At 42.5% G+C, this 72,089-nt stretch overlaps 3 protein-coding genes and 1 pseudogene across 3 annotated transcripts; 2 read left to right on the top strand and 2 right to left on the bottom strand.

Annotated features, from left to right (window-relative positions):
* Nucleotides 1-18,379: 18,379 nt before the first annotated feature.
* memo1 (mediator of cell motility 1) lies at nucleotides 18,380-32,926 on the top strand. Its single transcript, XM_076285544.1, has 9 exons — nucleotides 18,380-18,689; nucleotides 25,074-25,155; nucleotides 26,125-26,193; nucleotides 27,640-27,752; nucleotides 28,373-28,484; nucleotides 29,232-29,374; nucleotides 29,693-29,769; nucleotides 30,235-30,339; nucleotides 30,545-32,926. The coding sequence occupies exons 1-9, from the start codon at nucleotides 18,629-18,631 to the stop codon at nucleotides 30,674-30,676; spliced, it is 894 nt and encodes a 297-aa protein (XP_076141659.1). The 5' UTR covers nucleotides 18,380-18,628; the 3' UTR covers nucleotides 30,677-32,926.
* Nucleotides 32,927-34,147: 1,221 nt separating this feature from the next.
* Nucleotides 34,148-57,561, top strand: srd5a2b (steroid-5-alpha-reductase, alpha polypeptide 2b). The gene is made up of 6 exons (XM_076285543.1): nucleotides 34,148-34,224; nucleotides 45,019-45,481; nucleotides 48,490-48,653; nucleotides 48,756-48,857; nucleotides 48,958-49,108; nucleotides 57,046-57,561. The coding sequence occupies exons 2-6, from the start codon at nucleotides 45,204-45,206 to the stop codon at nucleotides 57,110-57,112; spliced, it is 762 nt and encodes a 253-aa protein (XP_076141658.1). The 5' UTR covers nucleotides 34,148-34,224; nucleotides 45,019-45,203; the 3' UTR covers nucleotides 57,113-57,561.
* LOC143124757 (uncharacterized) lies at nucleotides 38,217-39,505 on the bottom strand (annotated as a pseudogene).
* Nucleotides 57,562-57,576: 15 nt separating the features above from the next.
* Nucleotides 57,577-61,156, bottom strand: mkks (MKKS centrosomal shuttling protein). The gene is made up of 4 exons (XM_076285542.1): nucleotides 59,973-61,156; nucleotides 59,239-59,420; nucleotides 58,984-59,094; nucleotides 57,577-58,591 (listed from the first exon to the last, which is right to left on the bottom strand). Exons 1-4 carry the CDS (start codon nucleotides 60,955-60,957, stop codon nucleotides 58,172-58,174), a joined length of 1,698 nt encoding a protein of 565 aa, XP_076141657.1. The 5' UTR covers nucleotides 60,958-61,156; the 3' UTR covers nucleotides 57,577-58,171.
* Between the last annotated feature and the right edge of the window lie 10,933 nt (nucleotides 61,157-72,089).

Here is a 72,089-nt window from a genome sequence, read left to right as displayed (position 1 = left end):
TCCACTGCCGCTGCACCTGAATGAGGCTCAGTGGCACTGAGGAGCACAGAGAAAGGGCATCTGTGGATTATTTTAACCTCCATTCAATCAGGGTTAAGTCAACTGCAAGACACATTCTCCTCTGCAGTGACACACAAGCACAAAGCAGGGAAAGGCAATGATACAAAGTCAAAAGAACACAGCAACAATAAACCTCCTGTAGCAAATTGAACACAGTTCAAATCCTTCTTGGTCTTACTTTGAATCAAAATGAAGCAAAACCATGATTTTGAGTGTTTTTCATTTGTGTGTATGCTGGATATGGGCCTGTGAGCCAGGAAGACGCTGGGTGGGGTCCAAAGTCACAAGGCTAATCTGTTGGGTTTTGTCTCACAGGACACGTTTCACTCTATATGAGTGCAGGTCGGACCGCACTGCGCTAGGAAAGCACAGCGCGGATATCCATGCGCTGGCTAATCAGACTATGTTTTCCTTGTCAGCGCCATAGTGTCAGATGGCAAACCGGACTGTTTTCAAAGGTCTTGGTGGGAAGACCTCACACACACACAGCGCCGGCCCAAAGACAGGCGCACCACTGCTGCAGACTCCACACACTTCACTCGCGAGGCCTTAGCTGTGAAAGTGATGAAGCAGTTTTTGTTGTTTTTGTCCCCCACCCCCTTTACTTTGTTTGTTATTAATGCCTTTTTTCATTTCCTGCACAGGACCAGGGATGAGAGTTTAACTGAAAAGGAAAGTTCAACCAAGTTGAAAAAAAGGGATTAACATGTCAGGTGAGAATGACATCTGTTTCTGGTGGCCACCCTGGGGCCACCATGAGCACGAGGGAGAGAGATTACTGAGCTCATGGGCTCAGAGGTTAAATACCTGTTGCTGTAAGACTCTTCTGACACAGATGAAACTACCTGGAAAGGTAACTCTGATAAAAAGAAGCCAGACGATGAGAGGGGGTGTTTTGGACATCAGATGATGAGAGGGTTTTGGACATTTTCCCACATATAGTCGCTGCCAAATGAGTGTGGGAATCCATGAACTAATAGGCACAAGTTTCTCCAATCACTGAATGGAACTCAGTGGAAGACAGGTCACAATGTATATCTCTGTTTAGAGGGCAGTAGAGAATGACTGTGAGAGATATTAATGTTTTCCCTACATGACATATCGCTACATGACAAATCTATAAGTCGTTCATCTGTTGTGGCAAGGCAGACAGATATCACATAGGTTTGTGTCTATTTATAAGGGCGTACAAGGGCCAGGTGCTGTGGCCTACTGGTTAGGGCTTTGGGCTTGGAACTGAGCCCCTTTGGCCCGTTCGAGCCCCGAACAGTAGAAAAAATGTGGGCAGGGGAAGTGGTTGAGCGATGCTCTCTCATGCCCACATCCATGGTTGAAGTGGCCTTGAGCAAGACACCTAACCCCTAACTGCTCCCCAAGCGCCGCTGTAGCAAGGCAGCTCACTGCTCTGGGTTATTGTGTGCTTCACCTCGCTGTGTGCTCATTGTGTGCTTCACCTCACTGTGTGTTCACTAATTCACGGATAGGATGCAGAGACCAAATTCCTTGTATATGCAAGTATACTTGTCCTATAAACCTGATTTACATTTACGTACTCACACTGGACACAGTTCATTTGTACCGTGGCGGAGTACGGTTCTCTCCCATTCTTGGTCCGCAATCACACTGCATATTATTAAACTGTACCCAGGCACGGTTGAGCTGCTGTGCTCTAGAATGTTTGCATAGGCCCAACGGTATCGTGCCCGAGTCCACCTCCTCAAGCGGAACTCGCACGAATAAGCGCACCGTGCACGGGTATGGTACAGAGCGATCACATTGGTAAAACGAACCGGACTTTGGAGTCTAGCATATGTAACCTGCGCGATTCAGCCCTGCATACGCTCAAACTTGCGAACAGCAGCACCTTGGATCGGGAGGCGAGCACGCTAACAATTGAGCCAATAGCCCAGGCTACTGGCTCGCATGCCAGCAGCACTCTTGAGGCGTCGGGGAGTGAGGTTTACCAACGTTCCACAAGCACAGCTAAGCTAGCTGGCATCCGTTATACTCACCCCCCTAAACCTCACTCCCGATCCGGGTCACGGCACCAATGTAACCTGCGTTGTGTTGAACCTGCGCGATTCAGCCCTGCACACGCCCGGACTCGAACCTGCAAACAGCAGCACCTCGGATCGGGAGGTGAGCGCGCTAACAATTGAGCCAATAGGCCAGGCTACTGGCTCGCATGCCAGCAGCACTCTTGAGGGGTCGGGGAGTGTGGTTTACCAACGTTCCACAAGCACAGCTAAGCTAGCTGGCATCCGTTACACATAGTCGGGTACGGTACGGATGGCATAGTGTGAGCACGCCCTAAGATGCTCCTCTACAGAGAACGAGTAGAGTATTAAATATTTTAGAATATGCAGCCACATGTTGACTCCTGTTTGAGAATGCGTGAAAAAAAAAAGCCCACACACACACAAAAAAAAAAAACGCGTTTGTGACTCACATTTCTCATAACGCTTGTGCTTTGACCTCTGGTCTCCACCCCCTTGCGCAGCTTCCTCTAGCCTCTCTCCTCGGGTGCTCCGCTCGCCTCTGCTCCTGCCCGGTGATGAGGCCTGACAGCGGGAGGTAAAAAGAGCCTTTCATTTTTTGCTCTCCGTGCGCCGAGCCACGGCCCTCAGCGCCAAGATGCCGTTGCACGGTGTCCTTGGCCTGCACCGGTGCCACGCGAAAAGAAAAAAAGAACACAACAGTGCGTCTTAGTTCTTCCTGAGAGGCTGGGGCTGGACATGCTAATCACATTTGAAGCATGAAATATGCTCTGTTGGGCCACTTGGGGAAATGGAGTGGGGTTGGGGGGGGGGGGTAGGGGAAGAGAGGGTAGGCAGGGAAAGGACTTGTCGTGATTCGAGCCCGGAGCTCTCCAGGTTGACTTTGGCACCAATCACTCAGAGGCGATAATCACAACAACGCTGTCAACATCATTAAACGTGCGCACGCGCTGGAAGGAGCACAGGATGCGAAGAAGCAAGTTAAAGTAGCTATACAGTCGAAAACCAATTACAGTAACGTCAAAACACGCTGAGTGATTGTGCTCCGTCTGTATGGAGGGCTGAAAGCAGCGAACAATGAGTCACTTCATGAAGAGAGACGTTACGAGGCCTGGAGATTTGTACCAGACACACACACACACACACACACACACAAACACACAAGCTCTGAAAGCGAAAATCATTCTTTCCTGTCCAATGGAGAGTGTGGTTGATGGCCAGAGGCCTTCTTGACACAGTTTTTTTTTTTTGCTTTTTTTTTTTTGTTCACACTGCCTGTAAAGGGCTGCTTGTGGGACAGTGTGCACCCAGATGTGTCATCAGTTACTTCACTGGGTGTGTTATACAGTACTTCTTAAGCTGTCTGAATGAGGGGGAAAGAGTCAAAACAAATTAGTTGTCTGTGAGTAGTTGATAATTAGTTGTCTGTTAAGGGAATAAATGGTGTAACATGTTTTTTCCATTTTCGAAACCTACTTAACAATGACATAGGCCTTTATCCCATTGAGTTGGAGTTTAATACCAATAGCATGGAAGGGACATACAATGAATAGTCTGCCTAAATGTATAGGAATATTTAACAATATTTAACATATTCACATTTTTAAAGTATTGAACATAGAATTAAACAAAGTCAGTAGTGTACCAATGTTCTATAAATGCATTTGCTGCTTATTTGTCTGAATGTTTTATAGCTGGACTCAACCCAACCACAGGGTGTATATGTACAGTTGCACTGACAGGTGCATTTCCTACATTTACCATTCCTAAAGTCCTTGCTGTGGCTTTAGTCTATTTGAGGTGAGGCTATCATGGCTAAGTATGGTCCTGCTGAGTTTCACTTCTCAAAAACCACAGCTCTCACCCTGTCCAAACCCAGCCACAAAAACCCAAGCCTTTTTAAGTCTGGCCGGATGCCCATCCTTGACAAGTCTCTGCTATAGCACTAAACCTTTATCTCTCCTCTTGTGATTTTTGCACCACAGTGAAAGAAAACTCCATAACGTGGTATTTTCTTGTTTTCTCAAAATGATTTTCATAGGATTGTTAGAAATGCTGGTTGTGGCAGAGAATATGGAGATGATGTTGACCAGTAATATTCCATTGAACTGATTTATATGGGGCACGTTGACTGGCATCTGTGAGAGTTTACTGTATGTGTGCCATGTACTATGTGAAGTTCAGATACCGGCATAGATTAGTGCAGAGCTCAAGGTCTTTGGCTCCAAACCATGGGTAAATATTTATGTGGGCACTGCATTCAGGTGGCAATTTCTTCTCCAGACCTACTGTTTATTTAAGCAGGTAACTTATGTAAGTAGGAACCATTTAAAGGTGGAATTTGGGCTTGTCCCAAAGGGAGCTAAACATCAGTTTATACATTGAAAGTATATTTTGCCAAAAAATAAACCGATTTCCACAAGGAAACCGAAAGGTGTAAATTCAACTAAATATCCTGTGAAAGTATAGATAGAATCATGTTTGCATGGAGGGGTCTTCATAGAGATGATGTTACAGTGTAAAGGAGTGAATGGAAATGTACAGAGAAATAGAGACCGTTCAGAGTGCTCACATCCAGCTGAAGAGCATCAGTTTTGTATGTAGACATTAACTTGTAGCGACTTACCACAGGAAAAAACAACCCAAAATCCATGAAATAAATGCCAACCTCTGGCATCATGCCTCTGAACACTGTGGACACTGTGGGTGTGTTTCTCGGGATCTTGCCTGGCATCTGTTTTATAGATTAAAGGAAGAGCAAAGACCCCATTGAAAGGCTGCAAGAAATGTGTATATGAGAAAGAGAAAGCAGAGGACGACTCCAAAGAAGAAAAAGTTGCAGATAATTGTCTTGAATTTTACATCTTTAGAGGTCTGTTGAATTTGAAGACTAAGAAAAACATCCAATTATACTGAGACTGATGTTATATTGCACTGCCTGATGATGCCCTGTGGTTAGAAAATCTGGTCACACAGAGATTTCAGAGCAAATACATCTACGTCCAGCTGAAAAAGCACACTGAGCCTGAGCAGAGTCCTGGACAATGGCGGGAGCTGTATTTTCTTGTGGATAAGCCTCCCAGGGTGCCAGTCTGCAGACATTTGACCAGTTCTGACCTCGCCCTATCTCATTCTTCAGATGGGAGCACAGTGCAAGGCAGGGATGGATAATCCCTCTTAAACCCAAGTCTTTGTGGGGTTTTGTCTATGGTAAGGCCTGGGCACTGGGACTAGGGTTCTGCCCCCCCACCTCCGCCTCCACTCACATACCTCCCTCCCTCACAAAGCTCCAGGGAAGGAGGGAGATGAGGCTCCTCTGTCCTGACTGTAGCTGAGAGAGCTTCTAAGGCAACAACTAGAACTCTTGTACTTTTCAAAGAGTTGATCCTATGGCCCATGGGGCTCAAAGTGTAACAGACCATATTTCGTGTACAGACCAGCATTCTGTGCTATGAAGTTAGAAGTTTAATTTTGTGGATAGATTAGATTAGATTCAATTTTATTGTCATTGTGCAGAGTACAAGTACATAGACAACGAAATGCAGTTTGCGTCTAACCAGAAGTGCAAAATACAGTAGCAGAGACTGATAAAGTAATTTTGTCCACTTGAAAGACGTATTAGGCCAATAACATATTTACCTTAAACTTCTGTAGATGTCCTTGTCTTCTTAAGTACAAAATCAATTATGTCCATAGCAGATATTTTTCAAAAAGGCATTCAGAACATGTTTAAATGATGATGGAGGTTATTGTCCAATGTTTATAACAATACCAGTGGTATCGAATGGTTCCTATAGTGTTGAGTATAAGTATACTCTTTTGATCCTGTGAGGGAAATTTGGTCTCTGCATTTATCCCAATTCATGAATTAGTGAAACACACTCAGCACACAGTGAACACACAGTGAGGTGAAGCACACACTAATCCCGATGCAGTGAGCTGCCTGCTACAACAGCGGCGCTCGGGGAGCAGTGAGGGGTTAGGTGGCTTGCTCAAGGGCACCTCAGCCGTTCCTACTGGTCAGGTTTCGAACCGGCAACCCTCCAGTTACAAGTCCGAAGCGCTAACCAGTAGGCCACGGCTGTCCCGAGAGGTGGATAAACTCTATTTCTGACATTTCAGAGGGGATAAACTGTGTTTACTTGTGTTTAGCCTCCACTACATCCCTGGTCCATAGGCTATATTACTGAAAGTATAAAGTGTAAGAAAAGGTCCATTCCATGGGTTGGGGAATTAACACATCCACAGTAGCAAAGGCTGCAGTACAGAGGCTTCTTTCGTCACAGTAGCTATGTACTTTAATATGTCTTCAAGAGTCCCATGTGTTCCCATGTGTGTCATTGTGTTTCAAATTCTGACGACAATTATGTATAGGGAATGCCCGCAGTGGATCATATTTACCAAATTTCTACCCTGTCATTGTGAATCAGTGTCTAACTAATAAAGGGCATTTTTCGGACCGGAATCCGACCTCGGGTGAGGTCCTGGTGGACTTGATGCCGCCCGACCTCCTGCTGAGGGAGAGGTGCAGATCATTTGTTGTCTCACCTGTGCCCTGTGGTGACTGAGTATGTCCTCGGCCGCCCCTTAACGGAGCCAGTTCAGTGACCTGCTGGGAGCCCTTGTGTCTGGTGGAGACTCACACGAATTGGGCGAGTGGTCCTATAACTAATCCTTAAGGACAGGACACCTCACATTCATCTTTCATCTACAGAGAGAGGCCCCTGGTTAGGTCATTCAGGTCAAGGTTTGCTCTTGTGCAGACAGTTTATTCTTCCCAGAAAGAGACAACATGAGGCATAGGCCTATGTCTCATGAAACATATTTCAAATACTGGGTAGAATGTGTATTATGTAACAGGCCGAATGGTCAAACAAGAAAATATCTCAGAAAAAGTACCATCACTGAAGAACCAAAGAAGTGCCTAATCATATGGGTCAACACAGCCTGTTTGAACATTTCAGAGGTATGAATAAGTAGGTAGTCCAAACATCTATGCTAAAATGGCTCCATAGCACGGCATGTAGCAGCTACAGGGGCACAAGATTATTGTGTTTATCAGTTAGGTCTAAGGAGATTACAATTGCCATTCATTAATAAATCTCATGGCTTTAGATAAAAGGCTTTCAACACAGCAACAAAGAGCACTGATTATCCAATGTAGGCTACAATTGCCTGTAGATCTCAAATTCACTAACTAGATGCAGAGCTACCAATAACTGATTAGTCTTGCACCCAATTACATGCTCATTTTGCTTTCCTCAAGACTGCTTCTGTACATGAGAATAACTAGTCAATATGGTGCAATTTTGGAAAAGAACAAATATTAAATGATTCGTTTTTTTCTGTGATGTTCTGCACTACCAAGATCTAGGGGCATCTTTCTCAGAATAGTATTCAGGAACAACACCTTAATAGAAGTAGTGTGTCCGAACACCTGTGGCTTGTTCCATTCCAGATATCTCCTAAAGGCCTCACCTCTGCCAGATGCAACCCACCTGGGCCCTGGCAGAGAGATGCCCGACACAGGTAAAGCTGACATGGGTTAAGAACGGGAAGGAAATATGGGAGTGTTCTGAACATGGACAGCTATGGATCACAAACATTCTGCACTGCTGACAGGCTCCCGGTGAGCTGCTGGCTTTGGAGCAGCTTCAGTGTTGGACTGCTCTGGGATCTGGAGATCAGAACTGGGCCAGATCCAGACCAGATCAACCTCTATCTGAGTTTGTATTTGTATGCACCTGTTTCATTTACCAGATGAAGTAACCAGCCATAAAATTTCAAAATGGCCCATAAATTCATAGAGGCAATGATAGGACCATTGGACAGAAGGAGATTTACAACTCCTCTCTTGAGCTTCCTGGTACATCAAGAGTTGGCACCTAGTCAAGTCCTTTTCCATGTGGAGTGGATGCTGTGTTCCAAATGCCAAGAGGTGCATTATATCACTTAGGCCTCAAAAGACCAAAGACAAAAACGTCTACTTCCCCTCAGCCTTGTACGCCGCAGTTAGAGTAAATTAGCTGTGTTAAGTTGTCCACTTGTGCCTTGCTGTCAAATTTGACCTGGTAGCAAAACGTTTCTCAAAACAAATGTGTGCTAAAGACCACCAATTTACTGAAACTGTTTGTTGCCTTTACGCGGCTGCAGCAAGAATGCACCACAGGGCTGAATTAGCTAAGTGTTCCAGAATCTGAGGGAGAGGTCATGGGAAAATATTCATTTTTATATGTTACCAAGTTACATGCTCTCCAGTCCTACAAACTGGCCTAGAATTAGCAAGCTATATAGCTACCTAAAAGGCATGCAGACCTTGCAAACATTATCCCCAGCATATATTGGATGGTTGTTGTAAATGGCATGTTTTTATCTGTGCTTTGCATAGTGTTGCTTTCCTTTTGTAGCAAGTGGCAGAAAAATCTTCAGCAGCATCAGTAGTAGCACTCCCATCATCACATCCCAGGGCCTGAAGCGAATATGCTGGAATGACTTGCGGTGTGTAACACAGGAACCTGTGCACTTAAACCAGGCAGGCCCCTTCAAGAGTCTTTGGAAAGAGACAAGAGCCTGTGATCAAGACACATGCTGCTGAATGCAGGAAAACATTTCAGGGGCTCAGGAAATGCCTCTTTGAGTCTGCACTGAACATAATCGTCTTAAGGCACTGTGAAAAAATTAGAGTATTTTAAGTGCGGTTAGAGGGCTTTTCATTTGTCAACTATGAGGCCTTAAGGCAAATTCAGATGTTTTTGCGGGGGTTGATTGTACCAAACTGTAATTATATGGTGATTTTTGCAGAATGCTTTAAGGTAATGCACACCTCACTTTAAGGTTTGTTTAGTAATATGGGTGTAGGCTATAGGTAATTATGCATGTAGAACACTACTCATTCCATAAACGAAAATGACACATACACTTCTGAATTTACATTTCATTGTTAAAGCATTAGGGTTTGATAAGCTTTTAAGGTAATAAGCACGTGTAACCTGTTATCACCTTAAAGTGTGTCTCCTACTCTATCACTCATTTAGGCATTTTACAGATACTTCCTGTTATGCAGGAAATGTGGACCTCACTCCTATTAAATCTATGTTTAGGGCTCGATTCTGCATTTATGTTTAAGCAGACTCTTTTTCTACACCACATAATTCATGGTTTTGGCAGTATCTCTCTCACTTTCTCTCTTTCTCTCTCTCTCACTCCACATACTCTCTCTCTCTTCTTCTCTCTCGTTCCTTCCCCCAATAACCCTTGCTTTGACCTGACCACTGAAGGAACGCTCTGTTGGCCATGTCACTGGGGTCATGTCATGTTTTTTCTTTTTTTTTCTTCTTTTTCTGGCAGGTCTGGCATATTCAGCCAGTGGAATGCCAGGACTGGACCATTAGTCTTCAGCATCTTTAGCTGCAGAGCAAGAAGAAAGATGACCTGAGAGGACCTCAGTTCCATTCCAGGCCCAAGGCCTAAAAAAGCATTTCCCGCTTTGGCAGGACCCAGGGCAGCAAAGGGCTCGTCTGTAATATTTCACCCTTGTCCAGGGAGAGCAAGAGAGCTGGTGCAGATGCAAGACAACTGAGACAGACACTGAGAGAAGGAACGGTTGCGGAAGAACAGGTGTGAGCACTCCAATTCTGTTGCTGATGACCACTTGTCACAACTGTCTACCTAAACATGCTCAAGGATTCTTCTTCTCCTTGTGATGTAATTGTGCTTTGAAGCTTTCCAAAGCAGTGGGCCTAGACATGTGCATGATGGACTTAGGTTGGCCCTTCTGTTGCGTGCATGATGAGACCACTGAAAATAAAATTCACAGAGCATATAATCAACACTGACAGAAAATTAAGAGGATGAGTTTCCAGCTGGGTTGGAAATGTCCCTAGGAGTGATTCCTTAATTATGTTTTGGTTCTGGTGAACTTATCTGTGAACTTACCCTTTGAGGGATATTCGGGGCAAAAGTTGAAAGTGGGGAAATTTGTTCCATCACAACCTCTGCCACCTCAAGTATCTTTGTAGATGAATGAATATTACATTTCTATAGATGAACATGTGATTTTAGTTTAGAAGAATGATATTATATACTGCTCAAAAAAATTAAGGGAACACTTAAGTTTTCCACAATTGTTAAAACACATTTTTTTAAACCTTCCACCCTTTTCTCCATTCTCAAACTACATTCACCGAATGTCTGACAGTTCTTGCAAAATAAAACACTTGCCTCAAAAGTTTTACTTGTGCTCAGAACCAAACAGTGTCAGAGTACCGATCCAGTGTATGATTGAAGTGTTCCCTTAATTTTTTTGAGCAGTATATATTACAGTTTTTCTCAGTCGCTTTGGTGCTTTTTGCAGATCAGAATGAAAATTCTCATAACTATTAGTTCAACCTCCACAACATTTAGTCATTTGTGCACATCATAGTAGCAAATTCTCCTTCCTCTGAACAAATTGCAAATGCTTTTGGACATGTATCAGTTGCTTTCATACAATTCTCTGCTGTTTTTTAACATTATCATTTGCTTATGTCATGTCAATCAAAATGAACTATACTTATGGATACTGAATAGTCGTTCCCTATAAAACGAATAGTCTTCATTTCATTGCTTGAGTCATTACATACAAAATTGTTGAACTAGTTATCAAATTCTGTCACAATGCTGTAGAATTGCAAAGAGCATACAGTAAAAATGTACGTATTCAGTGTCTTGTACTCACTTACTCCCCTAACTACAGCAATGTGTAACTTTACTGTAGTTTTCAAATGGCTGCACAAGTACTGTATAGTGCTGTCTTGAGCATGTTCAGGTAGTGTCACCGAGTTCTGCCCTTTTTTGCATTGGAAAACACTGAGAGAACTGTCATAATGAAAACATGACAAAGCCATTTGACTATCTTGTTCATAAACGATGGTGTCGAGACTTCTCATTTTGATGACACTGCAGTTTCATTGACATGAATACGTGCTTTTGAGGAATGGACTATCCATTTTGAGCAAGTGCCATGCTTTTGCAGGTCATCCACTAGGTTTTGCAGTTTGCACTAATTGTTTTGAGAAATGCACTAACTGCTGTGCAAATGTTAATAGTGATGTGAGAATAGCACCAAAGCGACTGAGAAAAACTGTATTACATGTATTATTAAATTAAATAGGAATCTACAACAAAACAGACTAGTGTTGTTTTGTATGCAGGGGGAACACTGGCATACCTGAATTTGACCCCCCCCCCCAAAAAAAGGAGAAAGCCAATATGTGCTTCTTTTACCAATATATTTCACAATATATTTTGCATTACTTATCAGAACAACGTCAAACTTGGCACTGCACTTGTTCCCCATAGCCTGTCAAGTTTGAAATAAATCAGACAAACAGTTCGACAGATATGCGAGCCTATTGTGTGAGAGGGGGAGTGCACATTAGAGCAGAGAAAGCTAATGTGTGCTTCTTTTACCGATACATTTACTAACAATATCTTTTGCATTACCTAAACAATGCACTTACTGGCACTGCACTTACTTGTGCCCGTAGCAAGACACCTGCCAAGTTTGAAATCAATTGGACGAACGGTTCGAGAGATATGTGAAAAATAGACAAACAAACAGATAGACAGACAGGCAGGCAGACAGACAGACAGACAGACGTTCATGTCATTTACAGATTTACACATTATAGGCTCGATTTATAGATAGATAGATAGATAGATAGATAGATAGATTATAGATAATAGATAGATATTGACAAGATGGACTCCTTCAGGAAGGTGTTGATTTAATGTCACTAACTAAGCTGAAAATCTTGCCTACCAGTAATGCAGGATAATTGCAGGTCAGTTGAAGAGGTTAGAACTCTTAAATCTTCAAGTCAAAGGTGAAAGGTCACAATTATCTGTGCTGTGTGCCTGGAGAACTGTCCCTTCCAAGAAGGGTGCAAAATGAAGTGTGATGTGAGAGAAGGAATGAAGAAGGACTGAGAGAAAGAGGGGCCAAGGCTTAAACAACCCCTAAACGAATACTCTTATGCACATTGCACATATACATTACCACAGCTCAATCACTTCATATAAATGGCTACTATGATCTGAGTGATGGGCAAGCTACTTACAAAATGTAGCTTAAATTAAGCTTTTAGGAGAAATCTGGAATGCATAAGGTTCGTGTCCTTGAAACTTAAGGTTGCATGTGCTTGTGTGAGAGTTCTATCACGTGGAGGGGAGTGTGAAATCATGAGGAGTCCAAATTTCAGTGACTCATAAACTTGAGCTTGAAGAACATATAATGAATGGAACCTAGGTGTTAACACCAAGGTTCAGATTGCACTTGAGGGTGAGTAAAGTTCGGTGGATATAAAGTCAGAGTAACTGGGAGACATGCTGTAGACGGTGCTATCACCTTCCATCAGGGTTTCTGTCTTCCAGGCAGCAGGAATGCACCGCGAGGCAGCCTATCGTTCATCAGCACGGCTTGGGCCAGCGTCTCCCAGCCCGGCTCCACGCCCCAACATGCCCCTCCAACATCATCACTATCACCTGGGAGGAATCTATCTTCTTTCTGTCCACTGAGGGAGACACGTTTAATAGAGCCCATGCCACAGCAGAAAGGCGTAAAAAGAAATCAGTCAGGAGAGAAGAAAATGCCTTGCCTACTGTCACTACTAAATGCATGAGAAGCAGCTTTTGGTGTGCCGCTCAACTGTAGATCCAACCTCTTGAGTACAGTAACAGTAGCCTCAAATCTACATTTAAAAACCCAATTGCTCTCAGATGCTTTATGTTAATTGATGATGCACTCACAATTTTATCAAGGACTATTCATTTTTAATCATACATTTTCTAAATTATTTGCAATGTTTTAACACATTTTACCTTTTATAGGATATTTATTTTTTGTGTTCATATATCTGCTCATTATAAAGAACTTTGAATTAGTATTTGTGCTATATGAATAAACTGGCCTTGCATTGTCTTGACATGCCATGCACACATAATCTCTAATCTTTTCAATGCACACTGTGTGTATTTAGTGAAGCATATCCTTAAGGTATGCCTTTTATATGTGAACATATGTTCTAAAATGTTCTAAGAAGCATATAATAGGGCATTTATTCCATGTTTTTAACAACCAGTGCTGCTGGTCATACGCCATGAAGTTTAAATAGTGCTGCATGCTCACAATAAAAAAAATACCACAAGCTGTAACTTAACATCTCTTATATGTAACTCACTTCACAGGCACTCAGGCATCTGAGGCATCATATGTTTTTCAGAAACCACTTATGTGCTTCTGATCTGAACTAATAAAGACCAGCTGTCCACCTCAATATTCTCTGTCAGGTAACCCCAGAGAGAGCCTAGTGTGAGTGTGTTTGTGTGTTTTTGTGAGTGTTTCAGATTGGTCACATGCCCGAGGGCAGACATTTCTTCAGGTCAAGTTGTGGCCTGACAGTAAGATTTCATGCTTGGGCGCACAGCTGAGATGTTACCAAGTAGATGAACAAAATATACAACAAAACAAAGTTGTTTAAGGAATCACATCACTGCCCACTGACTAATGAGGAATTTAATTTTCTGTATATGTAAAGAGATTCCCTTTTTGTACAGAGTTTTCTCACTATGACAGCATCCCCACTGAGGGATAAAGATGAAGCATGAATTCAGTCATTTTTATAAGCCAAAATAAGTATCACCAAGGTATCATTTAATGATATTCCTTCTCTTATGCTGCAGAAAAGAGACCATAGACTTCGGTTTGCATCCATATGAGTTAAGCACCTTTGAAGGAAAGTTACCCTCCCTTTCCCTGTACAGTTTCCCTCCTAGATGCCGTAAAACCATCTCTGTTTCTGTTAATTAGACAGTAGATGGTGGGAGGCCTGATATTATCTCACACCACAAAACCAACCATCTCTCTCCAGGAGGCACCTCTGGGAAGTCGCTGCAAAGGTGGATATTACCACAGCCACAGTTAATCAGCTTGTTTCTGTGGTTCCCCCTTTTTGGACCAGCGCACCCACAAAATCTGTTGTGTCAGACTGACTAACAAGCGTTTTAAGGAGTGTCATGTAAACAAAAATAACAGGAACGCATATAAACATATAACAACCAAAAATGGTCCAAAGCTCAACTGTGTTTCTGAGAGGGGAAAATACTGGGGTGTATAAAAGTCTGTAAGTCTGTATGCAGTTGTTATTGTAGGGCCACACAGTAACTCAACTGTGTGCTAATTTTTCTCGAGAAAGTTATGCTCCCTATATGTGCACAATGTGGAAGCAAAGGATTTCTGAGAGGCCACTCTCTGTTTAAGACCCAGATACAGACACGGTATGCAAGGGCAAGACTAAATGACTACAGTGTCCGTCCTTCACACAAGGAGATTATATTGTCACATTAACTCCCCATGGAAATGCACGGAATTTCCTATTATTTCCTGCCCGCTATTTCCCTACATGCCACATATATTTGAAATATGAGGTCCAAGCTCGGGCTATTTTTAACGAATGCAATTAAGGTACATAGACCATTTTTGTTTCTTTTTCTACTTTCTATCACTTTTTGGGGTTTGTTTTATTTTTCACCTCACCATGAGTCCAGTTTCCCACCTCCCTCTAAAGCAGCCTTTTATTACACCCAGATTTACTTTACATTACTGCTTGTATCATACCATGCCAACCTATGAAGGAATTCAAAATTATCTCACACTCCGACACACTAGACCATGTTATTTGGGACGGCATGCTACGGGCAAGTCGTGTGCAGTAAAAATAAACAACTCAGACATGGCTATCTGATATAGAATGCAATTTTGACTTTGTGCCTCCCAAGAGAGGGAAAGATAATACTCCCATAGCTAATTAGGTTATATTATGGCTCAGAGCCCATGGAAGAGGCCACAGTCAAGACCATAAACATTTAGGCCTCAAGGCTACCTTCTGTGTGAGCACTATGAACTTAAGGTCTTCCTTTGTCAAGCTCGGACTGCAGTCTGTAATATTGCACGTTTAGACATTTATTTTTATTTCAAGTGACAGTGTTTAAAACCACTAGGGTCAAGGTCAGTTCATGACTACATAATGTAAATATGGCACTATGACACTAATTATTTTGCTAAAAATTGCATTATAGGAAGCATTCAGCAGTGTTCATTTTTATACCAAACTCGATTGAAGTTTTCTCCTGAAAAGGATGATGGTTGTTTCCTGATACCAAGCATAACAACTATACAGGCCCCCTCTTATTTCTTCAGTGTTAACCACAATTACCCTACCCTTGAAATCACAAGCTTATGATGTGACTATTGCGTGCTCTGGAGAGAGAGATGCAGCTGGTCATTAAGTTGAAATGGCTGATCAGATGTGCTTTGAAAGGAAAGAAACAAAACATTCTCCCTGCACAACACTGACACAGACATGTGTCGATGCAGCTCCTTTGACATGTATGCAGAGGCATGGAGCTGTTTTAGAAACAAAACTGGAAAGAATGTGAAAAGTTAACCCATCATGTGAAGAGGAACCTTCTGTCAGACCTACACTTGAAATGAATTGTATGGTGTGTGTGTGTGTGTGTGTGTGTGTGTGTGTGTGTGTGTGTGTGTGTGTGTGTGTGTGTGTGTGTGTGTGCGTGTGTGTGTTTGTGTGTGTGTGTGTATGTGGTATGTGTGTGTGTGTGTTGTGGGAGGGGAGGGTGGCATAGACAAAGTCTGAGGCCCTTCAGGAGACTGACATTTCCCTGTGTAAAGTGTGGAGGCCTACGGTGGCAGTGAAAACAGACGCTTGACATGCTGCACACCACGCTACTGGGGCTTGAAAGGGCCTCTTCAGTTATGCCACATACCGCCCTCAGAGAAATAAAAATACTAAAATCCAAGACCCCTGTTTACCCTGGGGGTGGGCGTGTGTATATATATGTGTGTGTGTGTGTGTGTGTGTGTGTGTGTGTGTGTGTGTGTGTGTGTGTGTGTGTGTGTGTGCATGTTAATGTGAGTATATATGTGTGTATGCTTACATTTTTGAGTGTGTGTGTGTGTGTGTGTGTGTTGCACACATGTTTGAGTATGAGTGTGCATGTGGGTGCGGTGTGTATTTTCATTTCTCTCCACCTGGTTTTGGACTTTGGCTCGTGAGCAGAAATAAAAGGCAGCCCATGGGGTAGCCTGCAGAGCCTGTTTTCAAACTGCGAGCACAAGGTCGGCTTTTACACCCCTAACACACACACACAAACATGGCTCGCTCTCAGACTGTCAAAGCCCCATCACTGATCAACAGACGTCTAGAGAGTGAAAACATCAATGCAATCAATGGGAACATTAAATATAGCTATTTGAAGCACTGGACACTGACAGTCACAGTCAATTTGTGGTCAATACAATTACTGGAAATAATAGCATGGGAGGGGTCAGAGACAATCCCTGAAATAAAATATAGTGCTCCTGTCTTTCCTTCAGACCTCAAGGTAATATTTCATTCAGAGGCTTCAACTAAACAAATCATAAGCTATCACACACACACATCAGCAGAAAGGTTGTACAGCATAGTTTAAAACCAACAGGGGCAGGCCTCCTCGGGTGAACGGGAGAGAAGTGATTTACTGCACTCCTCCTGTAGGTGGCAGGTAGCCCCTTTGAAAATGTCTCAGGCATGAATGATGGGACATGGGGTCAGTCAGATGCTCTGCCAGGCTCAACAAAAATGCTATGACCTGCCCTGTGATGACATGTTCATACATTAACACAGCCCACAGGCTGTACTGCTGAAGACATGTCTCCCATATAATATAATATATGATCTTTCAGTCACGCCCTGGATATACATTATCCATCTCTTCTCTCACCTGTGTGTTCATGTCATGACATTTATTAATCAAAACACAGGCATATTATACATGAAGGATAAGCCTGCTATGAAGCCTCTTCCATCAAATGTTTGATGGAATCACTATGACATGCAATTTCACCTAATTACAAAGGTAGAAAATATGATTAAATTCAGTGATGTGGGTTTTTCTTCCAGTAAGTTCACAATGTGAAACTGAATTTCAGCTGTTTCAACAAAATAAGGATAAGACAGGAATCTTGTCAAGACACTTGTATAATCTAAGGCAGAAACAGGGTCTAATGTTTGATGTGGGCGACATCATGTCCCAGAAGCACGAGGCAAATAACTATCAACAGGATGCAATACACGTTCTGTACAGCAGTTTTTTCACCAGCGACCTTGGCTGCCCTATTATACTTTCCATGCCACGTTTGCTGTATGTCATGATATCATTCCTAACATTTCTTAAGTCAGGGTTTAGTTGTAGCCTACCAGTTAAAACACTTCAATCCCTTGAGATGCAGTGACCTTATTCTCTGGCTAATTGTTTGTGTTGTGCTGCCTTCTAGTGGTAGAACAGCACTTTCATTATCCATCTATTATCTATAAGGTATATCTATGTGAATGGTTAGAATTTGAAGTGTTGTATTTGAACAAAATGGACTGTAAATGAACAGAACTTCTGTTGATAGTAAATTAATTTATCAACAGAAGAGGTAGGCTATACCTTACCATATCACCTATCAGGTTTGATTAAAATTACAGTATGCATCATTTTAATCAAACCTGATATTTTAGAATATTAGCCTGAACAAAACACAAACTGTGGTAAGGACATGCAGGTTATAATTGTCATACACATGAGAAATCATGCAGCTCTTCAACGAGTTGCAATAAATAGCAATTTCATGAGAGCAGATCTGATGAAAACTCTTCACACAAAATATCTATTTTCTAAGAGAACAGTCCGGACATTTCAAATAGGCTAGCTGATATTTTCATAATCAGTCACCTGCTTCTGAAATGTGTTTTTGCTTTGGCTATTCCCTAACTTGTGAAAATATTGACATTAGGCTATCGTTTTTAATAAAACCATAGTTACTTTTAGACTTTGTTAAATAGGCCTAATTCAAGACAGACTTTTTATAAATCCTTTGCAATACCAAAATATTTGATGTGTGTCAACCATGGTGTCTGCCCTTCCTTTCAGACCATAGTGACAAGGTTGACAATCCAGCCTTTTCATTCGTAGATCAAGCAGCTTCAAGCGATCAATATAAACCACGCCCGGAATTATTTTTCAGCAAATCGGTTGTCTTTAACGCTGTCAAGTGACCAATCCTCTTCGTTTTACGTAATTTCTTGAACGATTTGTACACGCCTCTTACCTGTCAACAAAATGACCAATCAGAGTCAGCTATGAAAAAACAGCAGCCAATCGGTCGTCTCCAAATCCTAAAGCACGGTAGCCGAGTTATGCCAAACGGTACTAAGGGTATAAATTTGGCACCACTCCGATGAACTGGTTCAAGCTTTTGTTCTTCCAAAACTGACTTTGTCAACCGTGCGGCTAGCTACATTTTGAAGATTTGGCTGGGCCTTTTACAGAAGTGTTGTGTTAAACATTTTATCATATACTGATACAATCCACTTTAAACATCATCAGTCGACAGCTCCTCTTGCCGTTCACTAGCTGTCCTTATTTTTCCACACTTTTTCCTCTGATAACGGTTGTAGCTGACCAAGATAGGAGGCTCGAGTGCTAAGATGTCGAACCGAATGGTGTGCAGAGAAGCAAGTCATGCCGGCAGCTGGTACACGGCCTCAGGTAATGTTAGGCTAGAACCGGAGACAAGGGGTGTACAAATGTTTTTTCGCCCGAGGTCCGGGGAAGCATCAACGGGTGGTGGTGGTGGTGATCAGCTGTGCATGTTTAAATGCCTCAAGAGGTTTCTTTTAAGGAGAAGGCCGTGCTATCAAATCCCTGCAATTGTCCCCAGCTAGGACTCGCTATCATTTTTTATTGCAACGTTACTCATACTATTTCTAGTAATTCGAGCAGTCTCATTCGTTCATGCAGTCACCCAAGCAGTCTCGTTCATGTCCCTTTTTTAAAACTTTTTTGAGTAGAAGCTAACTGTAGCAACCTCTACAACCAATTGAACCAGTAACGTTAGCTAGTCATAAAGATTACTGGATACTTAGCTATCAGTCGGTACTAGCTAACAGTTGGCGCTACTTTTAAACTAACATTAATTCACTATCAATCCTTTGTCACCACTTTAATTGTGCTAGGTGCCACTGCTATAACGTTCAAGCCTGTGATGGGATGGATATAATCTGCCATTGACTGTTATTATGCTGCAACGTTAAATGTTTAGTCAAGCATACTATGCTAGCGATAACTCGCTAGCTTGCATGTCCAGACTTGGTGCTATGTCTGAACAAGTCGACAACTATATAATGTTTTTATGTTACCTTTACCCATCCTTGTTTGTTGTATTGGATGTTTATTATGGAATAGCAAGTCCAAGATGGATGAACTGAAACCATCAAAGTTCGCATGTCCAGTTTGCAACTCACAAAAGTAGTAAAATGTGATCTTTAAGTGTATAAAGAAGCATGGCTCTCTTAGAAAGATGATTTCAAAGGAATGTGTGGATGTTGGACTTATGTAAAACTACTCTTGGACAGGAAGACTAAAGGGTAAATAATATGCACAATTCGGGCAACAGTAGTTTGAGGCTACACAAGGCAAGCTGAACTTGTCAAAATGTGTCCCTCACGGAAAAACAAACAACATAGCGCTGGCCAACATTTATTGTTAGCAAAGCTAGCCAAGATTTTTCTTTCCGGTTGGCTAACGCTAGCCTAGCCTTGTGCGCTCTCCGTTGTATTTCAGTGTTTGAAATGAAGAATAGAAAAGGGGAGAATACCATTAGCTGCACTATTTAGCTGTCTCACATAGTGATCTGGCTTACTCAGCACATTCACACTGTTCGAGTGCCTTTGTTGGAGGGGGGGGAAATCCCAACGTAGTCTATCACAATGGATGTATAGCCTACTAGCTACTATATGGTTTATGCAGAGAATGTCTAGGCTCTGGTTTATGTCAGCTTGCCGAAGTGAACTGCAAATGACAAGTAACGTTACAGCATATTTTTAGAATGATAACAGGTTTTGCTATACATAGTCTAGTAAGACACGCCCCACGTCTTTTAACGTTGGTAGATCTGTTTAATTGCGCTTTGAAATCAACTAACGTTATTGTGTCGGCCTGTTTGGTAGCAAGCTAACGTTAGCTATATGTAAACGACCATAGAAATCGTTAGCTTTGCCCTAGATATGTCTTTGTCCGTCCAAGAAAGCCGATTCCTACGATATATCCATCCAATATCGATGACCAGACGTTGAACTAATATGTAATATGTTATTTCTGCGCTTTAACCCTTCCAATAGTGCCTTAGAGATAATTTGACTCCTCCATAATAAATGCACTGATTTTGGCAGATCGCATGGGAAACAAAAGAATGGACTAGGCCCCTAAGGTGTCATATTGCACAAACAAATTTGCGTTCCAATGCCATTTAAACTGGGAATGTGGATGAGTAAATAGGCTTACACAAATTGGATACTGTTCTTTGAACTTATCAGTAACAACATAACACTGATCATGTCAAACTTTGCGCCAAATTAAATTCTGCTTTTCACTAGCAGAGTAAAGAAGATGTCAATAACACAAGTGTGTTGTCTTTGACACTTTCCATCACCACTGACATGAACACCATTTTAGAAATGGCCTGCCTTTTGAGTGGTCTGATCACCTTAATTTTCCTAGACTTCAGTGGTTATAAGTATAATACTCTGGGGGCCCATTCGACACAGTGTTAGACCACGGTATGCATGGATATACTGTATGGCAGTGGTCACCAACCTTTTTGAGCCCAAGATCCCTAACCTCGCCCTGAACAAAGGCAAGATCTACCTTGAAGCGTCAAAAGAAAATCAAAGCTAAAATACTTCCAATTTAACCCGTTTAATCCCAAATTTTCCCCAGACTTGAATATATCAAAATCATGTGTCTTGAGTAACCCTTTGAAGTTATCAATTACTATTTTTTCAAATTTTCCTGAAAAAGTGGGTGAAAAGGAGTCTTTTATGCTTGGTCACTATTGTGACCGTTGGGAAAAAACATAGTCCTATTTTAGGGATTTTCACACATTTCATTGTGCAATCATCTAATTTTCAATAAATTCTAGTCAGAGATGATAAGGGGACATTGTCCCAGGTATGTTCTTTACTTTTAATTTTGTATCACAATACAATACTCAACATTGCCTCTGCAATTCTCTATTATATTATAAGTGTGCCGATTTTTACATAGAAAAGGCATTATATCACACTATTATGTATATAGTGTAAACAACACCACCCTACAATACAACAGCAACCACAAATGTTACAAAAAGTGATGTTAGTTGTCTGTCTTTGTTTATTTTATTATTGTATTATTTAATTTTATAATTCATTATTTAATTAATTAATTAATTACACAACAGATTGTCCTGCAAGTCTACTGCCATACTTCCAATGACATTAATTGCCTTTCCATTGGACCAGCAATTGGTCTCCTTTGGTCAGTGGTATTGTTAAGGTCACTAAATGAAGTGAACCTATGTTACCTGGTCCCTATACTCTAAAGGCCTTTTATTCATAAGGCCCTATGTTCCCAGTGTATGTATCCTGGAACCTATGCTCACTCGGGTATAGGGTTGGGCACCGAAACACGGTCCTAATATGGCACCGGTGCCGACACAAACGGTAGTAACTGCATCGAATAACAACGTGGATTTCGGTGCCTCATTTCGGTGCTTAAATAGCGTTTTTTTTTATATTTTTTTTTATACAAGGCATCACTGCACGCCATCTCTAACGTCTTGCTCTGATAGCAACATATCCAGATACAGTTAGCTAACATATGATAAACACTGGATGTATAAACCAGAGGGGTGCACCACATAGGCGAGTGGACAGTCTTTGACGTGAGCCCAAGTAGCTTACTTTAAAGCGATATCGCGAGCTCCTGTCAAAATCTAGCAGTGGGCCTAACTACACACAAGCAAAAGGCTATGAAACAACATCCAACAGTAGGCTAGCCTATACATTAAACCAGTGTTTCTCATAGTGTGGTCCGGGGACCACTGGTGGTCCGCAAGCTAGCCCAAGTGGTCCGCGAGCAGACGTGGTAAAATAGAATATAGATGAGTTGTTTGCAATATTGAACCAACAAACATTTCTGCAAAACTGCCTATGTAAGCCATGCCAGTTTAAATCATATGAATTCTCTGACACAATAATACAATCAAAGTGGTTCAGTGAGTAGGCCTATTGTGTAATTTACTATTGAAGTAGGTCTAATTTATTTTATTCTTTTTAGTTAGGTGGTCCGTGAGGCTTTTTTTATTGATTAAGTGGTCCTTGGTCTGAAAAAGTTTGAGAAACACTGCATTAAACAATATCCTTGCTAATGTGCTAACTGACATTTATTTGAAATGTTATCAGCAAAGTTGTAAGGTGAAAACTTTATTTCACGGTGTTAAACAACATAATGGCATGATATTAATCTTTCATGTGCATGAGGGCCAATTTGGCATCACAATGAATATGAAGATCATGTTAAAAGTTAGCTGGCAAAAACATAAATATGTAGGTTAAATACCTGATGTAACCGAGCTGTCAAAGAGGCTACGAAACCATCTCCGTAGGCTACGTTATCGCTAATTAAACTCAGCTGACTGGTGTTAGCGCATAGCCATAGTTGCTTTTAAAATGCCTACTAGGCTAGCGCTGGGAATCTAAACACTTCAACACCGACATGTAGCCTAACATGTTCAAAACTACTGCGTGTTATGGGTTAAGACATGAAATTTCTTGAAGCATTTGGGAACACACTGAATTAACTGGAAAATAGAGTCCCTGTTAGATTAGCTTGCTTGCAAATGCCGTTGTCCATGACCTGGCAGTTTTATGGCAAGCGGTTTTAACATACATTATGGCAAACCGCCTACACTGGGTAAACTTGAAAGCAGAGCTCACCATTGTGTGTGCATGCATGGCAAGCTGTTTTAACGTTTAAATGTATTATTCGTAGGAGCAATGAGATATTGATAGTAAATTGAATATAACAGTTAAATTTCATGTTCAAATTTGTCTTATCAATAAAAAAAAAAAGCAATTCATGCTTTAGACCATTTTAATTTAAAACATTTTAAAAACAAAGTACCGGTTCAGGCACCGTTTCGGCACCGGCACCGTTTTAAAAGTATCGATTTAGCACTGGTATCGGATAAAACCCAAACGATACCCAACCATACTCGGGTACCTATTATGTGCTTTATAAAGCTGGAGGACCCTGGAAACACACAATGCTTGACCTGGGGAACACAGGACATCTGTCCATGATACCATCACATATAAACCTGAGGAGCATAGGAGCCTGCTCTGACCTCAGTTATTGACCTAATCTAGTGACAGAGGGGTGTGATGTCCACTATATTGCTAAATTTGATTAATTTTACCACTGAATTAAGTAAGGTTCTAAATGCATAATAGGAAGCATTCTGTAATTTTGACATACAATAGTGTGAGAGCAGATTCTTGAAACACTTGATCTTTATTTTTGATCACATGAAGCTTTGCTTATGGTTCGTCTGACTGGTTCCTATGGCAGAGGCCCTACATAAGTGGAGGGGTATTGTTGGGAAAAGGGGTGGGGAATAATTTTTCTGGTAAGGTTGTTTATCTACTGCAAGCCTCTGCATAAATTCAGCCAATATGCCTTCAACAGGCTGACTGGCAAGTTGATTATACCCCCCACCACCTTGTTTATATGTGACATTATGTAATATAATAGTCAATAAGTATGATGATTTACTGTTTTTGAGGTGTGATTGTTGCTAGGTCTTGAATAAATCATGCGCTATCCTATCCCACGCTGAAATGTAGGCTACGCCCTGCAAACGTTGGCGAACATGTGGGAATTTGGTGACTGTTTTTAATTGTCCTGTTATTCTCGGGATCTACTGAGCAAGTCCTAAAGATCTACTGGTCGATCGCGATCGACGGGTTGGCGACCACTGCTGTATGGTAACCTCATTAAATCGGCTGGCTCAATCTCTCTGACTCCCGTGGCCTTGCACACGTACTGTACCACTTCCACAGTAGCTGTGAAAGTCAAACCTAATCCGACTGGAACAATAAGAAACACTATAAATATTGTATGAAAAAAAAATACATTTACAATATACTAATGGCGAAAAACGACTTTTGTTTTCAGATGTCAGCTCCTATAACATTGGTTAAGTAGTATAATTATATATACTCTTTTCATCCCGTGAGGGAAATTTGGTCTCTGCATTTATCCCAATCCGTGAATTAGTGAAACACACTCAGCACACAGTAAACACACAGTGAAGTGAAGCACACACTAATCCCAGCGCAGTGAGCTGCCTACAACAACAGTGGCGCTCGGGGAGCAGTGAGGGGTTAGGTGCCTTGCTCAAGGGCACTTCAGCCCTGCCTACTGGTCGGGGTTCGAACCGTCAACCCTCCGGTTACAAGTCCGAAGCGCTAACCAGTAGGCCACGGCTGAACTCCCGTTCAGTTAAACTTTCATTGATTGTATTATGTCTCCTATTCTGCATGCTTGGGCATTAATATAAATACTACGGCAGTCAGCCTCAATGACGTCAGTGATAAAATGGTCAGAGGTCATGCTGCCTCGACCACATAGCAGTCTCTCTCCTCAAATGCCAAATGGCTTGCGATGCCTCTCAAAGGTCAGCACGTCCAAGAATGGGGTTAGGTTGCATAGACTGTCTCAACTGATGGTGGAAGACCGACTGTTTGGGATGAACCTGTTTGGTTTCTCCCTGCACCAAAGAATGTTGCTGAGCTTGGTCAAAGGTTTTGTTTCAAGCAAATTCCTGGACAATCTAATAACATAGCTTAGATTTGGTTGGTCACCCTATGTAAAGTCAGTCTAGCAGTACACTCTGAGGTCATCTGACAGTGCCACATAAGATGCATGTTTCCATTAATTTGTTTGTCAGTGCTGCTGTCACAATTAGAATGACAAATTAGAGGCAGCTCGATGAGTCATAAATTGATCAATTCTAATCACCCCCTGTTCTTTCTCTATTTTTCTCTGAAGGATCCCAGCTGAACGCACAATTAGAGGGCTGGTTATCTCAAGCACAAGGCACAGATAAGCCTGCGAGAGCCATCATTGCACCGTAAGCATTGTGAACATTTCTTCTGTTGCAGAAAATGTCATCCAGCAAGTTTCTTTTTCTCCGTTGGTGCAAAACTCCTAAGGCTGTTGAGCTTAATTTGCCTCTGCAGTCACCACATGCTGTTGATTCAAAAGCGCAGACTGATACACTGCCGGTTAAAGTTTGAGGTCACTTAGGGGCCGTTTATACGAGAACGATTGCGAAGGAAGACGACAAAATATTTTATCATAAGTGCCTTTCGTTTACACGGCGACCCCGCCATCGGGGCTTGAAGACGCAAAAATCTGAAGACTCCTTTCAGAGTGTATAGTTTTGAAGACGACCCGGGTTGCGTCTCCGTCTAAACGGCTAAACCAAAGATCCTTGATTACCTCTCTGGCTAAACTGTCAAATTAGAATGTCTGCGCGTGACGTACCGGGGTTCTAGCACACCACCACCCAGCGGTCTAGAATGCATATCCAATCGAATATCACATACTCTTGCGTCTTCATATAAACAAAGATTTCCCCCTGAGAATGCTCGTCTTCTCTTTTCATCGTCACCGTATAAACGTAGCCTTAGAAATTTCCATTCCACTCTATTATAGACAGAATACCAGCTGAGATCAGTTAAATTGTTTTTTTAATCAGGGCAGCAGTTTACATAATTGCAAAAGGGTTCTCCAATGTTTTCTCAGTTAGCCTTTTAAAATGAGATCAGATTAGTAAACAGAATGTGCCATTGGAACATTGGAAGAATGGTTGCTAATAATGGGCAATGTAGATATTGCATTAAAGATCAGCAGTCGAGAACTATTTTGCAATTATGTAAGCACATAATGTAATCTGAACTGTTGCCCTAATTAAAAAAAACAATGCAACTGATCTCGGCTGGTATTCTGTCTGCAATGGAGTGGAATGGAAATTTCTAAGTGACCCCAAGCTTTTGACCGGTAGTGTATTTTGTGACATATATTTCCTGTTTTGCAGACATGCTGGATATACCTACTGCGGCGCTTGTGCTGCACACGCTTACAAACAGGTTGACCCCTCTGTCACGTGAGTGCTTTTCTCTCTATCCTTAAGCGATCTCTTAAACAGCGCAGGCCTGACTTGAGTAGTTAGTAAAGATAAACACTATCAATGTCAGCCTGTCTGCTGTGAGCGCAAAAAAAAAAGCTGTATATTTCAACTGCGAGCCTCCATAGTTTCTGGGAAAGTGACGGCGGAACCAGCTCTGTGAGAGTGATAAGGAGCTTTAACATTAAGTGGACATAAACACTGTCAATGTCGACCTGTCTGCTGTGAATGCAAAACAAATGCTGTATACTGTTGGGCTCCACAACACAACTTTCAACTGCGAGCCTCCATACTTTCTTGGAAAGTAATGTTGGAACCATCTCTGTATGGGTGATAAAGAGCTGTGACATAAAGTGGACATAAATTGTAAAGAGCGAGACTCCCTTACCAGATCCCAGTTCTAACCTAAAACATTTCCAGCGTAAACACCAGGGATTAGAAATGGGTCAAAGAACGAAAATGAAAACTGGAAAATAACAATTCTTGGATGAACGTAGCCGAAAACGGGAACAAAACTAATTTCACTTGTTCCGGAGTGAAACACTTTTTACAATTTTACATAACCGGTTAATAACAGTATTTATTGTGCCGATTAATCTTTCTTTGAATATTTTTCAAAAGTCCAAGTCACCTGCCTACACAGTGTTCCACAGACCCCTTATAGGATGTATTTAGTCAGATTGTATGAATCTGTCTCCCCACCTACTAGTTGATAAAAAGGATTTTCATATCCAACACTATCTAACTGCCTTTTCCAAGTATGTAGCCTAAATTACTGAAACATTGTGTGAAATAACATAGGCTACTACAGACACTAGGGAAATATCTATAGGCCTGTCATGCAGTTTGTTGCACCACACATAGATTAGACTATTACAGGGCAGACATTTAAGATCTGATATTATATACGCTAATTGCCTACTTTCAAATCTCGCCCCATACTCCTGAATTCAGGCACAGTGTTTTTAACAGTTATCCTTGTTATATCAGTTATATCTAATATGCTTTGCTTTTAAAGCTTTAAGGCTGTTGGGCAAAACAAAGCCTATAGTATTGTGCCACCGGCCATAAATCAATTTGTAAAGGCAATGTCATTTTTAAAGGAACGTTATTAACCGTTCTTCTATAATGTTCTAGCCGGTTACCATTTAGAGAAGAGGCCTTGGAACACTGGAACAGCAACAAAAAAAATAATGTTTCCCCCAAAAGTGGTGTTCAGCTACCTGGCCTATATTCCTTACAGGGCTGCTGTTTATCTTCTTATTCATATTCAGCCACAAATACCCCTAAAAGATGGCGAGACATTTCGACCCCTCTTTCTGGCTTAAGAGGCTGTAGTTTACATTGATCAACACAGTTGACATCAATGTTGACTCTGCTTTAATGGAACCCTCTCTCTGCTGCCATGACGCCCTGTGACTGCAGCCGGAGGGTGTTCATCCTGGGACCCTCGCACCACGTACCGCTGTCCCGCTGCGCACTCTCGCCTGCTGAAGTCTACAGAACTCCGCTGTACGACCTCAAGATTGACCAGAAGGGTAACTCATCACACCCATCTATCTAGATCCTATTTGATCTGGTGTAGAAGTTCTTCTTGAAAAATGTTCAGAAATCTATATTGAGTTTGCAAAAAAAACATAATTTATAAACAATGCATTAACATACTGGAATCTGAACAGCACATACAAGACTTAAATTCTGTTAACGTTTAGTCAAAAGTCCTATCATCTGAAGTAATTGTTATATCTATAGTATTGACTTATTCTGAAAAGTGCTATCTGAGTAACTTTTGTTTACAGGGAAACTGCTAAAATGTCTATGTTGTTTATAAAATACTGACCCTGTGGTCAGCCGTTGGGCTTGGTATCGCACGGTCACATCTGCAGACTTGGATGGAAAAATGTGCCTCAGTGTTTGTTTTGTCAGATGTTGTTGTCTTAATCGCAGTCGTCATCAAACCACAGTTTTGTGCACTAGCCTCAAAAACAACTCTCCAGGAAGCCGGCGCTCCGGCATGAGTTTGTCTCCTTTCAGGCACTGCCAAGAAATTCCACTGAGAGAGACCCACGCTCACAGTTTAGTGTATTTGCATAACTAGAGTAGTTGCGGTGCCGTGGGCTGTTGTATTTCACCTCCTTGGCGGCTTGTATTTGCACAGTTTATGCTGACCTCTGGAAAACGGGGATGTTTGAGCGGATGAGCCTCCAGACGGACGAGGACGAGCACAGCATCGAGATGCACCTGCCTTACACTGCTAAAGCCATGGAGAGGTAGGGCTGCAGGGGCTCTCATTGCCTGAGGCGCAGTGTCTCAGTGCTACTGCCCAGCCAGTTCAGTCCTCCAAAACGAATTTCTGAGTTCATTTAGTGCTGTAAAGTGCAAGGTAATGCCGTGATGATTATTATTCTGTGTAACGAAATTGTTAGTAACTCTACTAACCACACATTTTAAGTCTTAAAACGGTTTCATCGGTGCCATAAATTTCATACTGGGTGAAGTACAATCCGTCTTCTAAATTGATGCATGTTTTTACAAGATATAAGGAATTAAGGTTAGCAGCAGCAGTAATATTATGCATGTTTATCAGAAATACATTATTATGCAAAGACCGTGTGGGACAGTGAGATTTCCTCATTGGTCTGTCCAGCTTCTATGTGAGCCCACTCAGCAGACTGCAGAGTCCTGCCCTCATCAGCATGCAAAGCGGGAGACGGGCATTATTGAGCCCCAGCACTCGCGCTCTCTAATTCATCACCTCCCGCTCCTGCCTTTGGGCCCGCAGTCGGATCTGTTTACACTTTCTAGAGGAAGTCTTAATTAGTTCTCAGAAATGGATGTCCAGTGATAAATGGATCCTGCTATTAATGCAGGAGCTGTCAACCGCCCGCCCGCCCACTCACCACCCCCACCGTCCTCCCATCTCCATCCTGCACTCACACATATAGTCTGTAACTCAGAAGTGTTGGCTCAGCACATCAGGGTGAGGTTGTTGTTGTTTTTTTTTGTTGCGGCTGCAGCCATAAAGAGGAGTTCAGCATCGTCCCTGTGCTGGTGGGGGCCTTGAGCGAGTCCAAAGAGCAGGAGTATGGGAAGCTGCTCAGCAAGTACTTGGCTGACCCCAGCAACCTCTTCATCATCTCGTCAGACTTCTGCCACTGGGGTAGGCGCGCACTAACCCCCCCCTCACACTGGGATTGGGTTTTACTCAAGCTCTTGACTGGTATGGGTCCGTACTTTACCAGGCCAGACTCTATACCAGAATAGGATGCAACCAAGGAGTATTGTATCCACGTTATAAACCTGTTTTAACTTTATATCTGTAATCTATTGCTGAAATTGGTATGAAAGGTCATGTAGATTTCGTGTATTAGTGGCAGACCACTATGCTTACCTTTTAAGCGTACCTTTTACAGGTACCTTAAGTACCTGTAAGTTTGTGTCTGATGTGCTTGTGTGGCTCTTCTGTGTCCTTTTAAAGGTCAGCGGTTCCGGTACACATACTATGACGAAAGCCAAGGAGAGATTTACAGATCCATTGAACACATTGACAAAATGGTAAATACTTTCCTTTTCAGCATTTCACTGACATTCAACAAAGCTGTGGTGTGCTACATAGGTGAGCTACGAAAAGCAACCAAACTGAGCTCTGATGTAACACTGGCAGGATACCTCCTGTGGACAGTGTTCCCTTGGCAGGATGTTGCCATGCGAACAGTGATGTGTCATTGCTGGAATTTTAATTGCTGCCTCAGAGGTTTATCCCGTGCCAGATATGCTCAACCAAAATTTCCCTCATTATTAGATTTTGTTAGTCACACACACACACACACACACACATACACACACACTTCCTTTAAAAAGCTGTCTGAGGAAATTGGGCATCACCTACTTTGAAATCTTTTAAATTAGTCCAGCCATATTTTTTAATCATGTTTGCATGGCTATAAGAGAAATCATGAATTGCATGCATATAATTAAATACTATGCTGTTGTGTTAGAAATTATATATTTTTTCCACAGGGAATGGGAATCATAGAGCAGTTGGATCCTATGTCTTTTAGCAACTACTTGAAGAAGTACCACAATACTATTTGTGGTCGCCATCCTATTGGAGTGCTTCTAAATGTGAGTGTTTTTCCAAGGGATGGCCTCATATCAGCTGACTCATTATGTTTACAGGCTTAACTGAATTACAGAAAGGGAATAAAAAGCCCATATTCATTTAATTTGGAACTGATTGGCATCACGGTTCATTTGCCATGTAATGTTACTGATTTTGTGTGTGTGTGTGTGTGTGTGTGTGTGTGTGTGTGTGTGTGTTTGCTTGCAGGCTGTGGCTGAACTGAAGAAGACTGGTATGGACATGAACTTCTCTTTCCTGAACTATGCCCAGTCGAGCCAATGCAGAAACTGGCAGGACAGCTCTGTGAGCTACGCTGCTGGGGCCCTCACCGTTCATTGAAGTCAACCTTCTCAGGCGCCATTGGAGTTCCCCCCCCCCCCCCCCCCCCCCCATCCTCCTTGTTTTCCCCCCTACTGCCCCTCTCCCAACCCATTTCCCAGGTCAGCGATAGATAGCTTAGCTCCCTTCACCACCACCCCCCACACACACACACACACCCCTTTCCCCCTTTTTAGTAGAATGACCTGCAAAGTCTGATGCAGTTTGGGATCCTTTTACTTGCAGAGCTGATGTATAATGCATTACAAACTAACTCCTTCTAACTAACTCTCTCTCTCTCTCTCTCTCTCTCTCTCTCTCTCTCTCTCTCTCTCTCTCTCTCTCTCTCTCTCTCTCTCTCTCTCTCTCTCTTATTACCGGGAGCACCGAATTGAAATTCCAACTCCAAGTTGCAGTCTGGAATGGTCTTGGATGGCGTTTAGTGTTTGTTCCTCGGTTGGGGTTTGCTGAATGGTAGTAGGAACAGATTTTGGGGTCTAAAGGGGACTTAAGTTATCTGTCAAATCATTATTATCCAGTCAAATACTGATATGATATTAGAAGTAAAAAAAAAAAGAATCACAAAGACTAAAAAGATGTGCACTCTTTGTAGATATGTGCATGTGTAACCTTGTGATAAAAATAATAAAAAATACTTATGAAACACATGAAAGTGATAACAAATTTCACCAAGTCATACTTGATGAGAAAGAAAAAGCAGAGTGCTACTAGCTATATCCTTGTAAGCCCTTGAGAGTAGCAGCATAAGTAGCTACTGCCATATGTTTTCAATGTAGGCCTGTTTATTGTTGCTAACAAAGGGCTACACACTACCAAGTTCACTAACCCGCAGCCGTATGAAAATATATATACTTTATATAGATATATATATAAACCAAAAATGTTTTTTTTATGCTTTCACAGTAGTCTATTAAAATGTCTCCCTTTCCTTTGCATTCATATATTTTTGCTTCTTTAGGGTAAGCGTCTTTTCCTCTTTTAATTTGTAGTATTTGTCATTATAACCCTAATTTGTATGTATACAAGTAGGCAGTGTGGTAGTGGATTTGAGAGGTGCCCCGACTTAAGGCCTTTGCACACTGAAATCTGTAATTTTGTATGAATCCATTTTTTTTTCTTTTTCGGTCCATCAAATTCAGAACGCTGCAGTCAAAAACTTAATTCTCTGACAGTATACAGATGCAAAAAATGTAAATGCACAAAAACAAAAAACATTTTTGTCAGACTAAAATTTCAGAGTCAGTGTGCAAATGTGATTGAGATAACGTGAGATTGAAAAATATATACAATCTGACAATTTTGCACGAAAATACGAACTCTGTGCAAAAGGCCTTTAGAGGGTGCCCTGTGTTGGTAGTCTTCTGAGCACATAGAACAGCTCCAAGAGCCCCTGGTAGCAGTGGGTTTTTACAGCTGAGACTCTGGCGTGCCCCTGAAAAAAAGAAGATAAGAAGGGGGGGGGGGGGGGGGCAGGGGTGTAATAAACCCTGAATAAATGTAGGATCCTGACACACTGTAATAGTTCCGCTCTGCTGTACACTAGTTGTCTAACCCCCATGTATTGTACTATTTCCATAACCTCCCCCCGATGAGCACAACGCAACAAGAGACACCCTCTTCCTCTCCACATCAAGTCCTGTGACACCTGTCAATCAAAGCCTGTGCCCTCCACAACTCCACCAAGGGAAGAAAAAAAAAACATGTAGAGTTTGAGTGCTTCAAACTGTTCTGTGGAAACAGTGGGGCAGTTCACACCATGCAGATGTGCCTTGGGTCACTGTTACAACGTCTTTATTATTATTCTTTTTTTTGTTTGTTGATGATTTAATGCTCTGTGTTCTCCTGGTTCTTCTGCTCCTGCCCCCCAGTGCTGGACCAGCTGTTTGTTTTTGAACTCCACAACCCTTGTCTTTCTCAGAGGAAGGACTGCATCCATGTCTACTGTCCGCTAAAGTCAGCACAACCCCCTCACCCCCATCTGGAGGATGTTCCCCTTGTTGTGATTGTTTTTCATTGTTTTTGTTTTTCATTATGTCTGTGTTTTACTTCATAGCGAGTAAGTTTTTAATGCGTTGTCACACATCAATGTCAAGGAGTCAACTGATGCTCCTACTGGAGCTTGATTATTATGTTTATTTTAATCTCAGGTTACATTGATGAAGCATCACAGGATGCTTGCCAGATATGACACAAGGGTCATGCCCAATGTTACAAAGAAGAAAAAAAACAGAGTAAAATAAGTGAAAAGTGTCCCTGCGCTGAGGTGTTTTCCTTCCTTGTGTGTTCAATTCAAGCTTCAAGTTTTATTGTCACATGTACTTTGCAATACAACAACATTTCACACATTCTTATGCCACAATTACAGTAGTGTAAGGATAAAAGGGGTAAATAAACGTAGGGGGGGGGGGGCATAGATAAAGAGAGTTGTAGAAGAGACTTGGTTTGAAACTCTTTGGCACTAAATAATAGTTTATTTTTCCCTGTGAACCAAGTCATTCCAGGATTCCGGTATGCACCCGACACCCTCTGCTGATGACTCATCCTTGGTTCCATTCTAAACTGGTGGAAATGCAGACTGGTTCACTAGTTGGCACCAAGATTTTGCCAAGATACCAAAGAATTCGGAATGAAATCGGTTCAAGAAGCAGTTCTTTGTCAAGAAATGCTTTTAGTGTTTTAGACTTTGCAGACAGTGAGGAAATATTAATTTCTATATGCTTGTGTTGGAAAAATTCTTTACCCCCCAGTGTAAGGAGATTTGCATTGTGTTTGTTAGTTGAGCCAGCCGACACGAAACTGAAACAGGATTCATGATTGCATTCTAGTCAGATTTCAGCTGATTGTACAATCAGATGTTATGTCATCATCGCGAGAAATGACTCATTAGGAGGCTTTCCCCAAAGGGTCATGATCGAGTCCATAGTGGAATTAAATAAAGTTGAGCCTTATGTTCCTTTATGAAAGTCCTGCTACAGCAGGATCACGTGATCCTCCTAACAGAATCCCTCCAGTCAGAAGGGGGAGCTTCAGTTTAGTGAGTTTAGCCAAGTCAATTCAAGTTTGTGGGAAATGCAAAACATAATTTATTGTATTATACATCTATCTAGCCTACCGTTTATAACACCATTTATTTGGATCATATTATCAATATTCTTCATTATCATTACACTGCTATAAATATGTAAAAAATGTATCCAATTAAACATTTTAATAGATCCCAGATTAGTTTGTGCAGACAGTGTGAGATCACGACTTCAAACAACTAAGTAAATAGGCAGTATAGGCAAATAGAAAGCTGTTCCATTGGCCAGTTGGGCTCATATTGCAACTCTGGGGAGTCCCTGTTCCGATGGGTAAGGCCTGGCCCTTTCAACCAGTGCTGTGATCTGTACCGGATATCTGTGGTCCGGCTGAATAAATATAACAGGACTGGATAGCTGCAAAGTAAATGAACCATGCTGTGTAGCCAATGGTAGAGGTCTTTTATTGCAGCCCCACTGGAAATAACCAGAGCTAGGAAGCCTGCGTGCATCTGAGAGAAAGTATCTGTAAGTCCTAACTATCCTCTATTCACATCTCAGGCAAAAATGAACTCTCCTGTGCTGTCTTGCATCAGTTTAGGCTTTCTTGTGTCCAGGTTCTATTAAGACCATGTCAGTTTCCTTAATGTGGAAGGGAAACCTATTTGTGTGTGAGAAATAGGAAATATTAAAACTTAAATCTACAGTATGTGACCTTAATGCGACCAGACAGGCACCATCTGTGTAAGTTAATGCCTCTTTCAACAAACAATAGTGGGTTGTGTATGAGTATATGCTGTGGTTAAGCAGGACTGCATAGCCAACAGTGGATTGTTAACCTGCCTTGTGTTTGGTAAGACTGTGAGCGCAACATTAGAAAGAGTGGGTATCTTTTGCCTCAGTAAGAGCACACAAGAGACCAGTTTTCCACTGGTTATTGAACAAGCAGAAGTGGATTATGCTAAAACATCTGTGTATCACATTCCTCTGAATTGTATGGTATTCAGGGCATGTTGTGGGAACAAGCAGCATGCCGAGCCATCTGTAGAGTGCATCCAGATTTATCATTCAGATTTCTGGGACACCGTTTCACAGTATTTTCCTAACCAAGATTAGGAAATAGGTTTCAACACCTGTGCACCTATATTTAAGTCAGGGAGAATAGCTCTGTCCTTCATTACATCACACCTACCATGCGTGTCCAGTTTCTTAAGCCAAATAAATGTTTAATAATTTCCTGCTCTGCTGATTTTCATGTTGGGGAAACTGCTTTCCTCTTTAGAGCTATAATTAATTACAAAAGCATTTGTGCACTCTGTTTACGGGTCAGTGCCACAACCACACCCAGCTAATCCTCTTATATAGCAAGCCAAAGGACATAATCAGAGGTATTGTGACAAAACCGAAGCAAGATTGTAGACCTAAATTGTTGATTTTGGTCTAGATCAGCACTGATCAGCACTATCCTGGCATTGTTACATGCATGCATAACTAAAGCCCTTATTCCATCAAGTCAGATGCCTTTATTCTTCTATTTGTTTTGATGAGGCTTGAAGTGTTATGGCATCTCACTGTTGTTCCTCAGCTGGAGTTGTAAACCTGGCTGTCTTCAGTCTGTCCAGTCTGAGGAAACAGGGAAATGTCATGACTGTTTGAATCAGTAAGCCTTTGCATTTTATTGTGTAATGTCAGTAATTACACAACGATTAGTTAAGATGGTGTTAAGACAGTGAACTTGCTGCATGTGCAAAATAAAAAAAGGCCAAAAATGTGCAGGAATCAATGTTAATAACTTGCTTCCAACATTATACAGTTGTGTTAAATAAATGTTTAAGATGGCACAGATTAAAACTGCAAAATTGTTTTAATCCTTTTATTTCCATATTTCAAATGTAATGGAAACATTCGGCATTCAATTCCAAATCAAATTCAGTAACAAATCATTTATCAAGTCTGCATTATTTTTTACAGGAAGCAAAGAAAAGGAATATTAGTATGTTAAAAACAATAACAGTGTTGACATTTTTCTCTTCAATCTCAAACAGTTGACATAGCTGAATAATTTTTTCAAGATTTAACTTAATAACATTGAACTAATATTTAGTTGCAGAACCATTGCTTCTGATAACTGCTGCACATCTGCGTTACATATTCAACCAACTTCTGCTACCTATGGTATTTCTGCCAGAATGAACAAACACAGAGACTGAGCTGGCCATTCCATTATCTTAATTCTTTATGCCTGGAACCAAGATTTTGTTTATTTACTTGTGTGTTCGGGGTTGTTGTCTTGTTGGAAAACCAATGTCAAGGGCATTTCCTCTTTGGTGGCAACATGATCTATTCAACTATTTGTATGTATTCAAACTGATCCATGACACCTGGTAAACAGGTCCAACACTATGGGGATATTTTTCCAAGAAAAATATCCCCATACATGATTTTTGCACCACCATTTTTCACTTTCTTCAGTGTACTGTGGCTTGAATTCAGTAGTTTTTTGAACACAACTGTATAAACAACCCGTGTACTTAAATCAAGCCACAGTACACTGAAGCATGATGCCAACGGTGTTGGACCTGTTTATCGTATACCAGGGGCCATGGATTAGTTTGATACATAAAAATACTTGAAGAGATCATGTATTCCTGATACATGATCTTTTTTCGAGATTAAACTTCCATTTAAATCACTGAACTATGCTGAGTTCAGTCATTCTGGGCAGAAATACCTGTTCATAGGTGCCAGAAGTTGGTTGACATATGCAACACAGATGTGCAGCAGTTATCAAAAACAATGGTTCTGCAAATAGTTCAGTGATTTAAATGGAAGTTTAATCTCGAAAAAAGTTTTCAGTTTATGTTAACTGTTTGAGAGAAAAATGTCAACACTGCTATTTTTTTGCAAAGACTAATATTCTTTTTCTTTGCGTCCTGTTAAAATTTAATAAAACAAATAAATGTGGAATTGCTATTTATTTAAAACACAACTATACATGTTCAAGACCATTTTGAATTTAAGACATACAAGTTCAACTCCAATCTGCCAATCTAGTGCCTTTAGTTCTGTTATCGCACTGAAGCAATCAGTCATTTTGTCACGGTCTGACTAATGAGCTCTAATGATTAAGGGGAACTAAGAATGAATGGACAGTGTAATATCTACAGGAAGTCCATGTGTCCACCACAAGCTAAAGTCTCTGCAGGTGACAACATAATTTTTTGGAGGGGTTGGGAGTTAGTGTTTCTGGTTGAAATCAAGTAGAGGTTGGGATTCAGCACTAAATCATACTGGGCAATTCGACGGTCCTGATAACAATGGAGCAACATCATCTCTCTCTCTCTGTGACTGCAAAGAAAGTCAATTCTTTTTTTTATTTGAATATAAAACTATAACCCAATGGTTTCCTTAGGGACTGTACGATATTTAACGGGGGGGGGGCTAAGATAATTTTTTAAGCCTTAGGGGAAGGCCCAGGAGAATCTTTTTGGCCTGGGGGGAGGGCTGAGGAAAATAATTTTTTCCTGATCCATGATACGTTTTCGATATTTTAAAAGGTTTGTAGGCCAAAACATGATTAACGTCTCTTTGACAGAGTGGGCGAGTCCAAAAAGTTGCAACCCTATCTGAATCTCCCACAACCCCCCTCGTAAGCTTGCAGGTTTTTAAACATGGCATCTAGTGAAGCAACGAGGCGCAAACGTGGTGACTTTCTGCAAAGACGAAGCAATGCTAGATTACACATGAATGTAGTACGAGTTGAAATGGTCTATAAAAAACGGATTTATTTTGTCTAATATGATGTATGAGCGCCCTCTACTTGTGCTACTGCAGACATTACGAGCATTTTCTAGTAGCCTGTTCTATGTTTTACTTTGGCAACTATCCGACCTGTGAAACATACAAATTCTGTTATCTGAATTAACTGCTTGGTGCCAAAAGGAGTGATAACTGTATGAGTTGATTGCACAAAGCAAGAGGGTACACAACCGCTTCGTAGGCTAGACTGTGTATGGCTGAGATGACTTGAATCGACTTGACTTGACTTGACTCGACTTGAGATGACTTGAATCGACTTGACTTGACTTAAAACTTAAGGTTACTTTCGTAACCCCGGTTCTTTGAGAATATTCACTCGGTATCTCACATATGGGAATGCGCTCCGAGCGTGCCCAATCACAGAAGCTCCGATGACACCACGTCTGCCTATGCCAGACCAATGGCGTGCGCCATGCTGGGGCCACGCCCCCGATATATATCTACATGCGCACGTCCATCTCGCCTCATTCTGTGAACATATCTCTTCTCGTGCGCAGCAAGGTGGGCTGTCTGGTGAGATACCTCACTCATATTCTCAAAGAACCGGGGTTACAAAAAAAGGTCTTTTTCAAATATTCACTCGGTATCTTACATATGGGAGATATAGACAACTCCCGCCTTGCAGATACGCTCACTGAAGCAGCTCTGCCACAGACAGATCACAAGGTCACCTAGGTCCACCACTCCTAGAGTGTTCCTTTTTAGGAAGGCCTAGTCACATCAAGTCTGTAAAATCTCACAAAAGTGTCTGGCGAAGCCCAAGAGGCAGCTGCCATAATCTCCTGCAATGATACACCCTTGAATAAAGCCCAAGATGTAGCCATGCCCCTGGTAGAGTGCGCACGAACCGCCACCGGAGACTGCAAGCCACTCCTTATATAAGCCAATCCTATAGCGTCCACAATCCAATGTGAGAGGCGCTGAGTAGATATAGGTAACCCTCTATGTGATGATGCCCATGACACAAAGAGCTGGTCCGCCTTACGCCACGGCCTAGTCTTCTCCACATATACCCGGAGTACCCGCACCGGACACAGTGCTCGCAACCTTCTATTCTCAGCCGAAGATGCCTCAGCTGAGCTTAATGCTGCTAACTGCAAAGTATCACAATTCACCCCACACTTTGGCACAAATGTTGGGTTCGGCCGCAAAAATACCTTATCGCCACTCGGCGAAAACTGCATGCATGCTGCATTTACTGACAGTGCATGCAGATCACTCACCCGCTTAGCGAACGCCAACAACAGCGCTGTTTTTAAGGACAAAATTCTCATGTCCACAGACTCAATTGGTTCAAACGGACTCTGAGATTGAGCTTCCAGCACCACTCCCAGGTCCCAGGACGGCACCAGCGTCCTCGCAACCGGTCGTAGCCGACGGACTCCCTTCAAAAAACCACACACCAATGGGTGCTGTCCCACCGGTTTCCCAACAAAGCCAACGTGACATGCTGCTATCGCAGCCACATACACTTTAATAGTAGAGAAGGCCCTGCCGGCATCCAACAAATCCTGAAGGAAACTGAAAAGACACCTGACGCCGTTTCTCGCACCATTTCTCAAACACCTGCATTTCCTATCATAAATGACCTAGTGGAATGGGCTCTGGCACTTTGTATTGTAGCTACTACCCTTGGAGGGAGCCCTGCAGTGCCAAGGTTTAACCTCTCATGGGCCAAGCCCAAAGCGCCACCCTCTCGTGGTGTGGGTGATAAATCTCTCCATTCGCCTGAGACAACAGATTCGTGCGTAATGGTAGAGCCCAGGGCTGGGCATATAGCAGCGGCATTATTTCCGCCATCCACGGCGACTTGGGCCATCGAGGCGCCACCAAAATGACTGTCAAGCCCGTCTCCCGCACTTTGTTCAGCGTGGGTGTAATCAGGCTGAGCGGCGGGAACGCGTACAGTAGGACGCTTGGCCATGAGTGGGCCAGTGCATCCAGCCCCAATGGGTTCCCCTCGTCCCTTAGAGAGAAGAACATAGGACATTGGGCGTTTTCCCTTGAGGCGTACAGATCTACGACGGCCTGACCGTACCTCTGCCATATCATTTTCACCACCTCCGGATGCAACTGCCATTCCCCAAACAGCGGGTTCCCCCGTGACAACAGGTCCGCCGCTACATTTAGAACCCCTGGCACATGTGTTGCACGAACAGACAGAAAGTGGCTGCTGCCCCACATCCACAACCTCTCTGCCAATCTGTGTATGTGTACTGAGCGCGTCCCGCCCTGGCGATTGATGTACGCCACTGTCGTTGTATTGTCTGATCTGACTAACACATGATGCCCCTTGAGGGCTGGGACAAAATGTTTCAGTGCTAGCAACATGGTCATCAACTCTAAATAATTTATATGGGCCCCGTGCAGGCTCCTGGGCCATATCCCATTCACTGTCCACCCTTCGTGGGTCGCCCCCCAGCCTCGGAGGCTGGCATCCGTCGATATCACCTTCCTCATTGACACTGCCCCTATCGGGGTCCCCTGTGCAATGAACTGGGGATCTAACCAGTGACACAATGTCTCCACACATTCCTGTGGGATCACTACGCGTCTGTGCAAATCGCGTTTTGGGTTCAATTGCAAAGCGCCCATCCAGTGCTGAAACGCTCTCATTCTGAGTAGCCCCAGTGGCAATACGTGTATCGCCGATGCCATCGGACCTTGAAGGCGTAAACACTGTCTGAACGACACCCGTGCCCCCAATGTGAAATGTGTTAGACATTGCTGGAAGGAGGCAATCCGGTCTGTTGACAGCATTGCATTCATTGCCACCGAATTCAGCCTGAGGCCCAGAAAGGTTGTTTGACGTGAAGGGATTAGATTTCTTTTTTGCTTGGTTAAAGGTGAAACCCAACGTGGTTATGTGCTGTACTACAGTCGCCGTATCTCGCACGGCTTTTGAGTAAGAGTGACTTAGTATCAGCCAGTCGTCTATATAAGTCAAAATTCTTATCCCCTTTAATCTGGAGCTAATGCTGCTTCCACGCAAAGGCAGAATGTTCTCGGACTGAGGGCTAACCCAAATGGTAGAACCTGATACTCGTAACACACGTTCTGAAAAGCAAATCTGAGAAATTTCCTGTGTGGTGGATAAATACTCAAATGCCAGTAGGCCTCGGTCAAGTCGATTGACGTGAACCAATCGTTCTTCCGTATTGAACGTGTCAGAACGTTGTGTGTTAACATTTTGAATTTGTATTTTCTGAGATAACTGTTCAAGCCCCTTAAATCCAAAATAGGCCGTAGCCGGCCATCTTTTTTGGGAATTAGAAAGTATCTGCACCCTGAGTGCTTTGGTCGGATGGAACGACTCTGACCACTCCTTTGCGTAACAGCGACGCAATTTCTTTCTCTAAAACGTGCTCCGTACCCACTCTCGCCACTGATTGGCGAATGCTGTTGAAGGGAGGTGGTTTTAAGCAAGCTGGAGTCTGTATCCCCTGGCGACGGTTTGCAAGACCCAAGGGTTCACTGCGCATGCGCGCCTGGACTCCACCGCTAGGGAGCTTGCATGTGGGGAACACGCGCCACGCTGTGGCGAGCCTCGGGCTTGACTCTCTGAGATGAGAGCTATTCCCGACTGAGTTTCGTTTTGAAACTTGTGTGTGGGATGCTTTATTTTTATTTCGTGAACAGGGAGGGTGTACGTGGGGAGTACAGTGCTTTGCCACTCAACATCAACAATTCTTTTCCCTCTCCCAGACTGAACTTGAGCTGGGGAGAGTACAATGTGCGAGGCACCTGAACATGTGCCTCTGTTACACAAGCATGTAAACAAACATTTACAAATATTGTTGAGCGGTCTTCCCTCCCTCGTTTGAGGGGAAGAGGTGAACAGCCCTCCTCCTCCTCCGAAGCCAAAGAAACGTCAGGGCTGTCGTTTGCGTTTCCCTTCGGCGGCCGGGGGCTGGGGTTTCTTCGCTGTAGCAGTCGCTGCTGCTGCAAAGGATTGCTTGCCCCAAGGCTTCGCTCCTGCATGACTGGGGCCAGGGCGCGGTGGTTTCGGCCCGCGGAAGCCCATAGCGGCCGGCCTATTAGTCTGAGCCGCTGGGAAGCGATTCACCTGACAAGGCTGCGGTACAAACTTGCGCTGCAGGCAGAGGTTGAAGGCTTCTCCCTCCTTCTTTTTATCCTCCGACCGTTTCTGCATTTGACCCACCGCTTCGCCGAAGAGGCCTTTGGGGTCCACTGTGGCATCCATGAGCTCCGCCTTGTCTTTCTCGGACAGGCTGGAGAGGTTCAGCCATAAACCCCTTTCTCCAGTGACTGACAGTGCCATGACGCGACCACAGCCCTGAACCCCTCTGTGCACCGAGCGCAAGATGAGGTCGTTGACCACCACAATCTCCTCGAAGAGCTCAGGCGTAGCATCACCCTTCATGAGCCGCGACCCCAGTTCCTCCAGCAGTTCCGCTTGGTATGCGGCGAGGAGCGTAGAGACATTGAGTGCCCTCGCACCCTGGGCTGCAGCCCGGTAGGAATTCTGATGGATAGCGGCAGTGAACCGCTCCATTTTCCCTGGGAGGTTGGGCTTCGATGTGGTCAGAACGTCCCGCTGCTTTGGGTTGAGGTGGTACGCCACTGACACCTCTACCGCAGACGGGTTGTAAAATCCGTCCTCCTCCATTCGCTCCACATTATTCCCGTGGAAAGATCTGGCCGAAACATTCGTGGAGAAGGGGGTCACCCTCTGGTCCTTGAGGACTTTGAGCCATGAGGGGACAGTCGGGAGTGTGGCTTTCTTCTGCGCTTGGCGGAGAGGGAGCCGCTTTCCATCATACAGATCATGTTGCAGGCCCAGTTCGCCCTGTGGGGCTGGCCATGGGATGTTCAGTCGTGCCGCTGCTCGTCGGCAGACCTCCAGGGTGTCGACCTCTGGGACCTTACCGGTGTCACCTCCGCCGGACCCAGAGTTCGCTAAGCATGGGCGCTAAGTGAGGGGGAAGACGTTGTCCTCATCTGAGCCTCCCAGAAGGGCTGAGGCGGTAGGTAGCTTGGAGACGCTATCATCATCGCCCTCTTCGTCACCTTCCTCTGTCACCTCACCGGCACATACGCTGGGAAACAGCTCCAGAAGGGTGACTTCGGGGGAGAGGGGGTCGTCCTCTTCCACCGATTCAGCCCATGACGCCTTGGCCTGCGGTTGCTGGGAAGCTTCCACGGCCAACGCCTCCATGAGGTTCGGGTCGGAGCCGGTTGAGGCAGCCACCTTAAGGCGCCTTCGCAGCGCCTTCGCGGTCAGCAAGCGGCAATCCTCGCACCCTTCCGGAGAATTCAAGCTAGCTTGCGCATGCTGAACTCCCAGGCAAGCGATGCAGTAGGGATGGGTATCCGAGCCGATATAAGGAAACCGCAGCCCGATGGGCAATTGCGGGATTCCTTCTTCTCCTCCATGGTACCACGACGGCGGGGAAACCACGCGTAACCACAGAGGAATGTCGTGTAAATGATAACTGTAAATGCTAGCTGGGTAGCTAACACCGAGTAACCGTATAGCTGGGAAGCTATTCGATTTTACTTTATTTAACTCCAACTCATGCGAGCGGTAGCTAGTCCACGTTAGGCGGAGGCTATCCTTAACAGGTCCTCCTAGGAACAGTTCAGAGGTTGCCAGCTAGAATCCACCCAAGAGCTGAAGAGGGGAGCTTTCTTGCGATTGCTCACGAGAAGAGAAGCAGAATGAGGCGAGATGGACGTGCGCGTATATCGGGGGCGTAGCCCCAGCACGGCGCACGCCATTGGTCTGGCATAGGCAGACGTGGTGTCATTGGAGCTTCTGTGATTGGGCACGCGCGGAGCGCATTCCCATATGTGAGATACCGAGTGAATATTTGAAAAAGAACCCATTCGAATCCTAGCAGTCTACACAAAACCATGGCTTTTTGGGTGAAGTTACTTTAATAGATATAAAAGGTTCTGTACCTGATGGAACGAATTGACAGACATAGAAGTATTATCTTGCGCTGTTGACCCGCTAGCTGATCTGGCGTGACTGACCAGGGCACAGCCACAGTATGCGCAGGTAGCTTTACCACCATCTACAGCCTCAAATTCTTCACACTGTCCACAGGAGAGGTATGCACCCCGAAACACGCCGCGTTTGTCTCTCATGCTCTTGTCGACTATCCTGTGTTGATGAGGGACGCACTGAATTTCGCGGTAAGGTCAGAGGTTACGCTTGTTTCACTTTACTGGCGAATCGTAGCCCTTGATGAAGTCACATGAGCTGCAATAAAGTTTGGGAACGTAGTAAACAAATTGGCAGCATCTTTGTGGATATTCGGTCATGAAAAATTAGCATTTATAACTCATTGAATGCCAAGCTGTTTTCGGAAGCTTTGTCCTAGAGTGCCAGCAATCTAGACCATTGTTGATGATTTTTGTACAGCCATAGCATATTCTGTGTTATAGCTATGAACACATACAATGGCTCGTCAGTATACAGACGTTAGCAGGTGTTGACTCGACGTCTGCGAGTGTTAGCCAGGTATGATAGCAGCTCTATGATCCCAGGTCCCTACTAACCCTGCTAACGTCTGTATACTGACCAAGTAAACTCATGTCTCTCTGAAGAAAAAAAAAACACTATAACACACACAAGTAACAAATAACACTACTTACCCATCCAGGTAATCCACCGGTCGCTTCCATGTTGATCTTGTAGTTGCGATTGAGGCCAGAACCGGATACCAATGACTGTACAGCCAGAGCCTAGCTGTCGTTGCACAACGCCTTTGCACAACACTGCCATCTGCTGGTTGTTCAGTGGAGGGTGTATTCGAATTCAAATCTAGTGGTATTTATTTGTGGATCTTGGTGTGCAGTAGGAATGTCTCAAAATTACGTCATCGACATAAAAGCAAAAAGGAGATTCACAAATGCAGATTCCACATACAAAGTCAAGCATATTTATTTTCAAATCTCGAAAATATATTTACAAAGACACGTTTATTTATATAAATTTGTTTATTTATTTGTATGTCACATTTTTATATTTGGATTTGGATATTTATAAATGTATTTATATGTATATATATCCTTTTATATATATTTAAATAATTTTGAGACAATCCTCACTCCATATTTTTCGACCAGTTTTGGCCCCTGGAAAAAAAAATTTGACCAGGGGGGAGGGCCAGGCAGAACATTTTTAAACCCGATCGTCTGGCGACCGATCCCCCCCCCCCGCTAAATATCGTACAGTCTCTTAGTAAACTCTTCATGAGATCATAGGACTTTTAGTCATTAGCTCATGAACCCAAATGCTTATAGAGGCAACAAAGGCTATAGTGGGCATATAGTGGGAAGTGTGAAACAATGGGAGAATGGGATACTCGTTTGATTTCCCAGACATTTTGTGTCTCCTCCTTCACCCTGCATTTCAGAGAGAGCTCACTCTGCCAAGTGGAGTCGAGTCACATTTAATTTTAGCCACAGCACAGGGCAGCCACAACTTTACTGCTTCTCACTGCTAACTCTGCTTACTTACTGCTGCTGCAGAAGGAGAGAAGCTGATCAGACCAGGGCAGCAGTGGGCTACCCCCCAACTGTGACAAGCAGTCTTCTACAGGTAGGTCCACGGAATAGGATAAGAACTCCACCCATTAAGACCAGGAGTGTGTGTGGAAAGGACCCAGGAGAAAACCAGAACTTTAACTTGAACTATAACAACAGCAACGCCCCCCATGGAGTGCCAGGGGGTCCTGCTGCATTTCCTGAGCATCGTCTTCATCCTGAGCTCCCTGTTCAATCTGGCGCGCTTCTGGAGAATGCCTGCATTTTACGGACGCTACCAGGACCCCTCTGGCAGTGGTTGTGTGGTGCCAGCCAAAGTGGCCTGGTTTCTGCAGGAGCTTCCAGCCTTTCTGTGTCCCCTGCTGCTACTTTTGTTCACCTCAAATGAAGCCTCCGCAGTGGGCATGTACATACTGTTTGGAATGTTTGGCCTGCACTACTTTCACAGGTAGGTCAGTGTGTCCTCAAAAGTGGATTATAACCCCATGTGATAATTACCAAAGTGCAAAGATTCTTGATTTTTGATAGAAAATGAGAATAGTTATTTTCAGACTGTGTCAATTAAGTTAAAGTTCAGTCAAGATAAGATAGACATGACTGAAGCAGTGGTGTTTCCCCTGACTGAATGTTCACCTCAGATTTGCCTCAATTCACGTAAGGTGTAGCGACAGGTTTTACTTTGTGGAAACTTTTCAAACACAATTTGTCTAATACGAGCTGATATTCATAAATCTAATAAATTGTGTACAATATGCAGTTCTCTATTCTCTTGTTACACCCATACGTCTGGTGATAAACACCAATTATGCTGATTCTATAATTGACCAGATAATGCTGGCAGAGTACACAATGAAACATAGCACTACTATACATTTTTTGCATTGTTACAGCATTTTTTTTTTTTTTCATTGTTACTGCATTTTGTGTAGCTTGTATAATCTGTATGGAAAGGAACAGTGCAGAAGCATTTTCCACCAGGTATGTCTACTTCCCCCAGCTAGTGTAACGTTATGACTGGCAATGCTTCTGATGTAATAAATATCAAATATCAGCTGTGTACAAACCTTTCCCAAGGCGGAGCTGGCACAGCTTTCGTCTGCACTTCAAGTCCATGGGCTCTAATTTAAACGTGGGGTAAAGTGAAAAGTCAGTCTACTGTACTGTATGAGAAAAGTTCTCGAGCATGAACTAAAGCCAGGTTAGGATCACATGGCATGTGAGAGCTTTTAGCTGATCCACCAATGTTTGTGCTTGTTGTGCTTTGTTGCTCATGTAATCAAATTTGCAAATAGATTTTGCATAGGTATTAAGTTATCTTTAGTCAGACTTAAGACTTTGCACAGCATTTAAATTTGGGCCCCATACTGTAAGTCACATCACCTCCACATTTATACCTTCACAATTTGTCTAGAATTTAGAATTGGTCTAGTCTTTAGAATTTGTCTAGTCTTTAGAATTTACTCTAATAATAAACCAGAAGCTTCAGCAGAGATGCGACAATGTATTATGGAAAGGAGAAGAATTGCCTTCATCGATGGGGATCTGGACCTAGTGAAATCAAAGAGAAGGGAATTGAGGTCAATTATAAAGAAGCATAGAGTAAAATACAAAGATAAAGTCAGCTCTGCTCTGGTGATGCCAGGGAAGCCTGGAATGGATTTAATGTAATGATAGGCAGGGAGAGGAAAAAACAGGATGTTCTACTCAGTAAAGGGGTACCTTTTGTCAATGATCTGAATACATTTTACTCAAGATTTAACAATTTCTCATTCACTCATTCTAATACTGAAAAGGTTGATATACTTAATAGCACAACTACACTCCCCAATTGTATTGACAGGCAGAAAAGCAGCCAGCTGTTGGTAAAAATATGGCATACCAAAGTGAGACACGAGATCCAGTCACGGAGAAGTACAATCAAGATGCAGAGTTTAATTTGGGTGTATACAGGAGAGAGGCACACACTAAGCACAAGGCACTCCAGAATATGTGTCTCTGACTTGACACAGAATTATCCAGGGTTTAAGTACACAACAGCAAAGGATAGATAATCATACAGTAACAGCGGCAGTCAGGAGACATCCAGGCTGCGCTAATCAATGATACCAATGGCATTTGACGCAAAACAAACAACAAGAAGTGCTATCGACCCTGGCGCCTTACATTATCCATGGTTGGGACAGATATCATGAAGGGCGATAAAATAGGAGCATTCTTTTAGTGTCAAAGTGACCTACTAATGAGAAATGCAGAATATTAAACCACATATTGGAATATTGGACCTAATGTTCTATTCCACTTTCTCTCACAGCCTAGAATCAAACCGAGTAAAGCACCTGGACTGAATGGACTTAGGGGCAGGGTGCTGAAGGCTTGCAGGTTTGAGCTCACAGCAGATCTAACTAAATTGTTCCAGCTTCTGTTAAATAATCATTCTGTCCCAAAATTATGTAAAATATCCAATATCATACCTGTCCCTAAGAAACCCAGAACTGCAGAGCTCAATGATAGACCAGTTTAGACCAGTTGCGCTGACCAGCATCCTATGCAAATGCATGGATCATTCAATCTCTCTCAGTAAATGATATGACCTACTTCAGTTTGCATATAAGAAGGACTGGTGCAACACTGACACTAATGAACACTTTCACTGTATTGGGGAGCTCACTAGATGGTGTGATGACAGTGCCCTTTTTATAAATGAAAAGAAGACTAAGGAACTGGTGATTTTGAGCCATCACAATGTCTGTACAGGATTTACCACCTGTTATGGTTCATGATCAGCCTGTAGAGGAGGTAAGGGAACATTCTTTGACTCAGCCTTGAGTTTTATTACGAACACAAAAATCAATGCAGCGTCTTTACTTGATCAGGAAATTAAATGCATATGAAATTAGCAAATCTATTTTAGAGACTGTGTATACGTCTTGTTTAGAGGGTCTTAACTTTTTAATATGCACACCTGGTATGGGAACCTGAATAAAAACCGACTGTCAATATGGCCAGTAAAATTATTGGGAAAGGGCAAAGACAAATGGGAGACATATACAAAACATGCATACACAGATGAGACAAATGGTGTCTGACTCAGTACATCCTCTTTTTAGGGAATTTATAAAACTGCCTTCAGGGAGATGTTATACAGCTGCTACAGCTACCAAGAACACATATAAAAGTCATTCATACCAAGTGCAATAACATTGCTTAACTCAAAATAAGTAATTTATATGGAACTATATATTTATTCTTGTCGGTTGTCTGTATACATGCTATTTTTTAGTATCTATTGTGTCTTTTCATGTCTTTAACTAACCTGTGAAGTCAAAGACAAATTTCCACTTTTGTAGACAATAATGATTATTATTATTAGTTTCTGTAAAGTTCTTGCAAGCAGGCCATCCATCTACATTATCATGCTATAGCATCTGTTAATCATGATATGCTTTCTGACTCCAGGACATTTATCTACGCCCCACTGACTTGTGGACAGCCATTTCCTGTTGATGTCATGGTGTCGGGAGCAGCCTTCTGTACGAGTAATGGCTTCATGCAAGGACACTACTTGTTGCACTGTGCCGCCTATGAAACAACATGGCTGACAGTTATACAGCTTGTGATTGGTGAATCCCTTTTTTAGATTATAATGTTATATAGAAATTCAATTGTACTGTATTTATATTTGAGATGTTCTACAACCTTCAACAACGAATGTTTTATTTTAGGATCAATATTGTTTTACCTTGGAATGGCCATCAATATCCACAGTGACCGCATTCTTCGCAACCTCAGAAAACCTGATGAGAAAACTTACAAGATCCCTAGAGGTGACAGCGACACAGTGTAGTTTTGAATGATCATAGAGATCAGAGAGATCTTCTGGTCACCTAATCTCTCAGCTGACCTCTTGTGTCCGCCCCACTGCAGGAGGCCTATTTGAATATGTGTCCTGTGCCAACTATTTCGGGGAGATTCTGGAGTGGCTGGGTTACGCCATAGCAGCCTGTTCCTTACCCTCCTTCTCCTTCACCTTCTTCTCGTGGTGTTTCATCATCCCCAGAGCCCACAATCATCACAGGTACCAGCAGACTTTATACAGCATACAGGCCCCATTTCACACAGCTACTTTGGTAAAACAAATACTTAACCAATCCAGTTTATAAAGAATATTATTATCTTTGCATCAGTGTTAATTTAAAAGAGAATTTTAGAAGGATTTAAGGGGACAATGGAGAAAAAAAGAATGAAATGGGTGAGGTTATTATAGCATGGAAAGATTTGGAGATTTTCTGAAAACTATCCCCATATAATAAGGGCAAGGTCAAACCAATTTAAGACCACAGGTTGAAATGGAAAGGCTAAATGGTTGCTTTGAAGAGTAGAGTAGGGTGTTGAAGAAGCAGTGAAAACAAGCAGATGAGGACCAGAGAGAAGGTATTGAGGACCAGATGTACATTTGCGAACGTAGCATTATCAGTGCCATGGCCAAACCGCAGAGGGAGCGCAAGTGTACTGACTGGGTATTTATCAAACTTTCACTTCATCGGGTAATCTGCGCCTATCTCCGCCCCCTACCGCAATTTACGAACGTACACAACTGAATGGCATAGCCTACATACAAGCGCAGTTGAATAAAGTTAAAGGACAATTCCGGCGCAAAATGAACCTAGGGGTTAATAACACATGTGTACCGAGTTCGACCGTTCGCTGGGATTTGTTTTCATGCTAGTCGAATGTGACCAGTTTTATTGCAAACCGCTAATTAGCGTTTAACGCTAGCTTTGGGGCACACATAAAGTAGAAAGAAATCGATATTTCTATACCACTAACAAGGCTCAAAATAGCACCACACTTACACAGTAGCATAATGAGGGTCTCTACATGTAAACCGAAGCATTGAGAACTTTGTAAGTGTACAGGCAGTTTATTAAAAAGAAACACATTACCGTTCACGTCTGGTTCACATAAATGAAGACTATTAGTTTTATTGGGAACGACTATTCAGCATCCATAAGTATAGTTAATTTTGACTGACATGACAAAGCAACTGATACATGTTCAAAAGCATTTGCAATTTGTTCAGAGGAAGGAGAAATTGCTACTATGATGTGCACAAATGACTAAATGTTGTGGAGGTTAAACTAATAGTTATGAGAATTTTCATTCTGATCTGAGAAAAGCACCAAAGCGACTGAGAAAAACTATAATAAACAAAAACATCAGTGCAAATATAGGCTGATTTATGTTCCCTTGCATTGTGTAACTGAGGTCCATGGCTAGTCTGGCTTTCACCAGACCAAGCTCAATCTTTTAAGAAATTAAAAAATAAATCGCCGGCAGATCAGGCTGAGTTCACCCAGCCTAGTCCATGGTAGGCGCCCGATATTGTTTCATTTTCCGATTGAGATAAAATGCATCAGGGAGTTATGACAAAACCGTGACTTTTAACAAACTAGATCCTAATAGAAAGCTGTTAGCTTCCATAAGCTACAGGTATAAGGTAGCCTATTTACAACACAAATTGTCAATAGGCTATGCTGGCGACACAAATAAAATCTCCTTTGGAAACTAATGGCTTACGCCTTACAGTATCAGCGGACTTAAGCTGCCACATCATGGCGAAAAGTTGTAATAAAATTCACGCAGCTCCGTGAATCACAGAAAGCGCGAATGAAGTAGCCACTTCTAAATGGGACCCACTGCACAGTAGCTGAAGGTCTGTGGCTAAAGCAGCCATAATGAAAGCCATAATGAAGGTGTCATTGTTTGGATACTTCACACACACATGCTTTTTAATCTCACAGACTACAACTACCAAGCTGGAATCAAAGCACATCGATTCCCCTCTCACACCCTGCACGCACTTAAAACAAAAATATTCAGACGTCTTAGTCTCACGCATGTAGGCCTATAGCCATAGGCAAAACTGTATCGGACCGGTGTAACGTTGGTAAATCATCCATTGCACAGAATGATTTTTGTAGCCGTGCAACAAATAATATTACGATTATGTGTACAGCCCTGCCTTGGATACATCTCTCAAATTGCGCTCTAAAATATTTGGTTTAGATGTAGATCATCACGGGTGCGTTAATTTTGAAAATAGAGTATTGAAGTAGCCTAGTGGGTGTTTGGGAATGAACATTAGCTCAGATGCTTTTTGAGACTTTTGTGGTCTTAATGCAACACTTTACAAAGCACTGACAGGGCCACCAAGGACTGTGACCAAATCAACAGCAGAAAAAAACCTATTTAGCAAGCAGAAATGTCCCAGCCCAGTGTTCGCATCATAGACAGGTTATCTTTCAGGTATATTTTCCATTAGAAAACCATTGCGTTAGGGAACGTTGTGGCTAACTTACTTAGCTTGTTAGTAGGCCAGAATAAGATGACAGTCGAAAGATACAATAGTGCTGCTATCAATTTGCTTGGTATAACCGCATTTATAGTTTTCTACAAATGCAATCAAATTGGCCTCCATCACTCAACCAATGCTAACGGTAACATTATTGTACCTAGGTCCTATACATGGATTTGTATGCAACGTCACAAAAACATGTGTGCGCAACTAAGAGGCAGAAAGCACCATAGAACAGCATAGAGCAATGCTGTCCATGAAAAGAATAAAATGAGTTTTTGTGCTGAAAACTGCACCAATTCGAAATCACGATGGTTAGAGAATGTTCAATATGTTCAATATCGGAATGCATGTCTTCGCCAAAAATGACAAAATACGATGTTATATTAATAATGCAAATGAACGTCAAACTCTGAAATATAGTCTGAAATGAGATGTTATTATCATTGAGACAACAGGGGTATACAAAAAATTCCGATTGTAGCTTACAGCAGCCGACTATTTAGGTTAAGTTTATAACGTTGTGGATGGCCACCAAGCGTCTTCTACCCTACAGCTGTGCGCGCATCTAATTTTGTTGGTTAACAGGAAACCTGTGTATAACTATTGATATTATAAGATTAACGTACCTGCAGTAAAAACCAAGCATGTCCGATAAACATTCTCAGATTTATTTCGGCTTCAAGAAGAAATGGGAATTACATTTCATGTGAAAATCGTCCTATCCTTATTAGACGTTCTCTGCGGTAAACTACAGTCCTTGTAGGAAGCGTCCATTGTTTTTCCAACCCACTTTAGATTAACTTCCAACAAAATTACATCTCACTGCAACGATGCGCCATCTGGTGGACTTACGACTACGTATCGCCAATACTGGAATTGCAGCCATGATGATGAATATTTGGTTTTCCTTTAATCCTACTGAATTTGTAATTATGTATCGGCCGTTCTAATTGCCGATACCGATAGTATGTGCGTGCCTGTGTGTGTGTGCGTGTGTGTGTGTGCGTGTGTATATGTGTGCACCGCTATCTACAGGCCAATGAGTGTACAGTCACTAAATGTACACATAACTTTTTTTAGACCCCCCATGGATGAAATTCTACGAAACTTGGCATACCCCCAGAGAATGCCAGGTTAATCATACACATACATTTTGGTACATTTTTGAACATCTTAACTGAAGATAGGGGCGATTAAAGCAGAATGATATTGAATTTTCATTTTTTACCGGGGGGGGGGTGCAAATCACAAATGAGTGATTATGGGCCAGGTTGATGTGGGCCCTTGAGACCAACATACCATAAAAAAAATTCTTCATCCTCAGTGCCACGGTTCAGGTAGTTATTTAGGAAAACTGCATTTTTTGGGTTTCGGGGGGCCCAGCGCGGGGGGGGGGGAGTGGCCTCCGGGGACCAAACGAAATTTTTCCGTAAAAGTGTAGTGGGGCTACATACCCACCAAATTTCATGTGCCCCGGTGTTTCGGTGTCCCGGGTATCGTTGAGCAAAAATTCATTAAGTAGATGACGGACGGGAAAAAAAAAAAAAACTTTGACAATCCCTATATGACCGCTTCGGTAGCTTCGCTAGCGGCGGTCATAATAAAGATCAATAGTTCTACTCAAACTACTTGTTCATGTAGGCTTGACCAAATCTAGCAAGTAGGAAAGTGACGTGAAAGTGAAAGTAAGACATTAGGCCAACGAAAGTTAAGGTTGTTTTTGATATAGTACAAAGACGCAAAACTGGTGCTCTAAATAGCGAGTTGTCTGTTGTCTTATTGACGCATTTAACAGCAATTTGGATTAACACCTGCTTTTACAAGGTGGAAATATTTAGGTGCAGAATAGAATAGTTTTTGTACATACCGCAGGATGCATAATTAGGCGCTATTTACTAGTGCTGTCAGTTAAACGCGTTATTAACGGCGTTAACGTAAACCTATTTTAACGGCGTCAATTTTTTTATCGCGAGATTAACGTTCTTTTTGGTGTAACAAACTTTGTAGTTTTTTCACAAGCTGTTGCAACAACTAGTAAAGTTAAAACAACTACAACACCACACTGGCTCTAGCTAGACCGTGCTGCATACACGCCCCCTTTTAGGGGAAAGGGTCGGGAGCTGTTTGGATAATGGAAACCTATGCTGCATAGAAGTGGGGAGCGAAAAGGGGTTATACTTACTAAATCTTGAAACAAACGTGAATAAAAGGCACAAAATAAGGTTGGTGTAAGAGTTATCTGTGTGTTTATGGGATTAATGTGACCATTATGTTCCTATTTTTAGCTCTTTCCAGTTTAGCCTACTAACAGGAGTGTCAGCAATGTAGGCACAGTCAAACTGCCCGTGGCTGACTATAACTAAGTTCGCCAAGCTTAACTTTACATGTCATAACATCAACTAAACATAAGTCACACATTAATTCTATCACTTGTAATATGAACGTAGCCTTTTTCCTACAACTAGGTGAGATAATTGGCTATGCCTGTTATACTGAAGTTCCACAGTTAGCTAGCAAGTTAACCGTTTTCCATGGGATATGGTAAGTGTAGCTAGGACGTGCTGCATGGGTTGTAATGTAGCCTACATCGTTTCGACATGAGTAAGTTACATACACATAATTCTTTATAACTGCCGTGTTAGTAAAATGATTTAATGGCCTGTAAATTAATAACTAGATGTAACGTCAAGGTGTGATTAGGCTATCTGTCTTTCCCATTAGAATCAATGATATATGTATGTTAACTTGTTTTCCGCCAAAATGGGGCGTGATGCAGATTAAATGTATCTTTATGATGATGCGCCTTTAGTAGGCTACGTAAAGGCATGCTGCACACACTTGTTCGGGCTTACGAGCCTGCCAAAGAGTAGATTCGTACATTAAACACCAACGCAGTTCTGAACTCCCGGTCAGCTGAATGATGTTTTAAATTGCTGTGGACACCGATGCCGACATGAGTGCGATGCACTCTGCTTTCGACATTCATTTAGGCTACTGTACGCCTACATTAGATTCCATTCTTTTCAATACAACTCTGCACACCAGCATCGCACTTTGCCGCTGTGTAAATCACGATTCAGTTATATTTGGTCGACACCGCTCCATAAAATCCATTGTTCATCCAGTGTTTGCGTTTTAAAAACTTCGGCGCTGATGTGTGTGGCAAGTGACAGTGCAGCATAGACTGTAGGCCTATAACATGGCAGTGCACTCATGTCAAAAAGTTCCTTATTTTCAACTGAACTCAAAGATAATGAATATAGTATTTTATGTTTGTTATGCCCTTTATTAGCTATATTTCTGAAGAATATAATGTGTTGCCTCAGGTCTGCTGCACATCTTTTGAAATTTGATTTGAAATAATCAAATAGACCTACGTCTTAAAGTTAAGTTAATGAAGTAACTTGCTTTGCTTTCATTTGAATTCTAATCAAGATACACAATAATTGCTTTATATTATTAACATGGACTCCTGGAAAGTTCAGAAATGCAAAATAATAGAATTTTAATCATGCGATAAAATATGTGATTAATCGTGATTAACTATAGGAATCCAGCGATTAATCGTGATTAAAAATTTTAATCGTTTGACAGCACTACTATTTACGCTTCCCCTCCCATCTCTTTACGCTAAACTCCCACTCCCACTTTCCCCTTGACCCTCCCATGGATGCATATGCATGACACGGAAAAGCGCAATTTGCCATGTTCAGCTCCCGCCACAGGCAGTCTGCGCTTTTACCTCAGCCGCACTGAGCTGTACATATGTTTGTACATACCTCGCCATGATTTCACACGCTCGCTGTGAAACAAATATGCCTGAAGTGGGCGCAAAAGCGTTAGTACAACTGGCCCCAAGAGTACTGCGAGCAGACGTGAGGAGATTATTTGCTATCTTAAGAAGGATAGAACTCCTCAGATGACAAAGCAAGAAGAAAGATCAAGCTGGGATTGCCTTCTTCAAAGCTTGATTTTTGTGAAGACATCAACGTTTGTGAAGTCCACATGGAGAAAACGTGAGGTTTGAGAGTTGAAAGTGGACATTCAGAGACACCAATGGACAAGGGCCCACCTAAAGAGGTGTTAGAGATTGTGCAAGAATGCTGTTACAATAGGCCAGTTTTGAATTATCATTCTCCTTAATGAGGAAGGAAAGATCTGTAGTGAGTTGGCAAGGAGGTTGGGTCTCCTATTTGAAAGCAAAAAAGAAGTTCGATAGATGTTTCCATGCATAAAGCAGGAATCCCAGGATTTGTTGGGATGTCTGGAATACAGTTACATGATTTGGCATCAAAGTCAGGCAGCAAGGACGGAGGGCAGAGACCTCCATGTGGTATTTTTGGACATAAATGCTTCTGGGTCTGTGCCAAATGGAAGGAATCCAGCTCAGGTCCCTGGGAAAATTGCTGCATCACTCAGGGTATTTCTTCAGAACATTCAGTTGTGCTTCAAAACAAGGAACTACACATCCTGACATTTGGAGGTTGGTATCATGGCTGGACGTACACCACTGGCTTTCACTATGGCAATGGAGCAATTACTGTATAAGGGCATCTAAATGGGTTGGGTCCAGGGCAGCACCTGGTTATGTCCCATCTGAGCTTATATGGATTCTACAGTGTGGGATATTGTTGGGCAATGGCTGAGTTAAAGAGTAAGGCTGGTCCTGGTACCAGTTGGAAAGTATATAAGGCTACATAACAGGAGAGGAGGCAGGTGCTAACCTGCTTTGTTCATGAGCAAGAACAACCTAAACAATCAACAGTGATGCCTCAAAAAGAATCAAGGGAAATGGATGAACTGTGATATTGAGAAGAGGAAGGTCACCTGCAGAGAGCTGTAGGCTTAGGCTATGAATGCTAACCACAATCAATTCATTGTTGGAGCCACTTATGATGTCCTTCCAACTCCGCAGAACCACAGTAAATAGGTGAAGAGGGTGAGTGTGTAATCTGAGTGTGACTGAATTGCTTACTATTTTAGGGTGATTCAATAACTCCCTTTGGCAATACTTCAGAGGAAGATTTTGAAAAGAAAGGAAGAAGCTAAACCATGCGGAATTGGTAGCGGAAGTAAGGGACGCAGCTGGCAAGCACACCCAAGATAAATGGAGATTAGTGTTAGGGGCTTTGTAGCTAAATAAAACATAACACTTCTGTTGAAATTTGGTTTTCACAGATGGTCCTTTAGAAACTGTAAAGGAGTTATACCTTGAGGTGTACCAGGTGGTGTCTCTTGGTGTGACATGTGTCCAAACCCAACATGACTGTAGAGGGGGGTGGGTCTGAGACTCCAGATCCCACTGTTTTTTGAAGTGTTGTGGGTTTATTTCAATGAAACACTAGTAAAATGCTCACAAAGGCAGCTTTGTTGTTGACATTGTTTTGTGCTGCAGGATCTATGGTTGTGTTTAACTGTAGTTGGCTGTGGGCAACATATGTCATACTGTGAAGGAGTGCCTTTATGTACCCAGGGACAACCTGCAGCCAATTGCTGGTTGCTGTTGGATCCTTTACCCTCTTTTATATTAGGCTAGATTGTCAATCAGCTGCTGTTGGAAGGCCCCAACTAAAAGCACAAGGAATTTAACATATTTACCTGTGTATTACTGAAATTGAAATATAACACATACTATACTATGTTATCTTTTCCAGGTTTTACCATGAGAAATTTGAAGATTACCCCAAATCTCGAAGATGCATCATTCCTTTTATCTATTAGAGCCTGTGTACACTTAACTGTAACATACCAGAGCACTGGAGCATTACCTTTGTGATATAGAATATATAGAAAATGTTCATATAATACAGGACCCATGTTAAATGTAATTTTCTCATGTTTATAAATCCTGTCCTATTTCTAAATAACAAAATCTGTTCATTTAACTTTAAAATATAAACAGTGACACTTTAGGTTTCTTCATAAGAGTGACATGACACTCTTATAACCCTAACACTAACCCTTACCTGTCATGACAAAAACCGAATGACACTAGACAGAAGCGAGTGACAGAAGTGTGACCCATTCATGACCGTGTCATGTCACTCTTATGTAGATACTGTACCTTCAAGTAAAGTGTAACCATAGAAACAAACAGAAGAAAAGAGTTTTGGTTGCAGGTCATTTATGCACATTGTCCTTCAATTAAAAGATGAAATATGAACAGTAAATATTTTTTATTTGTATTTTTTATTTGTGTTTATATCTAGGCAGATTCTATTCTGTGTGACTTGTCTTCATGCTCTGAATCCTTCTACAACCCATGCTGTATATTATGCCTTAATGAGTTAATTCATCACCAGCCCTTATTACAACTGACAGTACATCTTCTAATTGCAGGGCAAGTTTCACAATTCGCACAAAAAGACATTATAATAGAGAAATTGTGCCTTCATATTGAGCTACATATCTCATACACTGTTATGCTAACTATTGTGTAGAAATGTTAGATTATATTTGCATTCACATTCTAATTTTGAGCTACAATTTCAATCTCATACTGTACTTGACATAAATCGTTATGAACAAGCTCTGTGTTTTCACATCTGACAGTCACAGACACCCCGGAGACCCAATCCCTGACTATTGGCTAAATTAGTTTTTGGAGTTTGAGGGCCCATCTTTGTGATTTTGTTCAGGCTAGTGAATGAGTGTAGTTTACTGAAATACTTAATGAATGAATGTGCTTTGGTGGTATGGATGTACTGCTCCGCGATTAATATAATGTTCAATTAAGAGAGCATTGATTGTGAAATGTATTGGACAACACATGTCTATCACTTAATTCACATCCCTAAGCATGTACCTTACCTCAAGGAGGAAGCTGGCCATCTCTACAGCCACATTCAGAGCACTGAGTTTGGCCAGAAAGGAGTCTAGTACACACACCTGAGAAGCTGAGCTTGTTGGGGGCACTGGACAGAAATCAGGGTATTTCGTGTTGAGGTGGGTCCACTGCAATGCTGAACTGTTCGATATCAAACCACAGCTACAGGAGCGGGCTTGGTTGGTATGCACGCCTTCATATGAGGTGGAGGTCCAGCGGTGGGCGTGCGTCAGGTCGATTAGGGAGTCACCGCCATCGTGCTCAAGCGCTGCTGCCACAGCTTCCAGCGACTGACAAAAAGCATCTGCCCCCTGCAGGAGGTCTGAGGGAGAGCAGTCCAGTGCAGTGGAAACATCCAACAGATTTTCCTGACTCTGTGGTAGTCCATGAAAAACAAGTTACTCCAGTCCCAATTTGATAAAATACATTCAGAAAAAAATCCTAGTGTCTGAAGTTTAGTTGACACTGTGACATTCTAATGTGCATTGACGATCACCTGAATATTTATATTTATACATTTTATATACATTTTATACAAAAAAAACTGAACAGTTAATATTAAATAACTGTGAACCAACACCAGAAAGGAAATGCAAAAAGCATTTTAATAATAACTTGTATAAGTTTCATTAAATTAAATTAAATAGAGCATTCCAACAAGAGGAATACATCAAAAGCAACAAAGTTGATATTAAATTGCATAATATATGACCAAACTGTCTACAACACTAACCGTAAGGGATAACCAAGTAAAAGGGGGACAAACCATGTGGCGGATGTAGGCAGCTAGATGTGTCTCCATGCAGCCACCCCCCAGCAGTGCATAAGGGTCTTTCAGAGTCAGCCGCAACACATGAGCTGCCCTCTCACATGCCAACTGTTATTTACAGACGAAGCCATTTTTAGCTAAAACAGTTCTCTGATGAGAACAAAATGGTTTGCATTCGAATACACTTATTTTGTTATTCTCAGATGAGATTAAGGATGGTGACTGGCACAATAGTTTGCTACATCAGCTTACCTTAAGTTCATCCAGCATGGTCTCATTCCTGTGGCAAAGCACCATGGTACACACCACAGGGTCCCCAGAGGGTATTAGGTGCAGCATCTTTCTAGATCCAAAACACTGTATCCGCAGTGCATTCACCTGTCCATAGGTCTCTGCAGGAACTGGAGTGCGGGAAGTTGCCATGGCCTGAGCACCTGTCACAAAGATTCATTTCCAAAAATGAATTGACATTGCACTGAGATGTTTACCTAGACAAATCAAATCAGTGTAATCCTCTATACTGACATAATGTAATTCCAATCAGTTATAGCAACCCTTACAGAAATTTCAGGTTTCTGGCGAACAGTTGCCGCATATTTGCGGCAAGGTCATATTTTCATATGCAAATTAGGTTTCTGGCAAACAGTTGCAGTTAACTTTTGCCATGCAATGTTGCCGTAAATTTGCAGCAATGTCATAGGCAAATTAGGTTTTTAACTAATTCATTGGAAGTTTGCCATTATTGGCTAAGAGTGTGGCAAATCACTGGCGGCAAACTTCTCATTGTTGCCAGAACTTTGCTGGAAGTTTGCCTCTAGCGGCCAACATAGGCAATCTTCTGGCAATATTTTCTAGTGAACTCATTTGTTTCCTACAATTCACCCACACATTTATTGCAAATATACCACAAAGTGCGCAAACATTTAATTTGTGTAAGGGAAATCGCATTAATCTGACTGGCTGTCCATATGACTAAGAAATCAAACCTGTCGTGGTGATGACTGGATCCAAGAGAGCGATGCCCAGCCTCTCCACCACTATCACACCACGTTCTTCCAGGTACTGCTGCAGGATGGGGTGGATCACCCTCTGGCACATGAACAGGGTCACCCCGTCCCTGATCACCTGCTCACCCAGCTTCAGAAGTGTGCCTAGGAGGTCTGCTTCTGGGTCAGCTCCATGGTGGATCTCAAGGGTCTTCTCCCCAATCTCTGACAGATCTCCAGACAGTGAGGCACTGAACACCGCTACTCTATAGGGACCAGATTCAAGTCTCTCTATAGCTTCAGATGGAAACAACTCAGGCATGTCTACTAAAATCCCTGGAAAGACAGCGGATTTCTCCACTGCCTCACCCTCCAAAGGAACCACTACTGTCTTGCCAAGCTGCACACTGTCAGAACAATTGGTGGAAATTGTTTGTAGGAAGGCCTTTATCACCAAAGTGCTAATGTAATGTGTTTCAGTGGGATTAAGTCCACAAGCTGGTTTGCTCATGATAGTGCTTCGAGCTAAGGCCAGAAGTTCCTGACAGCTGTTGAAATCTATTTTGACCTTACAGTTGCAGTCCCTTTCCATTAGGTATGTGTTACATAGCTTCTGTAGATGCCTGATCACAGAGATCACAACGCCGGTCCTAATATCAAGTCTTTTAATGTTTTCGACAAGTTCAAGACAAAGAATAGCGGCAAATAATCCACAGTCACTGAAACGCTGTATGTGATTCTGTAAGGAAACAATCAACAGCTTCAGTAAAGGTTCGGATGTTTGCACAGTTCTGAAGAGCACTGCCGATGTGGAGGTGGTTTGAACGTGGCCTCCAACATTGTTGTGAACTTGCTTTAGTCTGCCGTATGGACCATAACATGATGTTACAATGCGCCGCAGCAATGTAATTTTCTTACCTACTTCATCATCAGACAGAGGATCATCCGTGCAGACAGACTGCGTTTTATTGCAGAGGCGTGACATGTTTATCTAATATGAGGTAGGCTATGCTAACTACTGACTGATAAACGTGTTTTGCTTGTTAAATACAAACTAGTTGATATCTTCCAACCCCGTCAATAAAAGGCCTACTTTCCAGAGCTTACCATAGACCGTAAAAACAACTAAATAAAATGCGATCCCGTCCAACGTTTTTGATTTAAGCAGAGAATGTCTAATAAGGGATTTAAGCGTCTACTTGCTACCCTAATCCTACATTCATGCGTTCCTGCGATTGCCAGTAAGTAATAATGAGTAAGTATGCTTCGTTTGGTTAAGACAAATTACCATTAACGATGTGCTTTAAAGTTTACATCGAACTTATTTCCATATATGGATATAGGTCAGATGCATAGGGTATTTTTTCTACTATATCTGTTTTTAATTATTCAGGCAGTGAATTCAGTTGCCTTGTTGGTTTCCATAGCAGTAGGGTCCTTACACACACGTGATGAAAACATACAGGGCATGTTCGTGCTTGCCACGTGTTGGAGGTTGGATCTCTGCGTGATTTGCCTACTCTCGATTTGAACTCAACAGCGGCTAAATTTCATAGAGTTAAAAAAACACTAGCCTACTCGTATTAAAATATCAACTGTAGGAAAGGGTATTATCTTCGATTTGTATGGCTTTATTAAACAGGTTATGTGTTTGTTTTATTATTAGGTTTTTGTTTGTTGTGTTTAATTTTTCTGCTTTAACTGGTCCAAAGTAATGCAAAGTAAGCCTAATAGTTGAACCTAGAGCTGGCTGAACCATTTAGTAAATCACAGGCATCTGTAGTCACACCTACAGTCACAAGGGGGAGACGTAGGCTTACACACCAATGATAGGCCTACTTTTCTTGTGCACATTTACTGTGTTGACATGGACCTTTGTTTTTTCTTTTAAAAAAAATACGTTTTAACTATTTAAATTCCAAACAGAGGTGATGGTACATTAGGGTCAGTTTATTAAAGACCTATGATACACACTTTGAGTGCAGGTCAACAAATAAAGAGACAATCTTAACAGTCACGGACATAAAGAAGTCCAAAAGTCTGCTTAATTTGGCTGTTGACTTACCAAGTTACCGATGTTACTCATGCAACACAGTTTTGAATGAGTCATAGGCTGTGTTCACACATACTATCTTATGGCATATCTCAGTGGTTCTCAAATGGGGGTACGGTACGCGTACCCCTGGGGGTACGTGAAGGCACTCCAGGGGTAGGCCTACGTGAGATTTTAAAATATAGACTACATATATTTAAAAAGTAGAATCCATGCAAAAATACTTTAAAAACAATTATTTAATAAATATTTCAGGAAAATATAAGTTCATAAAATTTATTTTATATTTCAGTAGGCTGTGGTCACTGACTACATTTCAATCATTCACTCACTACATTAGTTTGAATCATTTGCAATAAATGTAGTTATGGATTATTAAAATTTAAAATGTTCAAAATATTTTTTTCCAAATGTTTGAATTTTGTATGTGTTTATCAGTTCCAAAGTTTAATAAATTAGACACTGATGGCACAGTGCTCTGTTTTAAGTCTTTTTTTCTCAACTAAAAATGCTTTGCGCTGGTTAGGGGGGTACTTGGCTGAAAAAATATTTCACAGGGGGTACATCACTATAAAAAGGTTGAGAACCACTGGCATATCTGATAGAAACTATGCACCTACTAGATTTGCATTTGTTTATTCAATCAATAAAGCTGTCAATAATCATATGTTTTAATGTAGCCTATGTATTGTGTGTAATGCGCTGACTATTTCTGTGATCCAAATTGCCCCTCGGTGACATTAAAAGATTATCCAATCCAATCCAAGAATGACTTAATGATATAAGTAATTTAATCTGTATGTGGGCTGTCAGTCAAATGTGTGACTTTAGTAGGCTTTACATCGCTCTGCATTTTTATTCTGTGGTGGTGTTGTGTTTAGATTTGATTCAGACACGTCAGGCTTATTCGTCCTCAAAAGTATTTCCTAACCTCACTGGGAGCATTCAGTGAGGCTTTCCAAGTTTCAACTATGAAATTAGCGTTGTAACCCCATTTTAACACGGTGTTATACATCACATATGCCTATCTATTAGATTTCAAACCGCTAGGCCTTCTACACTTCCTATGGATCATTGTCCTTCATGCTCATATTTGATGCAAAAAAAAAAGTTTTTTGTGGAGGATTAAGGGGTGTTTTTGTGAGCCATAAAACAAACAGAAAATAACGACTCTCAGTCTGCCACCCCACCTCCCCCAATGACGGGCCACGGCAGTAAAGGGGACAGCTGGTGTCGGGTCCCCATTCGGCCCCTGGTTTTCTGGGAACCCCACTTTCCCATGCGCTTTCCCTGCTCTCTCTGTCCCCTCACTGGTCCCAGGGCTGCCCATCCCGCTGGTATAGTGTGTGTGTGTGTGTGTGTGTGTGTGTGTGTGTGTGTGTGTGTGTGTGTGTGTGTAAGCATTGTGCCTCAATTATTAAAACGGCAGCAGAAACTCATGGAATATTTAAACTCATTACAAGCCCCGAATGAAAAGCCAACCTTGTTCGGGCAGCAGGGTGCAGAGGAACGTGGTGCAACGATGCCCCCCGTTGCCAGGTGGATAAAGCCGTGGCAACAGCAGTGAGGCAATGGGCCATCTCATGCATATTTTAATGTGGAGGACTCGTTAAAACTAGAAAAAAAGAGCAGCCAGGGTACCTGCCTCACACCTGTTGTCCATTCATAGTAAAAATGTACGGCTTTCTCTGTGTGTGTGTGTGTGGGTGTGTGTGTGTCTGTGTGTGAGTATATCGACTTGCGTATGTGTTTGTGTGTGGTGGCCAGCTTGATTGCAGACCTGCTGTGCTTGATGGCCACCTTTCACCGCTGTTCCACCTGGCCAGGCTGCAATTGGGAATGGTTAGAGGTGTCAGATGCCGCGTAGTGGGTGCGGTTCTTAAAGACCTGCTGCTGTCCTCCAGTCATCAACATGAGGCCCCAGGTAAGTAAACAACTCATTTGGCTTTACAAGGATGACTTTAGTGTAGATGGAGGGATCATGAGATACATTTTCCATACCCATTTTTTGTCTTGTGAGTTTTCTAAAACAACCCCCACATTATTCCATCCACACCCGGGTGGGTGAGTAAGAAATTCAACCAACTGTGTGTTACCATGGCTTCAGATGCCAAGAGCGCATGTTTGGCATTTGACTGCCTCTTACTACTGTTGACCATTCCCAAGGCGTCGCTTTGAGGCAAACCTCAGATGAGTGTAACTCAATCCACTTGCTGTGCATTCCTCAGGCTAACTGGCTGCCAATATCTTCACTCCTTAACACATCTCCCCATGACCCCTCCGGTCAGCATGGGTGAAAACTGCGTGCTCGCCTGGACACGGGGTTTTAGCCAACAGCTGCTTGCCGTTAGCCCTGGTGCTCGTGGAGGTGAAGCATGGTACCAGCTGTACGGTCATGTGACCCACCCTGTGGTGGCTGCCACCCCACAGCTGCCGCGCCTGGTGCCCGCCAGCTGCCGCAGATGTTTTTCTTCTCCTCCGACGAGGCGGCGCAGATGCCACCATCAGTGCTGTCCATAAAACAGGGCGGCTTGTGTTGGAGTGGGCGGCTCACCTTCAGGTGGTCAGGATGGTTCTGAGATTTTTTAGTTTTTTTGTTTGTTTGTTTTATTTTGGTACGAGGGAATGCTAATGTCTTGTTTTTCCTCAGTTGTTCTTGATTGTTTTTAAGTACTTCTGCTTTCAAGGTAGGTCACAGGGGGAGAGGGAGCTCGGGGGCTTTCTTTGTTTTCTGTTTTGTTTTGGTTCGCATATCTCGAGTGTGAGTCATTTTCCACGTGTGTCAATGAAATGTTTCCTCACTTTCTCACAAAGCCATGAAAGTGTCTCTATTACCTCAGCACTCACAGGCAGACAGTGGTGGAAAGGAACGGTATATCGCTGACATGAGGACAGAAGGCAAAGCCCTTTTTTCCTTTTTGGGGACTTCTTGGGATGTGGGAGAGGACTGACGTAATTGAATGGCCCTTTGATCTTGACACACACACCAATATACACACTCCCCAGCTATACAGAGCCACACACACACACATAAGGACACACATACACAAATAATCATGCTACTACACGTACATGATTCCAGTAACCTATCTTGAACCCTGTTTGAAAGTTTAACACCTGAACACACACCTGAACATGCACGCATGCACACACACATGCACAGGATATCATAGCCAATTTGATTTAGCTTTTCAGTGGCCTTTGAAGTAAAAAACATGTTGTGTGTGTGTGTGTGGGTCTGTGTGTATGTGTGTGTGTGTGTGTGCGAGAGAGATAGAGAATATGTGTGTGTGTGTGTGTGTGTGTGTGTGTGTGTGTGTGTGTGTGTGCGTGTGTGTGTGAGAGAGAGAGAGAGAATGTGTGTGCGTGTGTGTGAGAGAGAGAGAGAGAGAATGTGTGTGTGTGTGTATGTGTGTGTGTGTGTGTGTGTGTGTGTGCGTGTGTGTGTGTGAGAGAGAGAGAGAGAATGTGTGTGCGTGTGTGCGAGAGAGAGAGAGAGAGAATGTGTGTGTGTGTGTATGTGTGTGTGTGCATACAAAAGTGTTGTATGAACAAGATAAGATGCTTGACAGACAGGAGGAGCAGCCATTTCCATTTTACAGTATCTTTACAATGCCTTTCAGCGCTTCACTGAACCCATCACCCTTTTCGCTCTTCTTCCTCCTTTCTTTCCTCCTCTATCTTCTTCTTTTCTCTCACCCCACCTCATTCCCACACAGAGAGCGATCCCCAGCCTGGTCTTATGCGCAGGGGCCATGCCTCAGCCTTGCCTCGGCTGTGACTGAAGACAACATATGGACGATGCCCTCCCTTCCTGTTTCAGGGGAATGTTGTTCTGGCTGGGCGGACCCCTTGGGAAAGGGAACGCGACCTCTGACCCCCGGGAGAGCTCATTTACCGCCGGCCGGTGGGGAGGAGGTGATGGGATCTCCAGGAAGGGATGCAGCCAGCCAGCTGTCACCCCCCTGAAGCAGCAGCAGCAACAGCAGTAGCCTCTGTCATCGTCCCCAAACCCAGCAACAGCAGCAGAGGGCCAGACCTCGTTGTGGGCCCGGCGGCTCAGCACACTGTGCTGGAGCGCTCCCGTCTTTCTAGGGACCCCTTTCAAAAATGGAAGGGAGGAGATTGGAGGTGAGAGAAGGGTGTGGGGTATGGGCAGCAGGGGGTGAAGGAGCTGTCACCATACCCTGAAGGGATACTTTTTAGCCTGGTGCTCTGCCGATTCTGAGCCAGGGTGAATGTTTCATAATTATTGTTTAGATTTGAGGTGGATGATGGGAGACTGAATGGAATTACAGGTCTGCTAATAATGATGTTTGGATGGACAGGGCTTTGCATCAACTGTAAGAGTCCCATTATTTTGTCCCTAAAAAGAAGAGGAGGAGGGGGCAGTGACTTTTGGCAAGGTTGTGTTGTGTCTCTGGGGTTGCCTGGTCATGCGTGGATAGTTAATAACTGGTCATTTGTTTGAGCAATGATAATAATATATCACTGAATAGAAGACATGACTTGGTGTCTTGGTCAAGGTGTTGATATGGAAAATACTTTCTGGCAATAACCTTTGTCTGTGCAGTGGTGGTTTGGTTTTATGTGACGTTCTTTTTTATTTTGTGTTGTTTCAACATTAACCCTTACACACAAATGCAAACGGGCACATATCCATGTACATGCACACGTACGCGCACGCACACACACACACACACACACACACACACACACACACACACACACACACACACACACACACACTCCAGTCCAGTGTGACAGCTGTGGGCCTGACATCACTTCCCTGGCTGTGCTCTGCTGATGCAGTAATTCAAGTAGCCAGTATTTACTGACTCTAACCCATCTTCCTGCTGTTAGCCATCACCTCAACACAGCTCAGCGCGACTGCCGAGCACTGGCAGGTCAGAGTGAGCTTGTGTGTGTGTGTGTGTGTGTGTGTGTGTGTGTGTGTGTGTGTGTGTGTGTGTGTGTGTGTGTGTGTGTGTGTGTGTGTGTGTGTGTGTGTGTGTGTGCTGAAATCTAATCCATCCATGACACTCTAGTGAGGATGCCAAAGAGCATCGCACCCAAATGCAGGTCTTGGCTGAATAGATACCTTGTCTTGTCTTGATGTGACACATAGAGTTGTTTGGACAAGCTTTAGTGGAAAAGAGAGTTCAGATGTCACATACTGTTTAACAGTGAACACAGAGAAATGCATGTGTTACTTTTGACTATGGAACATCAAATAAAACAAAAAAAACAAACAAACTGCAAAACACAAGCATGAGGACAAACATCTGTTTTCTGTTCTATTTTTCAGTAATAACTAAGATCAATCTGAGGCCTACCACTTTTATTTTTCCAGGTTCCTCGAACACACACTGTTTGGCATGTAGAAGGATTAAATAAACATGTAACTCAGCAGGAACAAAAATACTCAGCTTGAGCCCAAAGCAAACAAACATACAAACCCAACGACTCCACAAACCCATCTTTCATCTTCGACCAGAAGAGGAACCCAAAAAAACCTGCAGAGTGTGTGGAACTATCATGTACACAAATGCATCCTTCCTTCCTTTCTTTTCTGAGTTCTGTACTCTGTTACATCCAGAGAAGGCCAGCAATAGACACATGCTTGCTTTGTAATTTGACATAAGGTAAGAACTGTAATGCTTTGGAGGGAAAATGCGCAAACTGGTCACTGCAGATTTGTTCCCAGTGAGGATCTTTCCCACAATGAAGTGCTTCCAGAAGTGCTCTTTAAAAGACTACAAATATGCAGGTTGAAGTGTAATGTGGTAAAAGTTTAGTAATAAAGTACATTCGGTGTCGGTTCCTGAGAAAGGCATCTGGAAACATGTTACGTGGGAAATGATTAAAATGTTCTTTGGCCTCGCTGTAAAAGTCACTCTAAAATCGCCAAATTTTCCAAGTTGTTAAGAATGACTGGTTCAAGCTGTTTGCAAATAATCCTTGACATTTTTTGAAGCATTTGAAGTAAGCAAAAGTTTATTTTAAAATAAAACCCTGAAAAACTGAACTGCGCATGCAGCTTCACTAATCTGCCCTGTCAATCTCACAAACAATGTCATCACAGGAAACGCTTCAAATCAGCTTAGCTTGTTCAGATGTGTTCTGTGAGAAAGATAATTGTCCCAAATCGTCTTAAGAACTAACAGCCAACAGTTGAGAAAGCAAGGCACTTTTACCCTGCAATTACATTGGTCACCACATAAATAGTAATTCATCTTGTCGGATGACAGTTGCCAGACCATAGCCAAACAAAGGCAACCAAACCTTTTAAAGGGGTCTAGAGTGTCCTCAATTCAGTCTTTGTATTTCAAGACAACAAACTATCCACTCTACTGCTAGAGACGCAGGACCTAGAATAAGAGTTCATGACGCTTTTAAGATAAATAAAAAGTGACTTAATTGCTCAGCTGCCTAATTTAATCTATGAGTAGATGAGAATCTATGATAATAAAAATAAAACTTTATTTTATCAGGAAAAGAGAATCTGCTATAACCTCTGGATTAGAAAACATTTGTCCACTGAAACTCATTTCTTCTCCAAATCTCCTCAACAATCTGAGCAGTTAAAGCATCAATCCCATCTCCGTTAGTTTAGTTGATAGAGGTAGTGCAGCATTTACATTAAAGGAAAATTACTGTTTTTAGCACTTTAAGGCCCTTTTCTGGTTTGTTTTGGATGAACTAGAGCAGTGTTTCCCAAACTTTTTTTCTGGGGACCCACTTTTTAAAAATGACAGACCATCGCAACCCATCTCACTTCAGATCTAACATGCAACCTGCATGCAATCATATTGTTTTAGGCCACAGGTTCTCAAACTTTTCTTCGGGGTATTCTTGCATGCTACGCAGTCGTCACTCTTCAGCATAGTAAGCTGTTCCTATATTTCTAAAGAGAGATGTTGTAGGCTACGTTGCGTTGCAGACAAATGGACCCATAACACTGTCAATTCCTATGTAAACATAGCAAGTAACTCAAGTCGTTATATTGTAGCCTATATGGAGGTTTCTTTATTTAGAAAGTTGAATCCGCATTTTCCTCTGGAGTTAAACGTTTGTTTGTAGGCCGTATACCAAGGCTGTGTATTGATGTTGTGGCAAGCTATGTTGTAAGAATGTGAAATGAACAAATATCAGAACAAGAGGCTTTTGCGCAATAGTCAGAGTAGAGTTTGCGAGGTGGAAAATGTCCATTTAAATAGTAGGCTAATATAATGCACTGTTGAGCGTTTTAAATCCGAAATAATAAGGAATGTGAGGAGGTTGCTATTAACTTTAAAGATTGCATCTACAATTGAAACTATCTACAGCCTATGACGCAAATTGATTAGCCATGTCTGGTATACGGATGTCTGCTTAGTTGACTAGATTTTAATCGGTCAAGTTGAAGAGCTGGTGTCCGTTAATGATTGTGCAAATAGGCTGATTCATGTCCCTTGCATTTTGCAACTGCGAGGTCCATGGCAGGCGCCCCACAGAAATGTTTCATTTTGCGAGTGAGATGTCCACAGTGTCCCTTCTGCGATGCGTTCGCCCCCCAGTTTCAGAGCTATTCTAAATGCAAAATTCCACAGAGGGATGTGACTGTGGTAAACAAACTATCCTAATAGAAAACTGATAGCTTTCCTGGCTAAGTTAGGCCTATTAGACAACATAAATTGTGCTGACGACCCAAATAAAATCTCCTCGACCCAGTCTTTGGGAAACACTGAACTAGAGTGGTGGACACCGAAATTTTGACGATTGGTCCTGTCTCGACTTTTCTGACTAGTTTTGAATCACTTTTGACTGCTCAGGGTGGCTGCCAACAGGCATACTGTAGTAGGCTACTCAAACATGTCCTAAAACAACCCTTAAAGTTCGTTTTCAAAACTGTGCAACTCACAGAGTGGTTAGTAGTGTTCGTAGCGAAATACAGTTTCTGTTGTGTTTTATTTGACATTTTGTAAAATCCTATTGATTTGTGTTGGAAGACTCATTGCACGTTGATATTACTGTGCCACCGTCTATGCTTCAGGTTCAAATATTAAGTGGAAGTTTATACACGGTTGTGAGGTGTCTGAATAAATAGTTCCACAATAGGCCTAGCAAATAAGACGGCTGGAAATCATACATTGCGCCGATATATTTGCTTTTAATAGTCAACGAACTCCACTAACCACTCAGTGAGTGAGTTGCACAGTTTTGAAAACGAACGTTAAGGGTTGTTTTAGGACATGTTCAGAATGTCAGATATTTTTTCTCCTCCTGCTGCACAGAGAAAAACAAAACATGTGGATCATTTACAGACAGCTCAGCTCGAAAGTCCCTGTAGATTTTTATAGTTGCTTTTGTATAGTGACAATTTTTGTCAATACTGGCAATACTGACAATACTGTATGTTGACTATAAATGAAAGGGTCATACATAAACAAAAGTGTCTATGAACCTTTGAGTTGGTGGCCGGAGCTGGCCATGGGGAGGCAGACTAGGTCAGTGCAGCCATGGCGACAGGCCGGGGCCAGCCCACCCACCCCACCAACCCCCAAGAGCTGGGGACCTACTGGGCCCAGAGAAAACACTCACCAACCCCGTCTGACACCAGGGGTCACGGGGTCAACCCCAGCCACTGTAGGCAGCTTAGAAGGCAGGGGTCTGCCCGCCTGCCCCCACCACTCTCTCACCCACCCCTCCCCTCTCTCACAACTCTCACAACACACCCCCCCCCCCCTCAGCACCATCATTTTGAAGACCAAGCAGCTGGCAGGTGTCAGGGGGCTACAAAGAGCTACAAAGGGCCATCTGTGTACGAGGGACTGTCCCCAAACCAGCCCCTCACTAGCTACTTCATTAAACTTTCCACTTGATAAACCCACAGCGGCCTGGCTCTTGCTTGCCCTCACTCACTCACTCACTCTTGCCCTCTCTCTGTCTCTCTCTCTCCCTCGCTCACACTCTTGTGATTTCTCTCTCACACTCTATCTCGGTCTTTCTTAACCTAGTCTTGTTCTCTCTCTCTCTCTCACACACACACACACACACACACACACTCTCTCTCTCTGGTTCTCTTGCTCAGTGTCTTGATCTCTGTTGCTGTCTCTCCCTCACTCATTCTCTCTTTCGTTCTCGCTCTATTGCTCAGGCGGGCCATTTTGTGCCACACACCTCTTTCTCTCTCTCCCTCTCTCTTTCTCTCTCTCCCTCTCTCTTTCTCTCCCTCCCTCTCTCTTTCTCTCCCTCTCTCTCTCTTTCTCTCCCTCTCTCTCTCTTTCTCTCTCTCCCTCTCTCTTTCTCTCTCTCTCCACTCATCTCTTTTTTTCTCCCTCACTCTTCCTCTTTTCTTCCTCAGCCTGTCCCTACCACATACAGAGGACCCCACATGAACTGAATGCTCATTACTTACTTTCACTCGTTCATTGCTCATTGCTTACTTTCACTCGTTTATTGCTTTTTCTCTTGTTGCTGTTGCTCTTGTCTTGTTGGATGATACAGAGAGTGGAATATAGAGAGGGCAACTGGCCTGATTATGTGGGTCAAGGGGGCATATTTGCTTGGATTTGTTTGGCTGGCTTTCCTGTTGTTGTTGCTTTCCTGTTGTTGGCATTTGTTGAATTCTAAATATACAGTTAAAAGGTGTGCTGAGTTTTTGTTTTAGAATACGAATACAGTATTTCTCAATTTCAAGGAATTTCATGGTTAGCAATAAAAAAAACACAACAACCGCATAGCTAGAGACCCAGTTAGAATAACTTTGTGTAACTGACTATGAATAAGTTGCGGAATACAATCGTATTTGTTTTTGTTGAGAGGATGGATGATGAATACTCACTTTGACATAGCAGCACATTGCCAGTGTCAGGACTTGTTACTATGGCTTAACATTTCAACAAGTGGTTATGCAAGACAAGCAAATGAGTGCATATACTAAATACAGTAATCTTCACAAAACTTCACAAAACCTGATGAGGCAAAGGAAGGCTGTCACTGGAGGACAGCGTTGCTATCATCCTGCACACTACTGTGAGTTTCCCAAAAAGAAATTCAATTTTCAGGGATAACATAAAAAC

The sequence above is a fragment of the Alosa pseudoharengus genome, unplaced genomic scaffold, assembly GCF_046254945.1.
Source record: "Alosa pseudoharengus isolate Yale_2024_CS ecotype anadromous, Long Island Sound unplaced genomic scaffold, YU_APseudo_1.1 YU_APseudo_1.1_scf_15, whole genome shotgun sequence".
Lineage (NCBI taxonomy): Eukaryota > Metazoa > Chordata > Actinopteri > Clupeiformes > Clupeidae > Alosa > Alosa pseudoharengus.
This window is presented reverse-complemented; position numbering and strand designations above follow the sequence as displayed.

What these genes read in the sequence shown, in the direction of transcription:
- mkks (XM_076285542.1), bottom strand. Translation starts at nt 60,957, where the DNA reads ATGTCACGCCTCTGCAATAAAACGCAGTCTGTCTGCACGGATGATCCT. An exon ending in TCCAGTCATCACCACGACAG is followed by an intron (nt 59,421 to 59,972) that starts GTTTGATTTCTT and finishes TCTTTGTGACAG; the next exon opens with GTGCTCAGGCCATGGCAACT. An exon ending in CTGCCTACATCCGCCACATG is followed by an intron (nt 58,592 to 58,983) that starts GTTTGTCCCCCT and finishes GGACTACCACAG; the next exon opens with AGTCAGGAAAATCTGTTGGA.
- srd5a2b (XM_076285543.1), top strand. Translation starts at nt 45,204, where the DNA reads ATGGAGTGCCAGGGGGTCCTGCTGCATTTCCTGAGCATCGTCTTCATC. An exon ending in GGCCTGCACTACTTTCACAG is followed by an intron (nt 45,482 to 48,489) that starts GTAGGTCAGTGT and finishes TTCTGACTCCAG; the next exon opens with GACATTTATCTACGCCCCAC. An exon ending in AACTTACAAGATCCCTAGAG is followed by an intron (nt 48,858 to 48,957) that starts GTGACAGCGACA and finishes GCCCCACTGCAG; the next exon opens with GAGGCCTATTTGAATATGTG.
- memo1 (XM_076285544.1), top strand. Translation starts at nt 18,629, where the DNA reads ATGTCGAACCGAATGGTGTGCAGAGAAGCAAGTCATGCCGGCAGCTGG. An exon ending in CAGGTTGACCCCTCTGTCAC is followed by an intron (nt 26,194 to 27,639) that starts GTGAGTGCTTTT and finishes CTGTGACTGCAG; the next exon opens with CCGGAGGGTGTTCATCCTGG. An exon ending in CCTCAAGATTGACCAGAAGG is followed by an intron (nt 27,753 to 28,372) that starts GTAACTCATCAC and finishes GTATTTGCACAG; the next exon opens with TTTATGCTGACCTCTGGAAA.